The sequence below is a fragment of the Podarcis erhardii genome (assembly GCF_964252035.2).
Source record: "Podarcis erhardii genome assembly, chromosome: 1".
Classification (NCBI taxonomy): Eukaryota; Metazoa; Chordata; class Lepidosauria; order Squamata; family Lacertidae; genus Podarcis; species Podarcis erhardii.
The window spans coordinates 28,415,889-28,487,977 of record NC_138497.1 but is presented as its reverse complement, the minus strand read 5'-3'; the positions used below and the strand labels follow the sequence as shown (position 1 = coordinate 28,487,977).

The window sequence follows — 72,089 nt, the reverse complement described above, 5'->3', positions numbered from 1 at the left end:
TGAGAAAGTCTTGCCAAGCAGACATTCACAAGGCCTCCTCTGCTCTAGCGGAGGAGTAATTAGGTCGGTGCCTTGTTCCGTGCTAGCGTTAAGCCACTCCGAACCCCCCCCCAACCCTGCCCAGTAGTTAATGCTCAGACACAACCAGCAGCATGTCCTGCTAATTGGTCCTGATGAAGCTCTTACATTCCCAAAGGGCCTCTTTATTCCAGCAGGCTCAGGAATGGGATTGACATCCTCACTGATCACCCGCTTCGTGGGGCTCCTTTGTTTCTTTGTTGTTGTTATTCGTTATTGAGAGGGGGTGCGCGGAATTAGCTCTTGGAAAGATACCCACACCACACCACAATGAAATGTCATCCAAAATAAAATAAAAACGGGGGGGGGGGAATAAAAATTATTGCTCTGCCAAACCTCTTTTGAAATTACAGACAAAGGCAGGCAAGGGAGCCGTTCTGAGGAACCGACCCAGAGAATTTTACTCACACGCAATAGCTCAGGCTCCAGAGTTCCTATAATCATGGACTTCTGTCAGCTACACCAGCTAGCTACTCTGTGGGCCTCACTGGTGGATGATGCGGAAACTGGGCTATGGTTCTCTGCTTCATCTACTTCTCCTCCACAGGGAAGCTTGGAAGTTGATCTATCTCAAGGCATTTAATCTTCTGACCTCAAAAGTAGCAAGTGAAATGATTCTCCCCTCCCTCCCTCTCTCTCTCACACAGGATTGTCCAACGAAATCGACGGACTGTTGGCTCAAGTTGCATAAAAGGGCATGTAATAGACTGTTATGCAATTCATTGCTGCAGCGTGAGACAATGCTTCAAATGGCTTCTAGAAAGATTAGACATATTTTAATAATACCTTTATTGTCAATATACAACCTGTGTACAATGAAAATAACCGAGCCTCCCCCCGCCAACACTCAATCTCATTGCACTCTGTGTACTTGTCGCACAACACACCAACCCCGAAAGTCAGTTGCACTATATTATATTCATTCCATATAGTTAAAGCTATGGTTTTCCCAGTAGTGATGTATGGAAGTGAGAGCTGGACCATCAAGAAGGCTGATCGCCAAAGAATTGATGCTTTTGAATTATGGTGCTGGAGGAGATTCTTGAGAGTCCCATGGACTGCAAGAAGATCAAACGTATCCATTCTTAAGGAAATCAGCCCTGAGTGCTCACTGAAAGGACAGATCATGAAGCTGAGGCTCCAATACTTTGGCCACCTCATGAGAAGAGAAGACTTCCTGGGAAAGACCCTGATGTTGGGAAAGATGGAGGGCACAAGGAGAAGGGGACGACAGAGGACGAGATGGTTGGACAGTGTTCTCCAAGCTACCAGCATGAGTTTGACCAAACTGCGGGAGGCAGTGGAAGACAGGAGTGCCTGCCGTGCTCTGGTCCATGGGGTCACGAAGAGTCAGACATGACTAAACAACAACAACAACAAATTCATTGATGTCACAGAATTGCAGTGTTGGAAGGGACCCTGAGAATTGTCTAGTCCAACCCCCTGCAATGCTGGAATAGGCAGCTGTCCCATACGGGGATCAAACCTGCAACCTCGGCATTATCAGTACCATGCTTTAAGCAACTGAGCTATCCAGGCCCACTGCATTATGTCAATAGCTGTAGGGGTTGTATAAGCTAAAATGAAGCCTCCACATTTAGCAGCACTATAGGAACACTGAAAACTGCCTTCTATGAAGTCAGGCCATTGGCCCATCTAACTCAACTCTCTCAACATGGACTGGCAGTGTAGGGTTTAGCATTTTCCCCCAGCCCTCCCTGGAGTTGCTGGGGATTGAACCTGAGGCCTTCTGCATACAAAGCATTGTATTGAGCCATGGCCTTTCCCACAAAGTATGTTATGGGTTGTCAGACAATACGAGCACAACCTTGCCTATATGACCACGATGTCCTGCTTCTGAGCACCCGCAGACCAGAAGTAGCAGGCTGGCTACTTCTGCAGAAAGAAAATACTGGACAAGATGAACGTCTGTTTGTGCATAAGGTTCAATCTGCATTTTTAGCTAACTGCCCAGACTCAAGGGATCTCACTTTAAAGCTGCACCGAGTAGCAAGGGCATGATTAATGTTGCTCTTGCATGCAGATTGAAAAATGAGGTGGAAGAGTTAGGGGGAAAAGAGGCCCTTTCATAAACCGCTAACCAGAAATAGAACTTACCACTGTAGTAACATTGTTCATTTAACGCCCCATGGACAAAGCATCAGAACATTTAGACACTTTTTCACACTTATTTTCAGGGGATAATATAATAAGGCTTTTCAGAATCTGTACACTAATGTTTTTAAAGCACAGCATTGGAGACTTCTGAGTTCTGAGCTAAGTTAAGTCCTTACAGAAGATAGACATTGTTGGATAATTAGCGGGCTGTGGTGCTGGCTGTTCAAACATAGACATGATGTATTAGGGCTATGGAGAGAATCCCCTTGAGCTCTCAAATACTTTTGAAGACCTTCTCTTTGATTTTGTTCCATTCACAGGCATCCAAGCCCTTAGGAACCTGTCATTTTATAGTGTGATTCATCCAAACTGTCATCAGCCACTGGAAAGAGGACAGTTCCAAAGCTACTATTGTTTTTTCCTTTACAGAATCCAAAGTTATGGTAAGTTGCTCAGAGGCCATGCAAGATGCATATGTGTAAAATCATACCCATTAAAAAATAGCAACCGTAAGTAGCCAGGGAAAATCTTCCCCCACTCATCCAAGTGCAGACCCTCCAAGTATCCCTATTTTCCAGGGACATCCCTGATTTAGAGAAGCCGTCTCGGTTTCTGATTTGATCCCAGAATGTCCCGCTTTGCCTTAGGACATCCCTATTTTCATTGGAGAATTATTGGAGGGTATGGTAGGTTGTCCCTATTTTTATTGGAGAAATGTTGGAAGTTATGGAATTATGCAACCCCTGAGCCATCTGAAGGCATTCCTGTATAGGGAAGTTTTTTTTAAAAATGCTTAATGCTTTATTATGTTTTTATATATGTTGGAAGCCACGCTAAGTGGCTGTGGCAACCCAGTAATATGTATGGGGTATAAATAGTAATATTATCATTATGGAATGGGATGTCCCTATTTCTATCGGATAAATGTTGGAGGGTATACAAGTGCCACCTGCTTACTAGTTGCCAACTATCATCTTTCCTCATCACCCCACTATCAGAGTCCTGAATCATCTATTTTCCTAATATTTTCCTGTTTCACCTGAATGAGCAAAATATTTCTTAAAGGAGAACAATGGGCCTGGATATATCTGCTGGCTTCTTAGCAGAGTTTTTTTAAAAAAAACAACAACAACACATACACACAAAGAAACCACCTGATTGTAACAAAACCTCTAAGAGGTTTACAAGAAATATTAAAAATATGAATAAAAACTAGTTAAAACAAGAATTAAAACATTTTAAAAACAATTGAACAAAGCAGAAAACTAAAAGGAGATTAAAACATGTCAACATGTATGTCTCTGGAAACCTGTCTAAACAAAAAGGTTTTAAGCAGGTGTTGAAAAGAATAGTGAAGGAGCCTGCCTGATGTCAATAGGCAGAGTTCTGAAAGTGTAGGTGCTGCAATACGAAAAGAAAAAATTCTTACAAGTGTGGACCAAGTAATGTGTGGCACCTGTGATAGGGCCAGTTCTGCAGACTTAAGCGGTTGAGTGGACACCTATGAGGTAAGGCAAGAAAACTGGCTCCAAGCCATTAAGGGCATTATATACCAATAGTAAAAAATTGGCAACCACTGCAAATCTCTGATCAAAGGCGCCTCTGATCAAAGGGTCTCACAACCATGTTGCAGCATTCTGCAGTAGCTGCACTTTCTCGATCGAGTGCAAGAGAAGCCCTACCTAGAGTGCATTGCAGTAATCCAATCTTGGAAGTCACCAGTGGTCAAGCTCTCCTGGTCCAGGAATTGCCTTAGCTGTCTCACTAATCACAGCTGGTTAAAGATGCTTCTAGCCACTGAGGCTATCTGAGCCTCCGGTAACAGAGCTGTGTCCAAAAGCACTTCACTTTGTATACTTGTCCCTTTGAGAGAGAGTGCAATCCCATCCAGGCAACTGAGCAATTCCTCTGACACTAACCCACAGTGCCTCCATCTTGCCAGGATTCAAGTTCAGCTTATTTGCCCTCATCTCACCACTACATCCAGCCACCAGTCCAGGTCCTGCACGTCCTCTCCTGATTCAGACTTTATGGTGAAATGATGCTGTCAGGGAACTGCCATCGGAGAGCCAGGTGGTGGAGGGGCTCAAGGAGGGTAGGAGAGCCTCGGATGCTGAGGAAGGAACCAGCAGGGGGAGAGAGAGAGTTCCCACAGAAACTCAGTCGGAGGGATGGCTCCAAGACACTTCCAGTGAGAACAGCGGAGAGGTTTCAGGACCTCCGCTGGGGACGCCCACTCAGCGTAGGAAACTGTCACGCAGAGAATCCAGAAGGAGAGTTTCCGTTCAGGAACTCTTATGTTGGCGTAAATTCCGGAAACGCCCACTGACGGATTCTGCCAGCGATTGAGGTAGCCATGCATCCATGGCTCCACGGACGGGGAGAGTTTAGAAACTGATTGCATGAGTTGAGAGCTCAACCATTTACGCACAAGCAGCCCCCTTAACCCATAACAGATGCTGAGCGCCATCACTGCACTTACGGCACCTTGCCCCCAAACTAATGACTGAAGCTTCATGTAGATATTAAATAGCACTGGGAATAAAATAGTATCCTGAAGCAGTCCACAGTGGAACTGCCAGGTGCCCCAAAGCACTCTCCCATTGCTGCTTTCTGGACTCGATCCCATATGTACTGGATTCACTGTAGCATAGTGCCCCCCATTCCCATTTCACAAAGCTGGTCCAGGAGGATACCATGGTCAATGGTATTGAAATCTGCAGAGACGTCAAGTAGCAGGAGTAAGATTGCACTCCCCTTGCCCCACTCTCAGTGAAGGTTGTCTGCCAAGGTGACCAAAGCCAACTAGGTCCCGTGGCCAGGTCTGAACTCAGCTTGGAACTAATCCAAATAATCTGAGTCATTCAAGAATGCTTACAGTTGCGCCATCACAACTCACTTCACCACTTTCCCCAAGAAGCAGACATTTGCAACTGGGAAATACTTATTCCAATCCATTCCATTTTGTCTTTCAAGGGAGTATCCTCTAACATGGTGAAGGATTACCTCCTGAACCCAAACAGTCAAACCCACTCTGCTGCACGTGGTCAAAATGTGAGGCCAGTTGGTCACAGCAGGTCTTCAAATGCTCCATAGGTCCCTCCACCACAGTGGGAGTAAGTTACCTTTGGCCCATCCAAAATAACACTGCCAGCCAGCTACTAGAAGATACAATGCTAACTGAAAAGCAAACCTTCCTCACAGCCTGCATTGCCACACGGGCACAAAATCTGTGTTGGATCAGCTTTGGAGCAAGGCTTGCACCACTTGCACTCTAGTCTTTGTCCCAACTTGCTCCATAGCCCAAAGCTCCCCAGAATACCAAGGAAACACTTGGGCTCCACTAACCCAGAGAGGATGCTTGGGAGCACTTGTGTCAGCTGTTCGTTTCATCTTGCAGCTGAAGGAGGCCTTGATGCGTAGACTTCAATGAGAAAAGAATCAGAGCAGGCACTGCCAAGGACTTCCCTAACAATCTTGGGGAACAATGCTACATTTGTCAGGAACAATATCAAAGAAGCTCAAGATATTGTGAAAGATCTTGGGTTATGTACATATATCCTCAACAGGAAAAGAACTCGTTCCCTCAAGTGCATGATGTTATCCTTTCCTTTCAACTTCTGTGGATTTGGGGGCAGTCACAGGAATGAACACATTCCCAGGCCTAAACCTAGAGTTAGGAAGTTCATCCTTCCCTAAGTACATAGGAAACAATTTGTGGTCTTGCTTTTAAAAAATAGTTTGTAAATGTTTGCGCCTGAATAATCTACTGAGATCAATTATCTGCCTTCTAGGCTGCTATAAGCAGAGCACTCTTAATGTCAGCTTGGGAGAAAACTACTCACTATTTCTTAATAAACATCCAGTAAGACTATTTATACCTAGAACTATTGGACAATGTTTTTTTAATAGAGAGCTTCTTTCATAAGATACTCTCACTGCTATGAAATACAAAGAAAAGCACTTCCTTGAACTCCAGGCCAAAGTAAACAAAGATGATGAAAGCAGATGGGCTTAGGCTAAGAGGCCTTGTTCCACTGCCCTAAAAGCCTGCCAAAATAGTTTACTCTCCCACTGGTGTGTCAAATAGACAAAAGTCAGAAAGAAGCCTATCCGTTATTCCACACACTGATTTGTCTGCCTTTGTAAATATATTGCCTCTGCCGTGATGCTACACAACACTGTTGCTCATATTAATAGAAGTCATATTGCGATTACATTCTGGGAAGGTTTGTAGCTGCTTCATTCTAGGAACAAGTGTGCAACCAAGGAGTTGTTCTTATGCACAAACTGGGGTCCTGATATTAATTCTCCCAGATCAAAGGCAAAGAACAGAACAGAACCTTGAGACAGACAGATAGATGGATAGATAGATAGCTGGACAGATAGATATCAGTTGAAAGACTAAAGGAAATGCTTGGATAGATTAGGATGGAAGAAAATGGCTGGCTTGACTCCTGGTAGACCTTAACCAAAACCTTTCGATCAGGGATGGCTAACCTGTTGTTATTGGACTACTGCTCCCATCATTGCTGACTATTGGTCACACTGGCTGGGGCTGATGGGAGTTGGTGTTCAGCAGCATCTAGAAGTCCACAAGTTCCCCATCTCTGCTTTGCACAAGAAAATTAGCCCATGACAACACTGTCCATAGCCAGGTCTTGTTGAATGCTGCTGTCAAAGTCCATTCTGCTTTGAGGGCGCAAACACATGGAAAAAGTGCAGCAGCTGCCACTTAACCTGGTTACACGTGGGCTAAATAAACAAGTTGCAGTGACACAGAGCTCGTCCCCACCTTGTTTGCCCTGCCATTTCCCCCCAGGAAAACCCATGGTTTATTGCTGAGTTGGATTGCAGATCGAGAGGTAGTTGTACATAAACCCTTGAGTTTTCTGTAGCATAGCAATTCAAGTAAGCAACATGGCTGGGTTGGTTAGGACTATGGCCTAGGGAGACTCCTGAGGGCCAGAAAGAGAGGCCTCAAGGCCTTCATTTGGCCCCCAGGCCTGAAATTCCCCATTCCTGCTTTAGACAATACTGAGCTAGATGAACCAGTGGTCCGACTTGGGATGAGGCAGCATCCTAAATTCCTAAGAATCTGAATTACCAGCTGTAGTGGAACAGCAGCAGGAGAGACCTGATATTCTCATGTCTTGCTTGTGGGCTTAACAGAGGCGGCTGGTTGGCCACTGTGGGAAACAGGATGCTGGCCTTTGATCTTGTTTTCTTATGGTTCCACCCTAACTTCAGTCTTGGAGACTCTTATCAACATTTCCAAAAAACATGGCAAGCCGGAACAAAGAGAGCTGTACTGTTCCACCAATTTCAGGCTGCCCTTAGCCAACCTGGACTTCTCACTTGCAATCAGTTCAGGGGGTGTCATTGTCTGTCAGTTTCCACCTCTGCACAGAACTCAGCAAGGAGAAGAACCTCTACAACAGCTCGGTTGGTTAGAGCGTGGAGCTGATCACGGCAAGTTTACGGGTTTGATCCCCGTATGGGTGCGTATTCCTGCATTGCAAGGGGCTGAGCCAGAAGATCCACGGTGACCCTTCCAACTCTTTGATTCTAGGATTCTGAAACTTGACTTAGTTGGCTTTGTCCCTCTCTGGGTCTCTCTGCCTACCATCCTACCAGTCTCAATGGGCACCAGCCTCCACAGCTTAGGCCGCTTGAAACTTATTTTGCTGTTGGTTATTTCTTTCTTCCTTTTTTCTGGGTTTCATAAAAACAGGTTCCACACAGTGCTGAAGCATGACCTGTTCTACAGGGAAAGATTTTGTTTCCCCCCTGTGACTGGTGGATTGCCCGCGTTACTTATAAACATATATGTTATTGTGTATAGATCAAGCATGGTGGCATCGCCTGCCACAAAGTCTATAATGGCACTCATCCGGATGACCTATATAGCGTAGGAATATTGTGCATACCCTGCACGTATACAATCAGGGGTTTTCATCATCCTGTTTTCCCAGCAGTCACATCACTCTCTAAATATGTGATGGAATACAGATGCCTTTTTCATCCTAGCAGCATCCAGCAACATTACAGAACCCTTTTTGAGTTGAAAGCACAAGGTATTCTCAAAAACAAGCCCTGTCTTTGAACTCTTCCTCTAAAATGTAAAGATACCCAGCCTTAAACACTGGCTCCATTAACCCTCATTATGATAATTAACCTTGTTATAAAGAACCTCTCTGTGCAACGCAGGGTGTGCTTGCCTCCTGGGGGCTGCAATTCAAACGATAAGGAGGGAACAGTACGGCAAAAAGAAGGGGGGAAATCCATGCTGAATCTGGCAGGTGTTCAAATCGGAAAGCAAAGTTCACCAAGTATGTAGAAACCTACTAAAAGCTGGGTAAAAAATATACAAAAGAGGGGAAAAATGAGCAAACATTAGAGAATCATCAAAATCTCTCTCTCTAATGAAACAGAATCTGCCCATGCCAGCTTTAGCAACAAATTACCCATATATCGAATAAGCCCATTAAATAATGCTTTTCAACATCCAGCTTTACATTTAGCATTGTTGCTAATGGTTATTGCCCTAAAAGCCAGCTTCCTAACAATACAGTTGTACTGAGGTGTCTGCTTCTGCTGCCAGCAGTGGTACATTACAAAAGGGGGGGAAAGACAAATGTGCAAATTACATCTCACATCTGGAAGTTGTACTAGTTAATGTGATGTTAATTGAAAGCAAGCTTAGCAAAAGGAGGGGAGGGCTTTTTTTTCTCCCGCAACACCCTATTGTCTGGCCTTCCACACAGTTTCTTTTCCTCATGCCAACCTGTGACCCTACATCACATTCTGGCCTTCCGCAAACTCCTCTGCAAAATGTGTTGTTGTTGCATTCTTCATTACATTATATGGTGGGGCATGGTGGTGCTCAGACATCTTAGCAGTGCAGTGTGTGGAACCTGGAAACACTATTCATGGAAATGAGATCCAAGCCTCTTTTCTACGTATTGCTCAAGGCTACAGGGAAGAGATAGCAGCTGACTTAATCAACTGTTCTGGAATATGCTCTTTTTATACTCTCTCTTTCTGTGGGAGTTATAACCTTGCACACTTCCTCTCTCATTCTTTGTGGTGGAGACCTTAGCATTCTGCTCTCCCCTAAAGAATCTTACAGAATCTTGCATGACCTTCAACATTCAAAGGACCATTCACAACCACTGCCTCTGAACTCTTACGAGAGTTATATTCTCCAGGTCTGCTTTAGATACGCTCTTGCTGTGAAAGGACACAAAGCAGGGGAAAGGAGCAGTGGCCTAACTTTTTATTGATCCGGGAGTATTTACATTTTCAAGATGGAATGCACAGAGCATCTGCATGCTGTCCCTGCATATCAAAGTCAGTTATGTATGAGAAGTATGTTTCTGGAGTGTTTTACAGGGAGGGTTTTGCAGTTCTTGGCCACTGCAGGTGAGCAGATCCTCTTCACAAGAGGTGCTGGCTGAGATTGACAGGAGTCGCAGTCCAAAATATCTGGAAGGCATCAGGTTGGGGAAGGCTGCACTAACTTACAGGTGCTTAATAGTGTATAACGGCAAGAACACCTGGTGGACAGAGAGGACTCTGAGGAACACCTGCTCTCTCACTGCCATCATTATCTCTGAAGGATTGCCGTGGCAGCTGGGCACCTGCTCATTTGAGGAAGCCCTGCTCCACAGGGGGACTGAAAATTTAGGGAAGCTAATGAGAAGGACCATAGCTCTGTGCCACAGCATCTGCTTTGCAGGCAGGCAGTCCACAGTTCAATCCTTTGCATCTCCAGGTAGGGTGAGAAAGGTCCCGTCTGAAACCCTGAAAACCTGCTACTAATATTGGCCTGACTCAGTAGAAGACAGCTCCCTATGCTCTTCCTAGCCAGTCAGGAAGTAGACTCTGGGTTGGAGTCTGTTTCCTCTGTGACCACTGCTGTGAACATGGCGAGGCATTAACCCCAGCGATAAGGCTGGATAGGACTACGTATGTACATCACTGTTCCAGTGCCCTCCCCCTGGAGCTACTGAGACCCTTTGCCCACAGTGTCAGCAAGAACACTTGGCGGACTGGGGAAAGGACACTGAAGAATGTATGCCCCTTTCTGCCACTGCCTTAAGGTAAACTCAGCCAAGAGCCATGCCATACTATCTGTTGATATAATAAGCGTCACCAGAGATTTCCTCCAGATGTTGTTGGACTCCACCAGCCCAAGCCAGCATGGGCAACGGTCAGAAATAACGGGAGCTGCAGGTTTCCCACCCCTGTGTTAAAGCCATTGTGTTACTTTGGTCCGCTTTCAAATCTTTACACCTGTTTTCACTTTTGCAGGGCTGCAACCTGGCAGACAAAGTGCTGCTCCAGCACACACCAGAGTAGATAGTCACAATTTAAACTACGCCAAAGAGGTTTTGTGGCATGCAGTTTAATAAATAATAATTTCAAAAAATTTAGTCTGTGGTGCTCAGACTTCAAGGTATCACTTAAATTCTAAGCAGGAGTGTATTTTGAAAGAATTGGGTCAACTATAAGCATATTCTATAGCTGCAATTAGAAGTGTTTCTGGAGGACCCTGGGATATCTGCAGAGTGTCCCGTGAACTCAAGAATCATGAGGGATATATTGAACGTGAATATTATTGTCCCTGGGTGCCTAACCCGCCACATTACTCCTGATTTAACCATGGGAGCTCTCCATGGTGCAAAGCATCACTCAGAAATATGCACACGCCATAAGAATGGCTAGATTGCAATATTACCCTGAATAACCAATTAGGAACATAGGAAGCAGGCTTATACTGAGTTAGATCATTGGTCCGCATAGCTCCATATTGTCTACACTGACTAGCAGCAACTCTCCAGCCTTTTGGGCAATGATTCTTTCCCAGCCCCTATCTAGAGATGTCAGGAGCTGAACTTAGGACCTTTTCCAGGCAAAGCAGATGCTCTAATACTGAGCTACAACCCTTCAATTTCCTGGTAGCTGTCACAAGATAGTGCCCTTTCCTAGGGAAGATGCTGTCACTGTCCTTGACATGAATGGAAATCAAGCATATTCTTACATACTGTAATGAAAAGGGACGGACTTCCAAGATTTATAGTGTAAGCTCCTTTGTTATACAATGCAGTAGATAATTCAGTTTAGCTTATGAAAGATGGGCATATTTGCATGTTATTTGTTTATTAATGTCCAGAATGTAAAGAGAGGGACTTCTGTTTTCATTAGTTTTCATTCTGTTTTCATTGAGAGCTTGGCTTAATGCTTCTCTTTTGCTACTTGCACCAATAAAAGCACAACATTTCCCAGTACCATAACGAGTGGTAATCCTATAAATGATAACTGGGGAAGCACCAGGCTGTTAAATGAAAACCTGGTGAGTAAGTAAAGCAGCATGATTTTCATTTCTATTATGTTGCTCAGTCTATTGACCCAGTTGTCACATGCCCCAGCAAGAGGTTGCTGAAGTCAACACAGGGAGTTCCTGCTGAGGAAGCTCTTTGTGGATCACCCAGTAAGTTTACTACTACCCACGTATTACTGAAGGCCTCCTACTCACTAACTGTTCTGCATACTCACTAACTGTTCTGCATATCTGTGCCATATCCCTTTGCTGAATGTAGGGTCCTTCTCACGTGGGAGTTTGCATGGCAGCTCTGTGGCTGACATTATTACCCTTGCCCACCTCACTTTTCCCATCTGCAAAATGGCAAACATAGAAACCTGTCTTGTTTTGGCATGCAGAATGATATATTTAGTTTCAATTCTGCCTAGACACTGGAAATCAACAGGACATGCCAAGCATAAGGCTGGTGGCCTGGCTAATTTTGATAGCTATGAAAGTGGGATATAGTGATTATATGCTTGCTTATTCAGTCTACAGTCCTGCACATATTTACACCCACACAGATTCTATTATTACACTCAAAGGAGAGACATGTAGGAATTCACCATTTATTGAATGTATATATTTAACGTTATGAAGAGTCTTTCTGTGCTTCGGTGAAAAATGAACCAACAACACGTTATCATTAGCAGTTAAAACTCTTAAAAGAGTTAATACAATGCTGGTCCAGAAGTGGGCATCACAGTTGCACTTCCTATTATACAAGTTCATACACTGTAATGAAACCCATATAGTTTGAATGGAGTGGATCTCCCTGCCTAAAACTTACCCCTGTCCTTTGCTCCCACCCGAAAAAGTCTTCATGGAACCATGCATTTGAATAAGTTAAGCTGCAAACCAGGAGGCAGGATTCGAATCAGAGTTCAAATCCTGACTCTGTTACTTTCTGTGATAAATGGCTCAGACCATGTGCCTCACATCTTCCTTGCGCTCTTGTGGTAAACTTTATCCCAAGCTGCCTTTCTATCCACAGCGGAGACAAATGTCCCCACCAGAAAATTTTGCCTTCCACTCAGTGTCCGCCAACTCACCTGTTTGTAGGCATCTAGTAGGAAGCTGTTCCAGACGCAGCGCAGCCCCTCCGACGTGAGCATCCTTCGCCACTCGCAACGTGCAGCCTTGGAGCGGCTCAGAAGAAGCACCATGTGCTTTAGGAGGACCACCGAGTCATAGAGTGCAAGGAAGAGGCAGTTGGAGAAAAAAACCGGCAGGATTTGAAGGGTGATCAACAGGTCCACACTTAAGAGACCCATCTTGCTTGCTGCTGCTCTTCAGAGGCTTCCCTTGAGTTCCCTCGTCATGCCCTGTGCTCTCATTAACAATAATAATTAAAACAAAAAACAAAGTGCTCCTTAAAAACTCATGGTGCCCTGTCTCTTCTCGTAGAGTTGCCTCAGTGCAGCAGAGCACGGGCTTAATGAAAGGAAGGAAGGAAGAAAAACATTAACTCAGAACGCCAGTATGAAAATCTTTTCCACCCTGAGCTGCTTTTAATTTTTCAGAAACTCCTAAGTCAAACTTTGTGTTGTTGTTTCTCCTTAGCCAGTAGCCCCTTTTCAGTCCGCTACAGGGAGAGACAGCTGCGCTGCCAATTGCTTGCAGTTCTAAAACTGAAGCTGAGCAAACTGCTAACTTTCCTCTAACTCTGAGGTATTGAAAAGCGCTGAGCAGCTCTAGCACTCTCGCTCTCTCATTCCTTTTATCACCAAAGCTCTCAGGTGAAACAATACTTTTTTCGTTTGGTGGAAGAGGGGTGGGTGGGAAGAAATCTTTGTACACAAACTTTCTGCTACTCTCTCTCTCTCTCCCCTGCCTCCGTCTCTCTCTCTCTCTCTCTCTCTCTCTCTCTCTCTCTCTCTCTCTCTCCTGCCACACTCTTCTTTCTCTCTCCCTCTCACTATCTGCCTGTGGTACAAAGTGCTTTCCCTCTGGAGTTCTAGCCGGCTTCCCTCAAGCCTTTTATACATTCCCTGGCTAATTGCTGCAATAGAGAAATGAAACCCTAATCTTAGTAAAGATCTTGACGTCAATGTAAAAAGAGGGCTTTACTTTGGCCAGAACTGCAGTGAATAGAAAAGTGAAATTTTCTAAACTCTTTTTTTCCCCTCTCTCTCTTTTAAGGAAAGAGAAGGGAGTGGGGAGGGAAGAACTTTGCTTTGTTGGGTTTTTGTTTTTTTTAAATATAAAGGAGAGGGGGAAATCTCTAGATACTTGTGGTGCTTTTTTCTTTTACAAATGCTTTCAAACTTTGGAAAAATATTTTCATATGACGTGGAAAGTGACACCATAACAAGGTCTTCTATTGTTTAGAGGGGTGCCCCCCTTTCTTAGAGGTTTTTTTTAAAAAAAAACAAATATTATTATACCCTTTTGTATTTTCCAGGAAGGTGTAAAAGCTGATGCATCCTAGAAAAGGGCATGTTTTGGTATGTTTCCCTCCCACAACCATCAAGTACAAAAGCCTGTGCAATTTTAAATATCTTTTGTCTTCTTCTTGGTATTTAAGGAAACACAAGGAACACCCAGGTCTGACTTCATCTGCTGATGTGGAAGAGAATTAAAAGAGGTGGGGAGAAGAGCAAAGCTTTAATTGACCTTTTATGTAAAACTGAAGTTCATCAATGAAAATGTTTACTGAATTTGGAGCTGATTTAAAGCAGAGTGCCTCATACATTCCAATTATAAAGTTACAGGGGATTGCATTTGTTCATAGGGATCTATTTCACACATTAAAAAGAATGCATTGCTTTTCTTCAAAGGGAGAACCATTTCCTCTGAAAGATTGAGATAGCCTCCTATTTTCATATAAGAAAGGTGTAGGCACAGAAAATGTATCTGACTCTAGTGAATGGCACTGATAGTTACAGCTGTGCCAGCAATCTAGGCTGATGGCAAACTGCCCCAGGAAGACAGATCACTGTTCCCCAGAACCAAGGAATCTGAGACACGAAGAACTGGAGTGCATGCCCTATCAGATCAAACTGGGCCTCTCCCTGCATGCAAAATGTTTTCTGGTGTTAAGTTCTTTTCCTCTGTTTGGGATAGTTAGCAAAATTCTTAATGCTTTTGGTATGAGGTTTCTTTCTTCCATCAACATGAATCTCAACATGTTCAAGGAAGGCAATCATAGCCAACGTGGTGCCCTCTAACCAGCACAGTCAATGGCTAGGGATGCTGAGAGTACTTAATCTTCCTTGTGCAACAATGTTCTGCCAGTGCAACAAGTATACCAATAGGTAACTTAGCACTACATTGGGTACAAACCATGGAATCACAGAGTTGGGAATCTACTGTTTCCCCTTGCTCAATGCAAAACGTAACTACCACCTCCTTGAGCCTATGTTGAAATACCTCCAGCAATACCTCCTAGTTGTTCCCTCTGGAGCAACCTAGAATTGGCACATGCAAGAAACAACTAACAAGAGTGCATGCAGCAATACCGGGGAGAGGGCACAACTGAAGTGTAAGTGTAAGCGTCGGATACAGGGTTTGACTTCAGTTTAATGATGCCTCTAACTGCAGCCCAAATCTTCCCGACTACCCCATCTTTACTTGAAATAATGGGTTTCCCACTTCCCCTGAAGTCTTGCCAATTGCAGCCCTTTGACTTTGTCCTACATGTACGGTGGGGGCTAGCAATGAGAAGCAAGCATCTTCTGTTCTGCAGTGCCCCACCCCAAATTCATATGGTAGTATATGACATATAAAGACCGAGCTGGGACAATGGCATCATTGTAATAGGCTGAATGTGTGTGTGGAGAGACCCATGCATTTCAGGGACCCACAGAAGTGAAAGCCAGCCATTTGCTTACATAGGACTTCAAAAGGGTTCACTATGGGGGAGACTGCTAGGGGAGGGAATAAACTTGATCGCCTCCTTTCCATTATGCCCCAGTTTGCCAGCCATTTATAGTGGCCCACAACGTTTAGCTCGCCATCAACGGCATAGCTTCACCCCTTCCTTTGCTTTTGCAAAGGGTTGTGGGGTTTTCCCCACCCCCAGAGAGAAATGCAAGAAAGAGCTGGAATTCAGGAACTGACTGAAACATATTATTTGTATAGTCTTTCCTCACAACATTCCTATCAAATGTATCACTATAGTTCCTATTTTTAAGACAAGAGACCAGAAGACACTGACATGGCAGACTTAGTTGCCAACCATGCGTCGTGGTTTCCAAGTGTGGGCACGCCCACCAATTTATCTGCACACAGACCGCCATGTGTGATGACTGTACATAACTACAGCAAGTTATGCGCATGCATGGTGTAAATGACGGGGCCTCGCCCTGCAAAAGTCCCCCCAGCCAGAGAAGGACCAGCACTGCATCTGTTGCTTTGAGATGATGCCACTCATTGTCGTCTACCACACAAACACCTCTCAGAGGTGGATGAGAAGTGGTACTTTTGAACTGGAACTTTTATCATGTGCACCGTCTAGATTAAGTTAACCAAAATTCCGGGCCCTGGCCCATACAGCTATGTAATCAGTAAATGTCACAGATTGATGGGCTGGGGCGCTACCTTTTGAGTGACCTAAAATGGTGGGCAGCCATGTGGATGAGAGCTGCTGAAGAGCATCTTGGGGCCCAGCAGTAAATGCAGTGAATGGTGAGGAGCCCTTCAAAACCTCTGGGGCCCTCGACTAGTGCCTGCCCAGGCTGAGTGCTGATGCTAGGTCTATGCAGGGCCATCACACATGATAATCTACACGTGTACAACACATAAAGGCCTTTTGTGAAGGGGAAAAGGCCCTCAGCAAGTCCAAAACCTGTGAGATATCTGAGATACTTGAGAGATCCAGATCTCTGAAATAGTGTCTAGTCCATTTAGAGAGACACAATGACTCTCCCTCCCCCACCCCCCACATCTGGGAGAGGCAGCAAACCAACTGAGGAAGAGATATGTTGTACAAGCTGTTCCTTCAGCCAGGTACACCATGTTCTCTTAAGTGTTGTTCTGCAAAGTTTTAATACAGAATTGAGAAATACAGAGTACCCATGTTCAGTTCTGGGAAAAGTGTAGGGTGCAGTTTGCTGAAGGAAAGAATGATTCCTGCCATTGTGGCATATGTGTTAAGCTCATCAAGTGAGGGGGTCCCTGCATTGTATGTCAGTGCTGTTAAGAGGTTTGGCAGGTGCCAGTCAGTGGGGTTGTTGAGAGTTTGGGGCAAAAGTCCAGCAACCCACCCAGCAAGAGGGTCCCAAAGAGAGCAAGGCTGTCTAACCACATTTTGGAGCATTTCCATCTAAAGATGAGTTCCCCATAAGACTATTAAGTCCAGAGTCTAAAACGATCTAACTGCTCCACTGGCAGTGATGAGATACTGAGCATTTTTCCCAGGTGTATCCTTCCTCTAAGTGCTTTTCCTGTGGAAGCCCATCTGACTTTGTTGATCATGTCCTTTAGAAGGCAACTTAATTATTATTATTATTTAAATAACCTTTTCTGGAAGGAGCTTGGATCAATGGGGAGTTCTATCCAATTCTTTCTCCTATTATATGGCTTACACACACACACACACACACACACACACACACATATATATATATATATATATATATATATATATATATATATATATATATATTTGCTTTCGTAGATTTTCACGGGTACAGGAATGCAGGTTTTGGTGTCCTCGGGTGTCTTCCCGTGTAAAAGTTGGGGTGTCTAGGCGACGTTTCCAGTAACGTTTCCAGCTCTGTTCCAGTAACAAGAAGCCGAAAGCACCAGCCTGAAGATGACGAGTGAGACCTCGTCGAAACGTCGCCTAGACACCCCAACTTTTACACGGGAAGACACCCGAGGACACCAAAACCTGCATATATATATATATATATATATATATATATATATATATATATATCCTGGTGGGGTTTTCTTTTTTTAAGGAAACCTTTCTCTTAGGAACAGAGTTGATCCCAACAAAAATCACATTGATCTTACACCTCCCAACCAATTTCTACAAAATATTTCTTAAGGACATTCTCTCTGCTTCCCTTGTGGTGGGCCTCAGTTGCCTGCTTGTCATATAGTGCTTACGTATTACTCCTACTGGCCTCTGCAATATTTGGGTCACTTTGCATCAGAACTCTGTTCAGAAGGGCAGCCACAGATGGGACAACTGGCAAGCACCATCAGTACACTGGAAGCTCCAAGGCCAACAATGACATGCTCCCTCCAGTAGAGGTCAGACGTGACACTGAAAGCGGGTGTGAATAGGAGGCCAGCAGAGAGGATTATTCATGTGCCTTTGGGAAAGGGACTTGCTCACCCTGTGATAATCTCAGGAAGGAACAACCAAGAGGCTTTGGGGCCCTTCTTATTATTACATCGCTCCTATCTTCTTCTCGCTGAACAAGACCTTGCAGTTGTGCTCCGAGGCCTTTGCAAAACCAGTTCATTCAACATGAAGATTGTCTGGCTTATCTTATTGGCCCCAGGGAGCCCCTGCAACAATGTCACCAGTTTCACTTGTATGCCATGTCTTGGTTGAACTTGCATGTGCCTGTGAACAGCCTGACAGATATGCACAACACTCTTAAAATCAGACGCTTAGGTGAACTGAATTGTCCGTGGATAAACTGACTACATGGAGAGGGTATAAGCTTGCCAATCTTGTGTGTGTGTCAGCCCAGCTCCTGTGCATTTAAGAACAGTATGACACAGCAATAAAATAAAATAAAATTAGCAAGTGAAGCTTCCCTATCAAATTTCTAGGCGACAGGCTGCTGTTAAAAGCAGAGCAGCAGGGCTATTAAAAAGATAGCAACTAGCAACAATAGCAGAGCAGGGTGGAATTCATCATCTAGTTATTTCAGAGTATCTGAAGAAGTGTGCATGCACACGATAGCTCATACCTAGAACTAACTTAGTTGGTCTTTAAGGTGCTACTGGAAGGAATTTTTTTATTTTATTTCAGAGGAATGAGAGAAACGCTAATGTGGCCGGGGGGGGGGGGGGGTGCGGTCATGGCAATCCTAACCTGGCTGAGTGGATCACCAAGAGCACATTACATCATGTTACTTGGGTTTAATTAGGATATAGCTTTTATGTATAAAACCTTAAATGATTGGACACTAGTGTTGCCATTTTCCTCTACCTCCACAGCCTTTTACCTCTATTTGGGACATGCAAAAATGCAGTGCCAATTTTTCCCCAGCAAGGAGATACAGTGATGGGGAGATTCTGCAGATGTTGAATTCCTCTTATTTGGAGGAAATGTTGCAGGAGATGAAAAATCCACCTTGAGTTTGACCAACCTTGAAGCCAACCTTCTCCTCCCTTACATCCATCCTCAAATCTTTAAACTCAGCCAAGGTCTTATTGGCCAATGTGTCAAACAAATTTTGAAAGTATCAAGAGGTGTCCTAAGCAGTTGGCTGTCCTACAGTTGAAGAACTCTGTTTCCCAGAAGACATTTTCTGGAAGCATGGTCATGTTTGGACTATCTTTTAATAGCAAAGGTAGATATGCAACCATTTCAAATCAATTTAGTGCTTCAGTCTCTCTCGTGAGAATTTTATTTACTGGTTTTGGAGCAATGTTGTTTTAGCGTTGCTAGCCAACCAGAGACTTCAGGATGGTGCAGGTTAAAAACTCAAATAAACAAGTGAACACACAGGAGTCTAAGATACTGCTGGAGTTCAAATATACAGGTGCCTATGGTATTGTCAAAGATCATGTAATGGAATTTGTTCATCTGTGTTTCCTTGATACCTTTGGCAAGGAACAGAGAATTGCAAATAGGCTGCCTAATGCCAATCATTAGCATAACGCTGATGTTTCTTGGGATCGACCCAGACAATTACTCACCTCAAGCATTTGGCATAATTTTCCCTTAAGGAAACATCGATCAACTCCGCTGCAGTTCACATACATGTGCCGAAACAACACTCAGCTGGAGCAACTCTCAGCACATGCTGGAGGCTGTCAATGTCTTCTTAGCGCTTAGGCAAAAGCCTTCCACTATCCATTAAGAACACACACCTATAGCGTGTTGTTGACCATTTTTTGTGGACTGCAAAGCCGCACTCCTGCACCAGCTCTGTAGGGTAAAAGGTAAAGGTAGAGGGACCCCTGACCGTTAGGTCCAGTCATGGACAACTCTGGGGTTGCGGTGCTCATCTCATTTTACTGGCCGAGGGAGCCGGCATACAGCTTCCAGGTCATAGAATCATAGAATCATAGAATCATAGAATCATAGAATCATAGAATCATAGAGTTGGAAGAGACCACAAGGGCCATCGAGTCCAACCCCCTGCCAAGCAGGAAACTCCATCAGAGCACTCCTGACATATGGTTGTCAAGCCTCTACTTAAAGACCTCCAAAGAAGGAGACTCCACCACACTCCTTGGCAGCAAATTCCACTGTCGAACAGCTCTTACTGTCAGGAAGTTCTTCCTAATGTTTAGGTGGAATCTTCTTTCTTGTAATTTGGATCCATTGCTCCATGTCCACTTCTCTGGAGCAGCAGAAAACAACCCTTCTCCCTCCTCTATGTGACATCCTTTTATATATTTGAACATGGCTATCATATCACCCCTTAACCTCCTCTTCTCCAGGCTAAACATGCCCAGCTCCCTTAGCCATTCCTCACAAGGCATCGTTTCCAGGCCTTTGACCATTTTGGTTGCCCTCCTCTGGACACATTCCAGTTTGTCAGTGTCCTTCTTGAACTGTGGTGCCCAGAACTGGACACAATACTCCAGGTGAGGTCTGACCAGAGCAGAATACAGTGGCACTATTACTTCCCTTGATCTAGATGCTATACTCCTATTGATGCAGCCCAGAATTGCATTGGCTTTTTTAGCTGCCGCGTCACACTGTTGGCTCATGTCAAGTTTGTGGTCAACCAAGACTCCTAGATCCTTTTCACATGTACTGCTCTCAAGCCAGGTGTCACCCATCTTGTATTTGTGCCTCTCATTTTTTTTGCCCAAGTGCAATACTTTACATTTCTCCCTGTTAAAATTCATCTTGTTTGTTTTGGCCCAGTTCTCTAATCTGTCAAGGTCGTTTTGAAGTGTGATCCTGTCCTCTGGGGTGTTAGCCACCCCTCCCAGTTTGGTGTCATCTGCAAATTTGATCAGGATGCCCTTGAGTCCATCATCCAAGTCGTTGATAAAGATGTTGAATAAGACCGGGCCCAAGACAGAACCCTGTGGCACCCCACTAGTCACTCTTCTCCAGGATGAAGAGGAACCATTGATGAGCACCCTTTGGGTTCGGTCAGTCAGCCAGTTACAAATCCACTGAGTGGTAGCATAGTCAAGACCGCATTTTACCAGCTTCTTTACAAGAATATCATGGGGCACCTTGTCAAATGCCTTGCTGAAATCAAGGTAGGCTACATCCACTGCGTTCCCTTCATCTACCAGGCTTGTAATTCTGTCAAAAAACGAGATCAGGTTAGTCTGACATGACTTATTTTTCAGAAATCCATGCTGACTATTGGTGATCACAGCATTCCTTTCTAGGTGCCCACAGACTGTTTGCTTAATGATCTGCTCCAGAATCTTCCCTGGTATTGATGTCAGACTGACTAGCGGTAATTATTTGTGTCCTCTCTTTTCCCCTTTTTGAAAATAGGGACAACATTTGCCCTCCTCCAGTCTGCCGGGACTTCGCCTGTTCTCCAGGAATTCTCAAAGATGACTGCCAGTGGTTCTGAGATCACATCTGCCAGTTCTTTTAATACTCTTGGATGCAGTTCATCTGGCCCTGGAGACTTGAATACATCTAAACTAGCGAAGTATTCTTGTACTATCTCCTTAGTTATTCTGGGCTGTGTTTCCTCTGCTGAATCATTTGCTCCAAATTCTTCAGGTCGGGCATTGTTTTCTTTATCGGAGAAGACTGAGGCAAAGAAGGCATTGAGGAGTTCAGCCCTTTCTGTGTCCCCTGTTTGCATTTCACCAGCTTCTCCTCTGAGTGACCCCACTGTTTCTTTGTTCTTCCTTTTGCTACGAACATACCCATAAAAGCCTTTTTTGTTGCTTTTAACCTCTCTAGCAAGCCTGAGTTCATTCTGTGCTTTAGCTTTTCTGACTTTGTGTCTACACGTGCTGGCTATTTGTTTGAATTCCTCTTTGGTGATTTCCCCCCTTTTCCATTTTTTGTACACATCCTTTTTTAATCTTAACTCAGTTAAAAGTTCTTTAGATAGCCACCCTGGCTTCTTTAGGCACCTTCCATGTTTCCGTCTCATTGGCATTGCCTGAAGTTGTGCTTTTACTATCTCCCTCTTAACAAACTCCCAGCCATCATGAACTCCCTTTCCTTTTAGTATTACTGTCCATGGGATCTCACCCAGCACTTCCCTAAGTTTTATGAAGTCGGCTTTCATAAAGTCAAGAAATTGAGTCCTAGTATGCTTGGCTGCTCCTTTCCGCTGTATAGTAAACTTCAGAAGAGCATGATCACTCGCGCCTAATGATCCTTCCACTTCTACCCCACTAACCAGGTCATCAACATTGGTTAGGACCAGATCTAAAATGGCTGTTCCTCTTGTTGCTTCTACCACTTTCTGGACAATGAAGTTGTCTGCAAGGCCAGTGAGGAATCTGTTTGACATTATGCTCTTGGCTGAGTTTGACATCCAACAAATATCCGGGTAATTGAAGTCCCCCATTACTACTATCTCCCTTCCTTTTGCATGCTTTGCCATCTGTTCCAGGAAGGCATCATCTATGTCCTCCGTTTGGCTTGGGGATCTATAGTAAACTCCCACAATGAGGTCACTGTTATTCTTCTCCCCCTTAATTTTGACCCAAATGCTCTCACTTTGGCTTTGAGGTTCTAAATCTTGGATCTCTTCACAGGTATACACATCCCTGACATATAACGCCACTCCTCCTCCTTTCTTGTCTGGTCTGTTTCTCTGAAATAGATTGTATCCCTCCATTATTACATTCCAATCGTGGGACTTATCCCACCAGGTTTCAATGATGCCTATTATGTCATATTTAGTTTGCTGTACCAAGAGCTCAAGCTCATCTTGTTTATTTCCCATGCTTTGCACATTAGTGTACAGACATTGAAGTCCATTAATCATTCCCCCGTGTCTCTTATTTAAGGATTTTTTCCTCCCACCACTAGGTCTGCGTGCTGTTTGCTCCATTTGGTCTATGACATTTGGATGATCATCTTCATCAATTGATAAACTCCTACCTTCAGGAGCACTGTCTCCCTCCCCCACATTAGTCAGTTTAAAGCCCTCCTGATGAGGTTTCTGAGATTTTTGACAAAAACATTCCTCCCAACCGTTGTGAGGTGCAGCCCATCACTTGCCAGAAGTCCATCTTCAAGAAACTGCAGTCCGTGATCTAAGAATCCAAACCGTTCCTGTTTACACCATTTGCGAAGCCAGCTGTTCACTTCCACTATTTTTCCCTCTCTCCCTGGGCCACGTCGTTCAACTGGAAGGGCAGATGAGATGACAATTTGTGCATTTAATTGCTTCAATTTCCTGCCCAGAGCCTCGTAGTCTCTTTTGATCTTCTGGAGGCTATTGCTTGCAGTGTCATTGGTTCATGTGGCCAGCATGACTGAGCTGCTTCTGGCAAACCAGAGCAGCACACGGAAACACCGTTTACCTTCCCGTTGGAGTGGTACCTATTTATCTACTTGCATTTTGACGTGCTTTCGAACTGCTAGGTTGGCAGGAGCTGGGACCAAGAATGGGAGCTCACCCCGTTAAGGGGATTCAAACTGAGGACCTTCTGATCGGCAAGCCCTAGGCTTTGTGGTTTAGACCACAGCGCCACCCGCATCCCGTAGGGTACCTCACCATCAATGGATGAACCATCCCACTTCTCTCTTCTTGCCACCACCCGATTATAGGAGCAGGAGGATTGCTAGTTGAAATCATGCCTAGTCATTTCAGCCCATCAGGCCTCCTAATGTCCCAGGCACTTTGGAGCAATAGCATAGCTCACAAGATCTAAGTAAGGGGGGGGGGATAAACAGCCCCAAACTACAATTAAGCAGCCTATTTAATGAAGTGCTAAAGAAAGGAAGGAAAATGAGAGAGAACAGTGAGTAGGCACAATCAAAAAGGGAAGAAGAAAAAACACTAGGCCAGAATGTTGACCTCTCTAACCCTATACAAGGCAATCTGACATAGCAAAAGTTACTCTTATGGTTATCTCTAACATTGGCTGCCTCAGAGTTGGTTGTAGGATAAGGGACAAAGGAATACAGGGAACATTTCAATATCCATAATCTTTTGTGTGAAGATCACTTTGAGGGACAGGCCTCTGGGTCAGCCAGTTGCAAGGAGAAAAAGCTTCAGGGAAGTGAGCTTAATACTTTGGGAGAGGGGGAACTGTCAAAATGTTAACTACTGTCAAAGTTCTCCAGCTTCCTAGCTAGAAGGCAAGTTTTCCTCAGTTTGTTTATTTGAGGGGAGATGTGACCTCTCCACTTGGACATGATGGAGAAGTAGAGAAATTGGCTATCTTGAAGGGAAATGCCCGGGCAAGGCAGATTTTCATTACAATTTTCACATCTGATTCGTGTGGACTCTTGGCCTGTTTGAGGGAGATATTTTGGCAGGTCACCTTATCCAGTCACTGAGACATTAGTTACATAATTTAAGTTGCACTCTCCAATTCCCATGAGCCCCGACCAGCCTGGCTGATGATCAAGTATGATGGGAATTGTAGTCCAGCAACAACTAACCTGGAGGACACCAGGTTAGCCACCCCTGTCCTAAATATTCTGCTTCTGTTGTTCTGTACCTTTTCAAGTGCAGTGAGATTCTGCCAAGAAAGCATTGCTTCTATGGGCCTCTTCTATGGACATAAGCAACATCATCATGTGAAAGACTTTCCCCATGTGTTTCATACACACAGTAAGTGTGAATCTTTAGTTCTATAACAGGAAGATGTGAGCAGCAGGAGCCTTTCAGGCAACTGAATCATGGGAACATGTTCATGTCGTCTCTGTTTAGAAGGACTGTATTTCAATGACACATGTATTGCATGCAGAAGGTCCCAGGCTCAGTCCCTGGCATCTGCAACTAAAAGGGGTGAGTTAATGGGTGATGGTGAATACCAGTCCAAGGTCCTGGAGAGCCAGAGGAAGCCAGTGATCAGGAACTTGTGGTCCTCCAGAGGTTTTTGAACTACAACTTTCATCGCCCCAAACTACCAATAGTCTGGGACAATGGGAGCTGTAGTTCAGCAACAGCTGGAGGCCCATAGGTTTCCCATTCCTGGAGTAGATAATGCTGGCCTGAGGATTTGCAGATATTTTTTTTTTTTAAATAATTTTTATTAATTTTCATAAAACAAGAAAAAACACAAAATTAAACAAACAAACAAATAATACATGACTTCCCCATGCCTCCCCTTCACTGCACCCCTGTGTCCAAAATTTTTAGCAATCCTTCATTCCTTTTCAAAATTTAATTTCCTTCATGATTTTCTAAACTTCAATATTTCCAACTATACTTCTCTATTTCTTAACCCTTAACATTTTATCAGTCCAAAATTTTGCAACAGTTCTTAAGATATAATTTAATTTTTTTCCAGTCCTCTTCCACCGTCTCCTTCCTCTGATCACGGATTCTGCCGGTCATCTCTGCCAGTCCCATAAATTCAGTCACCTTCGTCTGCCATTCTTCCAGAGTAGGTAATTCTTGCATCTTCCAATACTTTGCCAGGAGAATTCTTGCTGCTGTAGTTGCGTACATAAAAAAGGTCTTATCTTTCTTTGGTACCAATTGGCCGACCATGCCCAAGAGAAAGGCCTCCGGTTTCTTTGCAAATGTCCACTTAAGGACTTTCTTAATTTCATTATAGATCATTTCCCAGTAGGCTTTAACCTTTGGGCAGGTCCACCAAAGATGATAGAAAGTTCCTTCGCATTCGTTACATTTCCAGCATTTATTATTGGGCAAATGATATATCTTTGCAAGCTTGACTGGGGTCATGTACCACCTATAGATCATTTTCATTATGTTTTCTTTCAGGGCACTACATGCCGTAAATTTAAGGCCTGTGGTCCATAACTGTTCCCAGTCGGCAAACATAATATCATGACCTAAGTCTTGTGCCCATTTGATCATAGCTGATTTAACTGTTTCATCCTGTGTATTCCATTTCAGCAACAAGTTATACATTTTAGACAAATTCTTAGTATTGGTCTCTAACAGTTCTGTTTCCAATTTTGACCTCTCTTTCTGAAATCCTAATTTCTTGTCCTGCTTAAAAGTCTCATTTATCTGATAATAATGTAACCAGTCTCGAACTTTGGATTTTAGTTTCTCAAAGCTCTCTGAGGAGGATTTGCAGATAGACTGGCCAGGTATAAGGCAGCTTCCTAGAGTCCCAGTCCCAACCATCTCATATTCAGAGCCTTCCTGCTGTTGAGCAATGCTATCCTTTAGACGGCATTTGTGTGGATTGATTTGTTTTCTATCCTGACATGCAGAGGCTTGGATCTGGAGCATTTTGTTATTATGTTTGACAGATAAGTTGCCTCATGGCCTACTTTGACTTAGGATGGCACAATGTCCTTTTCCTTGCCTCTGACACTCACCTGCCAGTATCTAAAACCTAGTTGTATTATGGCTTTGCACCGCTAAATGCCCATGCCTATGGAACATACCTGTCAGAGTCACCCGTGGTCCCAGCTCACAAGAGACCAAAGTCCAGTCCGGCTTATGTGCAAAAGTTTTTATTGAAGAACATTCTTAGCTTCACAGCCGAGCTCCGTGACTCTACGTCTGTTACGCTTAGACCGCTGAAGTCCCCTCTGAGTCAGTCCCGCCTCTACACCAGTTTAAGAGGCTTGTACTGGTCCACCTCTTTCTCTCTTTCCTTTTCCGCAGGGTCTTTCTGCCCCCCTGTGTTCTCTCCCTTCGGGACTCCCCAGAGGCTGAATCCTCTGGCGCCTCCTCCCCCCTCCTTCGGGCTTTGGGACCAGGCTCCTCCCCAGGACTCTCTTCACTTCCGCGCGCCTCCCATTTTGAACTTGGCGCGCGTACGTTGCTCCTGACCTTCCCTTTGACAGTTACACTGCCCTCGATACTACTTTCCTCCCCTTCCGGCAGGACGTCTTGCCCTGATCTCCTTCCCCTCTCTGCTTCCTGTTCTGCTCCTTCTGACACACTGGTCACTCCACCCCCTTCACTCCGTTCCGGCGGAGCAGCCGGTCCCGATCTCCAACTCCCACTGGGGGTTCCCCCTTCGTTTCCCTGCTCCTGACTGCTTCCCCCTCTAGCTCCCCTTGGCTTGACCAGAGGGGCTCCCTTTTGGGAGTCCTCCGATTCACTGGACGGACTCATGGACAATCTTGGGTCATTGTCGTCCTCTTCCTCGTCACCCTGGAATCCTTCCCCCTCGCTCTCTGTCTCCTCCCTCATCTGCGCCTCTCTCCCTGAACCCCTGACAATACCTTTCTAATACTTCTGAAGATTTCTCCCCTTAATAGCAGTTTCCATGTTCCTAGCAGATCATTAGGTTTGCAAGGTCATACCCTGGCATTGGACTGGGTTGTTTGTTTGTTTGTTTGTTTGTTGTTTTTGCAAAATTTGCAGAATATTTTTTTCAGGTACGTATGGGCCACAATTTTTCATCTAGACGTGCACTTCAAAAAAATGAACTATCTGGATAAGGGAAAAGAGAATGCTACTGAGAACGTTTGGGGTCAATGTTACAGCACAAATGGGGAAAACAACTGTCAGGGGCTGCCTGCCTGACGAAAGCAAGCTGGTAGCCAAGATGGGAGCAATTGCTGCAGAAAGGCAACCTGAAGGCTACTCAGGACATGAGCAATACTTAGAATGAGGAACCAGTCTACAGCCAGAGACTTTATAGCATCAAGTGGAACCAATGGGCTCTTTCTCTCGCACAGCTCCAGCAAAGCAGGCAGCCACAATACCACCCTTTGACCACCTACAGTAGTGGAACTGAAGCACAGAAGAGAAAGACCAGCAGATCCTCCTCTCTTTCTGTCAGACCACCTGTGCAAAGAGTAAGGCACCTACATCTCTCTGCCAGGGGACTCAGCTATACAGCTGCAAATAAAACGTTTTGAATGTGTTGTAAAGTGCAATATACAATTGTGAGCTATAGCAAATTCAATGCATTTTTCAAAATGATTTTTTTAAAAGCATTTTGAACAACGTTTTTTTAACATGCGTATAGATTCCACCAGAGTTTGAGATTTGCAGCATCTTGCCAAATACGTGTTTGGCACAGGGCTAGAAAAAGCAGCCTCTAGCACTAGCACTCATTCAGCCAAAAGAACAACCCTAGAAAAACAGAAGAAGAGTCCTGCTGGATCAGACCAAAGGCTCATCTAGTCCAACCTTCTTTTCCCAACAGTGACCAACCTTGGGGGAACCCACAGGGAAGATGGGAGCACAGCAGCCCTCTCCTGCTGTTGTTCCACAGCAACTGATGAAAGCTCTGTACAGAAGGAACAAGGGGAAAGGGGTGGGGTTGAGATGCTTTTTCAGGTGACATCTTATTCTGGAGAATCTTAGCTGCAAAACTGTACGCTGTCACCTTTGCAGATAAATCACATTATTCTGCAAGAAAGGGTGGAGCATATGAAGAACGATTGTACTTCAGTGCTGTCCTAGCCTCATTGAATCATAGATTTGGAAAGGACACTGAGGACCATATAGTCCAACCCCCTGCAATGCAGGAATATGCAGCTGTCCTATATGAGGATTGCACCTGCAACCTTTATTTATTTATTTATTTATTTATTTATTTCTACCCTGCCCATCTGGCTTGGTTTCCCCAGCCACTCTGGACAACTCCCAATAAAATATTAAAAATACAATAAAACTTCAAACATTAAAAACTTCCCTAAACAGGGCTGCCTTCAGATGTCTTCTAAAAGTCAAGATAGTTGTTTATTTCCTTGACATCTGATGGGAGGGCTTTCCACAGGGCGGGTGCCACTACCGAGAAGGCCCTCTGTCTGGTTGCCTGTAACCTCACTTCCTGCAGTGAAGGAACCACCAGAAGGCCCTTGGAGCTGGACCTAAGTGTCCGGGCCGAACGTTGGGGGTGGAGACGCTTCTTCAGGTATACTGGGTTGAGGCCATGTAGGGCTTTAAAGGTCAGCACCAACACTTTGAATTGTGCTTGGAAATGTACTGGGAGCCAATGTAGATCTTTCAGAACAGGTGTTATATGGTGTATTATCAGCACCATGCTCATAACTGTTGCTGTCCGTCTTCAGTGGGTTTTATGAATCTGTTGTGCTAGCTCTTTCCACAATTGCTACGTTCTCCCATCGAGAAAGCAAAAGAAACTAACCTACAAGTGTTAGTGGCAGATGAGAGGCTGCAAAGCTCCCTGCATCGCTCTCAGTGATGATCCTCAGCGATACGTGCAAAAGAACCACGTTTCTCCCAGGAAGTAATCAAGTGAACAAACCTGGCAATGAAACACACCTGGATGAGTCAGACCTGATTTTGGAACAAAAGCTAACCACCTTGCCTGCCCAACCCAATATAAAAAAGCAGTTTCTCTGAAGAGAAAGAAGAAGAAACAGGAAGATTGGTTCATAATTATTGATGGGAAACATTCCTGAGATAAAATCAAGAATGCAACAAAATCCAAGGCATATGTTGAAAGAAGTGGTTAAAAATTCATCAGGCAACCCCTATTGGCTGGATGTGCTCTAAATGCTGAAGGGAAGAGGGCTGAATATATTATCCCTCATGTGTCCTGTTGGCCTCTTGCAGCCTTCATTTAAGACAATCACATTCCATAGAAGCTGAAGAGCTCCGAGTGTTAATATTTGTGACGCTGAATTGTATCCAAATAAGATATGCTCAAGAGTAGAGCCACTGAAATTAAAAGACTTAATTTAGCCATGTCCATTATATTTAATAGGTCTACTATGAGTAGGACTAGCATTGGCTACATCCTAGAACAGGTTGAGTATGGTAGCTCAGAGACGATAGGTAGCCGAGCTCACAACAACTATCACAATGGAAGGCAACACTCTTGTCAATATTACCTACTTCCCAATTCGATTACCAAAGCCCTCAGGCATTCAGATGAGGCTTTTTTGTGCGGCAAAGTATGTTGCCTGCTGAAATATATATGGTTATGTTTTCTATATAGTATAGATGGGCAATCTGTGGCTGTGGGGCCGCTTGCAGAATGAGAAGCCCACAATTCTTCCATTCCCGTTTGTTCCTGTTTCTTTCCTCCTTTCTCTTTCCACCATCCCCACCCACCTATCTATATAATTTCAGAAGAACTGGAATGGGAAATATGTTGCTTAAAAAACACTCCTTTTTTGTTTTTAAACATTTTTCCTAGTTGTATGGCTTGGATAAAAGAAGCCTCCACACACACACCCCAGATGTCTTAGAACAACACATATAATCCTGCCTTGTGTATGTATGCGTGCATACATGTTAAAATCTGAAAGGAATTACTTCACCTGCTTTCAAGAAGAGTAGCCATATTAGCCTGTTGTAATAAAAAAGAAATTCTGGGTTCAGTCCCTGGCATCTTCAGGATATGCCTGAAACCTTGGAGAGACACTGCCAATCCGTGTCGACAGTACTGAGCTAGATGGAGATCAGACTTGGCATATGCCAGCTTCTTGCACACCTTACTTTACATCTAGTTAGGCCCTAAATGTGAGCAAGCATGACCTTGAAGAAAGATTCTTACTTCACTGTGTATCTTTTCTTTTCCTCGAACATATTTAAATGTTTAGAGTTGAACAAGTCTCTTGCCAGATAACAAAAACGTGTGTGCGTGTGTGCGTACACACACACACACACACACACACACACACAGACACACACACACACACACACACACAATGGATGAATAAATGAGCTGCCCTTCAGGCAAAGTAAAATAATTGTATAGACAATATGAGCAGCTTGTTGAGAGCTTCTGCTTGACAGGTCCTATCAATAATCAAAATGAGCAAACCCTCAAGAACGTTTGTTTTCCTTTTCTGCTAGTGAGGTCTGACCAACATGTTTGCTTTACATCTCCTTACCCAGCTAGTATTACAAACATTCCCTCAAAGAAAAGCCTCTACCCTTTAGTGGAATAATTATTATTATTTGATTCTGGTAAAGGAAGTTGCTGGCTACTTTTTATTTTTATTTTTAAATGGAATGAGGAAGGCTATTCTGTGGTGCACTCCGAAGCAGGCCAAGAGTTGAGGCTCCCAAGTCCCTTGGCTTCGTCTGCACAGAAGGAGGTGCTAGAAGGCCAAGGAAATAGAACAGATTCCATTACTTCAGACATCCCCCTACATTAAAAAACACACAAACCCTCTTCCCCTGCAAACAGAAAGCCAGCACACTCTTGCTCTCTCCCAGGCTTGGTTTTTTACTTGCAGAGGGTTTTCTTACTGGGGAGCTTTAAAAATGGTAGCTTCCACCTTCAAGACTAAAAAACTATAGTCTATTCTACCAGTTTGCCTGATTCCTTTTCCATTCCGCTACAAGTTGACACCCAGCCTTGGTTTCTTTGGATAGCCTTCCCAACCTTGGTGCTCTCCATATTTTTGGACTACAACTCCCATCAGCCTCAGCAATGTGCTGGCTGAGGCTGATGGGAGTTGTAGTGCCTTAGGATATAGTTTCTTATTTTAACTATTAGTTACTTCCAAGTAAAATCACTATTACATTTACATCCAATACATTGGTACCTCAGGTTAAGTACTTAATTCGTTCCGGAGGTCTGTTCTTAATCTGAAACTGTTTTTAACCTGAAGCACCACTTTAGCTAATGGGGCCTCCTGCTGCTGGAGCACGATTTCTGTTCTCATCCTGAAGCAAAGTTCTTAACCTGAGGTGTCAGGGAACTGCCATCAGAGCTCAGGGTGGTGGAGAGGCTCTCGGATGCTGGGAGACCCTCGGATGCTGAGGAGGGAACCAGTAGGGGAAGAGGGAGGGCTTCCGCTGAAGAAGGAGGGGAGGAGGAGACAGCGTCGGAGGTAAGGCTCAGAGACTCTTCCAGCGAGACCAGCGGTGAGAGCTCAGGACCTCCCCTTGGAACACCCACTCTGTGCAGAAGGCTGTCGCGCAGGGAATCAAGGAGGAGACTTTCTGTCAAAGAACTTTTATGTTGGAAGAAGTTCAGGAAACGCCCACTGACGGATTCTGCCAGTGATTAAGGCAGCCACGAAATCATGGCTGTCCGGTTAGGGAGAGTTTGAAACCAACTACGCAACTGGGAGCGTTTTGGCGCTTACGCACAAGCAACCCCTTATCCCATTACATGAGGTAATATTTCTGGGTTAGCAGAGTCTGTAACCTGAAGCGTATGTAACCTGAAGTGTATGTAACCCGAGGTACCACTGTAAATTGGTCTGTCAATTCCTTCAGACCTTCCAAGTGTTCCTATTTTCCAGGGACAACACTGATTTAGAGAAGCCGTCCCAGTCTCTGATTTGATCCTGGAATGTCCCGCTTTTCCTTAGGATGTCTAATTTCATTGAATAAATGTTGGAGGGTATGGAGTTATCTGACTCCAAAGCTGTCTGAAGGCAATCCTCCATAGGGAAGTTTTTTAAAATGTTTAATGTTGTTGTTTTTAATATGTTGGAAGCTGTCCAGAGTGACTGGGGCAACCCAGTAAGATGTGTGGAGTATAAATAGTAAAATTATCATTATGGACTGGGACGTCCCTATTTTCATTGGAGAAATGTCGGAGGGTATGCTGCTTCTGTCTGGCCACAAACACAAGCTTGAGAACAACAGCACAGAATCCTTGAGAGAGCCCTAGACTTGAAAAAAACCAAAACACCTTTCTTGAGGCAGAGAGCAGTAAATATTCCTGGGCATTACTACTTTGGACTGCAGGTAGTGAATGTTCTCCCATCTATTAAAATCAAACCAGCAGACCTCCCTGCACATACATTGAAAACTTGGAAAGTCAGAAAGTCAGAAAGAAGTCAAGTGCACAACTGTAGCCTTCTTCCTGATACCCTAGTTTGCTATGAGTTGGGATTTCCCCCCACTCTTTATTGCTGGGAATTTGACTGTGCATTTTCTACTCTTGCAGCTTGAAGAGGTACATGTCAAGGCACGTTTTGTCATGTGGAGAACTGTTTGCGTACATTCCTTTAGTTTTCAATTGTTGTGCCCTGGTGGAAAGGCATGCCTGGCCAATTGTCTTACTATCATTTTCTCTCTATGCACACTTTTTATGAGAAAACATGAGGAAAGAAGAAGAAATTGCATAGAGAAGGGGGGACAATTAAATAATAATAATAATAATAATAATAATAATAATAATAATAAGAAGAAGAAGAAGCTGTAATATGAAGCACTATTATCCTCCCATCAGTGTGTGTACCAGGGCAGCATAAAAAGAAATCTTCACCTCTGGTATGGATGGTAGGTGGGATGGGTGACTGCATAGACAACCACTTGCAATAGGAATTGCACCAGCAGTTGGTCCTTCTAGGAGGCTGACCATCATTCCATCCATATATATATATATATATGGAATAAGGAGCTTAAGTCAAAATTAAACCATCATGTCGCAAGTTTTCTGCATTGTAGGGGGTTGGACTAGATAATGCTTGTGTCCCTTCCAAGTCTATGATTCTATGCTTGCTGTGATTGTGGCACCTTCATCTTAAATCTTCATTTGAGGCTCTTCCAACAAGAAATACTCCAAGGAGTACACTAGACCTCTGAATGGCTCTTCCACTTAGGCATCCGAACCAATGCTAACTGCTGGAGAATCAGAGCACTACAGGCTAATTTCTCCCACCTCTTTTTGTTTCCTGCTTGGCAGGGGGTTGGACTCGATGGCCCTTGTGGTCTCTTCCAACTCTATGATTCTATGATTCTATGATTCTATGACTATGTTGCCATCGCATATTTCTGGAAAGAAGTAACAAGAAGAATTAATATGATCTTAAACAAATCCTATCATATTCCATTTCTCCGTGCTGCTACAAAACACATAATTTTAAAATGGGACATGTCTACCCAGTAGAGAGCCTGGGTTCACAGAGCACCCTCCCAATCAAACACGGATTTCCCCAATCAGGTGTCCTCCAGATGCTGTTGGATTCCCATGGACATTGGCAATGCTGAATGAGGCTGATGGGAGTTGGAGAAAACAGAAAAGCCTCTAGATTCCTCATGACAACCAATGGGTAAAAAACCTCTTAGGCCTCACAGCTTATGAACAAATAAGTAAAGGTAAAAGGACCCCTGACCATGAGGTCCAGTCGTGACCGACTCTGGGGTTGTGGTGCTCATCTCGCTTTACTGGCCAAAGGAGCCGGCGTACAGCTTCCAGGTCATGTGGCCAGCATGACTAAGCAGCTTCTGGTGAACCAGAGCAGCATACGGAAATGCCGTTTACCTTCCCGCCGGAGCAGTACCTATTTATCTACTTACTCTTTGAAGTGCTTTCGATCTGCTAGGTTGGTAGGAGCAGGGACCAAGCAATGGAGCTCACCCCGTCGCGGGGATTTGAACCGCCGACCTTCTGATTGGCAAGTCCTAGGCTCTGTGGTTTAACCAACAGCGCCACCTGTGTCCCTCTTCAAAACAAATACTTTACATGAAAAGAGGGGTGAGAGAAATTGCATTACATTTGGCAGAATTTCTTAGAAATCTGGTTAGACTAAAAAGATGTGTATCTCCCCCTGGTACCTCCCATCATGAGCTATACCATGTTTTGCTTTGCTTTTTGTTTCTTTTTTTCTTCCCACTATTTTCCCTTTATAACCATTCTTCTTTTTTCTATACAGTATATATTACCAAATCTCCCATGTCACCAAAAATATAAATGAGAAAGGCAGGAGGTCTTTTATTGTAAAAATCTCAAACAAAAATCTATAAACAATTTTTAAAAGGCTTCCACTAGGGACATCACAAAACCCATAGATTTTGTATGCATAAAGAAGTCTATGTTACAGATAAATATCCTAAACAGGCAGCAAATATTATTGTCATATTTTTTCCAGTGGAAAGTGTTCATTTGATCATAGAAGCTGCCTGCTCCATTAACAAGTAACGTCAAAAACAGCCCTCAGAATGTCAAGCATCATTAACCTGTGGTAGCAAATATTCTTAAATGAAATTATTATGATGTGGGTTTCACTAATTAATATCACTCCAGTTACATAGTTTAATGATAGGAATGCATTACTGTTAAGTTGTCTAGGCAGCAAGCCATTATTTCCCAATGCCCAGACTCTGTACATCTTGCTAAAGTTCTCTAAAATCAGCTGAATGCAATCTCAGGATGGTTGAAAAAAGCACAACGTTTGAAAGAATGAATGCTGTATTCACTTATGAAACAAACAAAAAGCTTTGGAGTCTGGATTATTGGTTCTTTAATCAGGTTGGGGAGAATCCATCAGTAATACAGCTAGTGGTAGCCCAATTCTGGTGTCACCTGTAACCCTGAGATGTCTGCAAACATGACATGAAGGCTGGCAACATGACCCTTGCCATGTGGAAGTCCCTTGCAGACGTCCGTAGTGCCTGGCAACAGGAAGTCAAGTTGTGTATCCGTAGCAGTGACCAGAGGAGGAATGACCACTGGGAGGAGCGCAGAGAAAAGAAAAGCCATGGTTCATCTGCAGCAGCACAACCAGATGCCTTCATCTGCCCCAGCTGCAATGAAACATGTCTCTCCCACATCAGTCTCTATAGCTACAGCAGGTGCTGCAACCAGCCAATAGTTTGACCTCACCCCCAAAGGTGTGTCTCCCAAGACAGACGGATGCCAACTCAACATATAATTTGAGTTCAAAGCTGATGTTTTCCTACCTGGTCAGAGATCCCATTGTTCTCTGTTTATCTTCTTCCTAAAGTTTGCCTTAAAATGTCTAACATTTCAATACATTTTGAGGCTCAAAGGTGTGTAAGTCAAGATGAGACTCAATGGTTTAGCACCTGGTTATGATTCAGGAGTTAAGTACACTAACTCACGCAAAATAAAACCTTAGAGTTATACTTTTTTAAAAAAAAAAACCAACAACTATAAGGGGCTCTATTTTTATACCAAAAAAGAGAGAGTTAAAATTGGTGCAGATACTCCACAAAATTGGATCTGTTTAGTAATGTCAACACAAATAGCCCCAATTCAGCAAGCAAGCATCTTTACCACATGTCTAAATTTAAGTCTGGGAATCATCTCAGTGGCGGCGGCAGAGTTTGCTTAGCAGTGAACTCACTTGCGGCGCCCAAAGAGAAATAAAATATCACCAGCATCACCATTACTCCTTTGCAGTGGTTTATTTTATTTATTTATATTTTTTTTAAAAAAAAATGATTTTAAAAAGGCAGAATTATATTTTTGCATTGTTTGGGCACCGAAGGGCTAAATGTTCGGCCTCATTAAACTTTATGAGAGAAATAGAGAAAGTAGCAACAGACTTAATAATAATAATAATAATTATGTTGCACTGTTCCACTCTGAAGTGGCATACCAATATGAAATCATCTGTGCCAAAGAAAGAGGCCTTGAAGTTTTAAAAGGCCCATTGAATTTAGTGGAAATGCTGCCCCTGTTGCTTTCTGAGCTGTTTGCAAAGAGCCGCCATTAGAATTGCTTAAAGGCTAACCCTGGTGCACACAAAGAGATAAGCTGTATAATTATAAAGGAAAACGTATGAGCTGGAAACCCGAAAATGCTCCTTTAGAATCAATCTTACCCAATATAATAGGGCTCATGCAAGATGGTCTGAAGGATGTAGCCTTAATTCCAGTGCAGCGTCAGTTAGCATTAAGGGGAATTTAGTCCTTGAAACTGACTATGACATATATTCTGTTCTCATTGATTGCATGTATTTGTTAAGAAACAAAAACAGTATATTGAAGAAAATAAGGAAAATGTTTTAATTAAATGAAAAAGCTGGACACCGATTGAAGTATTTATTATGATTGTGTTTATAGTTATTTATTTATAATATTTATATACCTGTTGGCATTTATAGGATGTTGTTAAGCCACACCTTCATGGCTGGTGCGCATTAAGCTGCCTCAACTCATTTATCTGTTAATAAGTGTAAGATATACCTCTTATCTATTATACATTTTTATATTGATTAACTTGAGTGGCCTGAATTGGCAGGTGGATTATTTGCTCATGAAAAATAATGGCTGATGGCTCATGTTGTAGAAGGTGCTTGCTTCAACTGTGAACTGAAATCACCCTTCCTAGAAAAGATCTGATTTCAAAAGGTTTTTTTCTTGAGAAAATGGACTCTTAACAGTGGCCAAGCACAACAGGAAGCTGACCTTAAACTGAGTCAGACCAGCTGTTCCTTTAGCTCCGAATTGTCTAAAATGGCTGATAGCAAATCTCTAGGGTTGGTCTCTCCCCCAGTTACAAACCTGCCCTGTAAAAGGTAAAGGTAAAGGACCCCTGGATGGTTAAGTCTAGTCAAAGGCAACTATAGGGTGCGGTGCTCATCTTGCTTTTCAGGCCGAGGGAGCCGTCATTTGTCCACAGACAGCTTTCCGGGTCACGTGGCCAGCATGACTAAACAGCTTCTGGCACAACGGAACACCATGACAGAAACCAGAGCACACAGAAACACTGTTTACCTTTCCACCACAGCGGTGCCTATTTATCTACTTGCACTGGACTTGAAAATGGAAAGCGTAATGCTGGTGGTCAACAAAAGAGGTTTAAAGACTGTCTCAAGGCAAATCTTAAAAAATGTAGTTTTTTCCAACTGACAACTGGGAGACACTGGCCTATGAGTGCTCCAGTTGGAGAATAGCCTTTACCAAACGTGTCATGGGCTTTGAAGACACTCAAACTCAGGATGCAAAGGAGAAACGTGCTAAGAGGAAAGCACACTTGGCAAATCCACACCGTGATCAACTCCCATCCGGAAACCAATGTCCCCACTGTGGAAGGACGTGTGGATCCAGAATTGGCCTCCACAGTCACTTACGGACTCACTGTTAAAACCATGTTTATGGAAGACAATCTTACTCGGCTACAAGTGATCGCCGAAGAAGAAGACGAGGAGAAATAGAAGAAGAAGAAGAAGAAGAAGAAGAAGAAGAAGAAGAAGAAGAAGAAGAAGAAGAAGAACAACAACAACAACAACAACAACAACAACAACAACAACAACTTGCACTGGCATGCTTTTGAACAGCTAGGTTGGCAGGAGCTGGAATAGAGCAACGGAAGCTCACCCCATTGCGGGAATTCAAACAGCCGACCTTCCAATCAGCAAGCCCAAGAGGCTCAGTGGTTTAGACCACAGCACCACCCACATCCCTGTATTCAATGTGTGTAATGAGGACCTGCATTTTTATATAGAATAGCAGCCTGAGGAGGGTGCTCTTTGAAATGTAGCAGTAGGAAGGCAGTGAAGCTTAACCGTTTCTGTACCAAGCAGTGTTCTGCTCAAAATCCCCCACCACCACTCTCAGCAATGAGCAGGGAGATCTGCTTTTCATTTTTCTTTCAAACAATAAAATAAGATACCAAGACTTTGTTTCACAGCTTTGCACATAATGGTTAGTTTATCCCCCATTCTCTGTCCTTTGGCAGGACACCATCTGCCAGCTTCAGTTTCCCATCTATAAAATGGGACCAACAGTAACTCATCTCATGGAATTGCTTTGGGATTGAATACAATAAAGGCTGTGAACCACTTAGCAAAGACCGAACATGCTGTAAAAATGGTACAGAGTATACATGAGCTGTATGAATTACCAGCTGGGGATAGTTAATTCCTGAGAGACATTCATTATAGGATATGTTACTGTGACCCGACCGTTTAACAAAAACATTTTCCATTTACATTAACACTTTAAAAAATTGACAGCAGCTGCTCTAATGGCACTGGCTTGCATTCCCTGCTGGTCTATGAAACAAAGCCAATGTACACTCTGCCTCCCCCCCAGACAGGCAGCCCCCACAAGTGCTTTAAAATAGACAAACAAATGCCAGCCATTGTGCCTCTCACCTTTACTACGCTGTGTAATTCAGTAAAGGATGGCATACGTGTTGAACATGTGGACCTCAAGTTGCAGTCCTAAAAGACTTACCAGAGAATAGGTTTCATTGAAGACAGTGGGGATTGTAGGGATGGGAGAGACATTCAATTCAGTTTTCAGCATTTAAAGGTGAACCTACATCATTTGTACTTCCCCAAGCAAAGGATGAAACACACCCATCCCTTGAATTTTGTACTTCTCCGTGTGTTCACAAGTGTGTTCTCCAGCCAAGCAGTGTATACAAAAATATGCATAATAAAGTGTACATAAAAATGCTTTTATCTATTAGAATAACACACAAAAGTGTGTGGTATTAGGGGGTTGGTTTGCAAAAATGTGTCTATTACGTTAGGCAAAAATTTGCACTAAAATGCTGAATATTTTTTCCTGAGGACTTTAAATGAATCAGAAACGGACGTGGAACTGAAGAACTGAACTTAAGGTTGGGAAAATGAGAAACTGAAATTCAGGTATAGTCACCCAACCCCAGAGGCTTACTTTTGAACAAACCTGCATAGCCCCATGCTGTACGTTGTTAACATTTGCTCAGTGGATACCTAGATAAGGGATTAATCAGGATTAGGGTAAAGGGAGATGCAAATAAATGGAAGAAACTAACAATGACCTTTTGAGAATCACCAAGCACACATTATCATTTATCAGCATTCATTATCATTTATCTAATTAGGCAGATAATATATATTTCAAGTGCTTTTAACAAGGGGTAAACCTTAAGTGCATGTCTAAAAGAAGAAAGCCCTGCGGGGTTCCATAGCACCTACTGCTATGAATAGAGAGGCTAGTACCGCAGCCTTAAGCACTTTTAGGTCCTCCTGATGGAAGAGTTAAAATGGGACCTGTCTTTTTTGCTTGTGTATCAGTGCTGCTATTAGTAGTAGATGAAGAAGTAGTATTAACAACAATAATTTTAAAAATGATAATTGAATTGAAATGAAGTCAATGAATGGCTCCAAGCTTAATCATCAATCCAACGCAAGATCTCCCTCCACCCTGCTCTGCTGGCTGTACCCATGAAGTGACGGCATAGGGTTGGCATATTTCCAGAAATTCTGGGATGTATGGCAACCTTAGATGACACCATCACTCTGCTGGCATGGAGCTCCAAATGAGCAGGTGGAAATTCCCAAAGTTGGGCCTTCAGAAAGCCCCCAAATGTTCTGGGGTGTTCTGAGGATGGAGCTGAGGATTAGACTGTGACTTCTCTGCACCACCACACTTCACCTGCCCAGACAAGGTTTGGATGGTCCTGTAAGTCGTGCTTGGAGTAGACCCACTGAAATAAAAAGGGACTGCATCTCCCTTGATTTCAATGGGTCTACTCTAAGGATGGCTAACTTTGGATCTAACACTATTAGTTTAGCTAATAACCCTGAACATATATAAAATAAGTGTGAGTGCATTTTTATATTATTATTATTATTTAATATATAAAACAGTTAAAACAAGTGCATTTATGAAAACAATGTTTAAAAACCCATAGAGAGAGAGATGATAGATGATAGAAAGATAGATGATAGATAGATAGATAGATGATAGATAGATAGATAGATAGATAGATAGATAGATAGATAGATAGATGATAGACAGATAGATAGATAGATAGATGATAGATAGATAGATAGATAGATAGATAGATAGATAGAGGCTTAAAACAACAACATATACATAAGCTCAATCAGAGGCTGCATCTAGACACATCAAAAATGTGATTCAGTTAAACACACAGTAAACTTCATAAAGGGAAATCCTGTTGGCAAAAGACAAGACTCCACAGAGCATTGTATCACAGTGTTATAACTCATATAAAATGTTTTTTTCTTCACTAATGTAGCTGAGTCCCAAATCTGAAACAGATACCAACAGGGATATTGTAAATATTCTTTAAGGATTGTAGCTTTATTCTGTATTTTAAGTGTGATTTATTTATTTATTTTGCAGAAACAAATGCTCTAAATTGGAGTAAAACTAGGCAGTCTCCAAGCAAGAAAACACTTGCTTTTTTTTAATTCTGTGGGATGGTAACTCTGAAGTGTATAAATATCCTATCTCCACAAGACAGAAAACAGAGTCTCTCTCTCTTGCTCTGCAAGATTATCCATCTCATTTGGGAGCAGAGTTCAGGATATCTAGGTTTTAAACTCCAGGTTCTGCACTTTGTGAATATGGTCAAATCATATAATCCCTTGGTGTCGCCATCTGTAAGATGGAGATAATAAATTTCTGCACAACACAGGTTTGATTTCAGCCGGGCAGCTGGAGCCTATGAATTGACTGTATGTGCTGTAGAACAGTCAGTTCTACAGTCATTGTGTCAGCAAGCCCCATTCCTGGCTTGTGAATGAGGACTGGCTAGGTCTTGGCTGCTTGCAAAGAAACACCCATCCACTTTGTTACTCTTGCATACATAAGCGAGTTTCTCTGGCTTGTCCAGGACAGAAGAGAAAGATGGAAACCCATGCTATCCACATCCATGACCAAATGAGACAGCCATGAAAGCAGTGTGCTCATTGGCCAGATATTGCATACAAAAATGTGCATAGTAGGAGGAATTTGCATTAAAATGCTGATAATTTTGTATTTAAAAAAACCACAGTGGAAATGTAGAAAAACAAGAAAACAAAATCAGTACAGTATATCCCTACTAACCAATGAGCAAATTTGTTTGGGAGATATTATGGACACAGCCTGTTGTAATACTTTCTGTCGCTATCTCTCTTTTTATGGAAGGCAATGGCATTATTACTAGACAACAGTATGGGACTAGATAGCAGAATGAAATGGACCTGTGTGATTGCATCAGTCTTTGTAGTGTTTTGTCAGTGACAGGCCCAAAGGAGCAGCTCTGAAACGACGGCCTTTGCTTGGCAAAAGATAACGCTGACAAATCCAGGGAGAAAGTAAAATAAACCCATGAGAACTATTCTGAGCTTGCAATACAAACAGAATTGACCTTCCTAGTGTAATGCGCTCTGATGTCTTGCATGTTCATTTGGCACTGTTGTAGCTTGGCTTAGACCTCTCACAATGAACAGCCATAACCTGTTCAAGGCTTGATCAATGTCTGTGAAGCTCCTGCTAGTACTGCCACCGCATTATCTTTGGCTGCTGCAAAGCTCCTAATAGCAACAAGATTCTCTTCTTCTAGTTGGGCTTGCCTCATTTCATAGGTTCCTGCAGAGGAGCCACTGAAGGAAAGCTGTTCTTTATTATTGTACCTGTTCAATGCAATCCCTTTCAAGCAGGACAGCCAAGGCTTGACCGGAAAGGCGCAGCTATGTAGAGCAAGAATACACTTTTCCTAGACTTCTGCCAGCGTGTCCCGGATCTCCCTGGTCAGGGCAGGATGTCTGCAGTCATTTTGGGTCTTCTAACAAGAAGATCATGTCATGGTTGCCAAACTCCAGAATAAAAAAGCCACCGGAGCAATTTTGGCTGGTTTGAACATAGACGGCTTTGCTTTTTCTTTCTTTTTTTTAAGCGCCACTTAGAACATTTTCCTTATTTCCAAGCCAGCAGCTAGCATAGCAGGACAAATTTGCTTTTACCTGATATGGTTATGAATGGTTTTATAATAATGTTCCACCATAGATCTGCAAATCTGGTTTGTCCGCCTCTTTCTGAGCATTTTTGCTGGTTTGGGTGGAAGAGGTGCCATCACAAAGATGAGGGAAAATCAAAGGCTGTATTTGGAGAGAGAGTCTTGGGCACAACCCAGGAACTGCACAGGGAAATGGCATGGTGCTCCCGTGCTTTGGAGCTACATTGGTGCCCTTATGCAGTGCTTTTTTCTGGGGGGACGCAGGGGGACGCATACCCCTAAACATTTTGTGAATCTAGGTTTGGCCTCATTGAGAGGCAGAATTTCAATGAGTAGGAAAATGAGAGTACCCCTAAACATTTTTTTAGAAGAAGAAAAAAGCATTGCCCTTATGTACACATTACTCCAATCCCCAGTTTAATCTCAGACCCAGTGAGGTTTTTTCTGGGGGGGACACAGGGACACGCATACACAGTCCAATCTGGGCATCTGGCATAGATGATTTAAAAATAATCTTAACGGTAAATAAATTTCATCCTTTTAAAAAACCCCACCCCTTTTTACTACAGCTGTGGCTGACAACATATTTTAAAAAAACAAAAACTTTGTGTTCAATAAATTCTTTTGAAACCCATTTTGAATGAAAGATGTTATAGAATCCAGCGTTCTGCAGTGAAGCATAATAATACACTTCCTGAATGCCTAAAACATCTTTGCTATAAATGACTGAACAATAAGGAAGTCATGAGAACCAAAGATGTGTGGGCACTCAGAAATTTGAGGAATGAAATAATGCTCCACTTTCTCTGCTTAGTCTGATGGATGACTGTACGTCCTGAACATTTCTGCACAGAACGATGGAGAATATGGAAAATTCATTTCAAAAAATGCATCATTTACTCCAAATATTCACTTAGCATGCAAAGAGTGTGCCCAAATGGGACATAATGTTTCTTTTATTTATGGCAGAATATAACTACGTACACTTCAGTAAAAGGGGCACCAGTTATAAGCAGTCCCATTCAGAAATTCCTTACAAATGATGGATCACGAGTTCAGTCTTCTTTTCCTCCTTTCTCGGTCAAGGGAAGCACATTGTGTCAGAACTTGTGTTTGCAGCTTCCAGTAATATTTGCATACAGATTTTAAGTAACAATAATACTGTATGCATTACAAATTCTGAGCATTGGTTTGGTATCTCAAGAAGTTAGAATTGCTGCATAAAATTGGTATGTTTCTATGGCTTGGATAGCTGAAGCTGGACCATAGAGACTAATGTTACTCAGAGTTGTTCCAATGGTGAAAACAGTTTTCATAGTTGAACAGATAATATTATAGCAATGCATTATATATATAAATCAGAGACAGGGTTGCCAAACTTTTTGCACAGATGAGCACATTTGGAATTTTGAAAAAAAGCTGCGGGTGCCAGTCACAAAGCGGACAATGTGGTGTCTTTACTGACCACAAAATGGATGCACTGGGCAGAAAACAGATATGTGTCCTCCATCAGCCACCTCATCAATGTGGGGAAAGGCACCTTGTGTCTTATGTCTTGCATGTGGGCATCCCAAAGACATCTGGCTACTTTGAGAACTGGATGCGGGATAAGATGGGCCTTTGGTCTGATGAAGCTCTTACGTTCCTATGTCCAGCAACCAAGATGGATGTATTCCCCTTATTCTCAGTGTAGGTCATCCTTCAATGCAATCAAAACTGTCTCAGCCCCAGAAACAGCCCCCAAAAGGACCTAAACGAGCCACATCATGCAGGAAAACTTTGAGTTAGGATATCACCCCTTGCTATCTTTGCGTACAATAAGATAATTCAATAATTTGTTTGGGTGTTCTCATTTGTTTTTGCTCTTTTCTGGCATAGAACAGCTGCCTTATTTCCTCTAGTCATGGTAGCCTTATTTCATACAAATTAAAATGTGTCTCAAACATGAAAGGCAGGATTTCTGCAGCTAAGTGTGGCTTCCTCCCCCCTCCCCCAGAAAAGCACAATGAAATATGCACTTCATCACTCTGTTGAACGAGGTCTTACAGAAGGTTGTTGAGGGGGTTTTTCTTGCTGACACCCAATAACCCATCAAAATGTGAGGCATAAATTCATCAGCATATAAATGAAAGGATCTAAGACTTACTTGGGCGCAATAGCTGAATCCTTTTTAAAGATTTCCATTATTTCTAGTATTATTGTTTATCAAAAATAAAGCTATTTTCGACTATGATTTACTGAGCATTTATTCTCAGATTTATTTGGAATAGGATGGATTTCCATTTTTATACCTTTCTCTAAGATCAGGGTAACAAATAAATGCACTATCCTGTAAGAAAATTTGAGGACTCATCAACTGAGGCTTGTTGTCCCTTGCAGTATTTTTCTTTTTTAATTCAATGGGGGGGGGGGTTTAAACTCTCCCTTGACTTGGTTTAGTTTCCTTACCAGAAGCTTCTTCTCATCTGAATCTGAAGTGGTGCCTAGGGTCTGCGGTACACACTGCTAGAAAAAGCTCCAGATTTAAGCTACTAGAGAGTCCATGAGTATCTGGTTGTCAGGATGTAAATTTCAAAATAAATAAAAAGCAACCAACACAGCTTCTTCTAATTCTACCTGTCCCCAACCTGGTGCCTTTGAGGTGTTGTTGGATTACAACTCCCTTCATCCTTGTCCACTGTCATGCTGATGGGGATTGTAGTCCCAAAATATGGAGGGCACTAAGATGGCGAAGGCTGGCCTAGAGTCAAACACTAAAGGGGTCATTCCAGAGTACTTCACTGTGTGATAAGAATAACAAATAGAAGCTTCTGTGATTTTCCTCATTCTCATACTTAAACTGCCTTTCAGTGAGTAGAAAGGTCACTGAGATGCAAAGACTGCATTCCGGTTTATTGTGTTAGCTTTAATAGCTGTAATGCTAGCACTTCTGTCCCAATTTTTAATGTTCCTTTTACACTGTAGCACCACTATGTCGCACTAAATTTCAAATAGGAGGAAAGAACTGTGTGCTGGGATAGCACATTTGTCACATGAGTGGCAGTGATCATGAAAATTGTGGGAAACTTTACAGTGCAAAGCTATATATGGGCAATTGTAAATCTACTTCTTACTTTTTGGAGCAATAATTTTGCATACGATGGAAGCCAATCTCAATTACTGAGTTTGTTTTAGCTCCTTTGAATATAAACTGATTTTATGTTAGCCTTGTAGTTTGTTACACATGTGTGTGTGTGTGTGTGAGAGAGACATATCTCCAAGGTTTCAAATGAATGAACTTTTCCTTAAGAGTGTTTTACACAAGTTATTCCATAAGTGCTTCCATGATATATGATTATAATAAGGGTTTTAAAAGAAATATTTCTAGTGATATTGTTGTGCTATGTGCTTTCTTCCAAAATTCCATGCATAAACCCCCCTCTCCACCCACCCCAAAATACTTGACATGCAATTAGACAAGGAGATCTTTGACCTTTCTCAGACTTCCAACTTTTGAGAAACAACTTTCTTTCTTTTGTGACATTCCTGTAAGTCAAACTGATTAAATGTCGCTCAAAAGCCCATTCTCAGATTGCTCAGCAGGGCAGAGCCAGAAGACCAGAGCCCAGTGAGAGGTCTTGATCTTGTGGACAGTGTGTTCTTTCAATACCTTCCCATCTTTTCGCTCTTTTTGATCCCAAAGGCTCAGGTTATTTCATAGAGTTCATGAACCTGACATGGAAAATCTGACCTTTGTGAAAATAAATCTTTGATCTGTCCTGAGCTATAGATGTTGGTTTTCCCCCATTTTTCTTCCCTGAAGTCTGAAACGCTTTGCAAATGTTTAACACTGGTAGGAAAATAAGCAAAGGCAGTTCTGCCATGGGAGTGGCCTTTACAGCATTCTAGCTGGACATGACTAAACAACAACAACAAGCTAAGGGTTTGCCAATTCAGGAGCCCATTAGAATCATAGAATCGTAGAGTTGGAAGGGACCCCAAAATTATCTAGTCCAACCTGCTGCAATGCAGGAATCTCAACTAAAGTATCCAGGACAGAAGGCCATGCAACCTCTGCTTAAAAACCTCCAAGGAAGGAGAGTCTTATGCAGAGCACTGAGCCTCCTCCTCCTGGCCAGTCTAACACCTTCCCCTTTGCCCATACTGTCAGTATATGGAAACATCACAGCTGCAGACAGCCAGATTGTTGACATGATGTGCATATCTGTGGGAAAGAAGAATTTCCCAGGACGTTCACAGGCTGGATAAGTCTTTGTGAAGAGTGTAATGTGAAACCTTCCGTTTGCGCATGCTCAGGAAGTTTGTCTGACTTGCTAGAAGAACTGAACTGAAAGGACATGTTTTTCTCTAGTGCTGTAATGTCAGAAATAAAATCATGTAAATAGATGGAAGGGACCCCAAGAATTATCTAGTCCAACCTGCTGCAATGCAGGAATCTCAACTAAAGTATCCAGGACAGAAGGCCATGTAACCTCTGCTTAAAAACCTCCAAGGATGGAGAGTCTGATGCAGAGAATGAGGCTCCTCCTCCTGGCCAGTCTAACACCTTCCCCTTTGCCCATACTGCACCTCTTCTCATTTTAAGATCAACTGCTACTTTAGACAGTTTTATATAATGCTAGGGTATATTGATCCCGCACTGGGTGATCTACTCTAAAGGTAAGGTAAAAGTAAAGGTAAAGGACCCCTGGACGGTTAAGTCCAGTCAAAGGTGACTATGGGGTTGCGGCGCTCATCTCGCTTTCAGGCCAAGGGAGCCGGCGTTTGTCCACAGACAGTTTTTCGGGTCATGTGGCCAGCATAACTAAACCGCTACTGGCGCACGGAGAACCATGACCAGTGCCAGAGCGCACGGAAATGCTGTTTACCTTCCCGCCGCAGCAGTACCTATTTATCTACTTGCACTGGCATGCTTTTGAACTGCTAGGTTGGCAGGAGCTGGGACAGAGCAACGGGAGCTCACCCCATTGCAGGCATTCGAGCCACTGATCTTCTGATCAGCAAGCCCAAGAGGCTCAGTGATCTACTCTAATAATGTACTGGGACCTTAAGCTTGCAGATCAGATTGCCTGATGCAAGCTCAATATCGGGGTTGAGGCTTGGTTTGGGCACAGAAACTGCTTTCGTCACCCTATATGATGACCTCTGTCGGGAGAGAGACAGGGGAAAGTTGTCCCTGTTAATTCTCAACCATGGGGTCACGAAGAGTCGGACACGACTAAACGACTAAACAAGAACACAATCTTAAGGGGGTCTACTCTGAGTCCCCCTGGCAGAGGCAAAGAAGGACATTTCCCATCTGGCCTGGACATATTATCAGCTTTTCACAGCCCTGGCTGGAAACCAGGACCACACTGCCATCATTTCCTGCTTGCTTTAGATAAGTGCATGAGTGGCTAGGCTTGCTACTTGTTGCATTTTTGCATGTCCTACTGCTAGCCCTGGGGTTAATTCACATATTTATGAACTGAGTTTCTGCTGAATAGCTGCAGGACTGAGTGAACATGAAATCTGTTTGTCCCTTGAATGATCCAGCTCAAACGAAGATTCCGAACTAATTCACAATAAAGCAAGTTCATTTTCATGGACTGGGCATCATCATGCACTCTCTTGTGCATGCTCAATCTGTTTGCTTGAACATTCCACCTGGATTGGCAAAAGTGGCTATACAGATTGAAAATAAGGGCAGTTTTGTGACCGTGTGATTTGGTTTGGGGTCTTACTCCAGTGGTTTTCTCAGGCCAAGCATTGTCCACCAGACAAAATACTGGTTCTTCTTTCCCCTAGATCAGAGGTTGGCTTAACCGGCCCATGAGCCACCACCGAACAATGCTGCCTGCTTGGCAAGTCCCCATGCGCTGCGCAGTGTGGCATGGGGACTCTCTTCCATGGCTCTGGAAATCACTTCTGTGCATGCCCAGACGCTGAAAATCGCTTCTGCGCAGGTGCGGTTTTCGGGATCTGGGCATGCGCAGAAGCGATTTTCAGCATCGCACTGCACTGGTCCGACCCACAGAATATCTCCGCAGGAGTGATCCGGCCCATGCCCGGTAAGCCTTGCCAACCCCCCCCCCCTAGATGTTCAAATTAAAACTACTAGGAATATGTTGACCTTACTTATGCCTGAACGTTCTGATTCAGATTCTGTCAAAAGGATTGATTTTACAATTGCCTATTAACTTCTGCAACCAGAAACATAAAGTTATATCACTTCCTTTTAGCATTATAGCTCTATGGGTGCCCCCAAAGCGTTACAGAAATCCAAAAGCTGATGAAAATAGGGCTCCAATGTCCCATTAGCAATTTTAGATAAGCCAGAATTACAAAAAAAAGCAAAGCCTTATGGAATGGTCAGCCTCCAGAGGCTCTTTCTGTAAGGCCATGTGTTCATCTTGCTAATATGTTACGGAAGCAGAACCTTTGGTCAAAGGGAGAGGGAATACTATGTTGTTTTCTAATCCTTTGTTTGCAGCATCACAACGGTATCCACAGCAACAAAGTATGATGTGATACTGAAAGGAATGTGACTGTTGCGCCAGCTGCTGATGAACCCATAAGGAACACAAAAAAATCCTCTTTTGTTACACAAACACCCAAGGTAATGACGTACAAATAAACAAAGAGCTGGAATGCAACAACATATACAAAAAAATAGGATTTTAATTTTTTTACCAAAGAAATATTACACTCAGCTTGCAGAGTGGCTTGCGTATACAGTGTTACCTCGGGTTACAGACGCTTCAGGTTACAGTCCTTCAGGTTAGAGACTCTGCTAACTCAGAAATAGTACCTCAGGTTAGGAACTTTGCTTCAGGGTGAGAACATAAATCGTGCGGCAGCAGCAGGAGGCCCCATTAGCTAAAGTGGTACCTCAGGTTAAGAACAGTTTCAGGTTAAGAACGGACCTCCAGAACGAATTAATTTCTTAACCCGGGGTACCACTGTAGTGGTCTCCCATTTACCAGACCTTCTTAGCTTCTTCTGCAGCAAAACTGCATCACGTGCCTTCATACTGGAGGCTGATGTTACCCAGAGGTGTCAGCATGCGCTCCAGCTGGGAATGTGAAATACACCGGGGAAGTGAATGCGCCAAACCCACAATGGCTATATTGAGTCTCCTGGGTGTGCCCATGGAAGCCGTATACAGCTTGGTCTTTATTTGGCTAAAGCTAGTTTGCAGGGATGGATGGATATGATGTTTTAGTTTATTTCTGTCATGCATGTATTTTGGCAGCGCGGGAGATGTAAAGCTTTAAGTGACACTCTGAGCTTAAACTTACAGTAAATAAGCAGGTAATTATTGAACAAGTCTCAGAAGTTCTATTGTTCATTCTTCGCTGACTTATGGTGTCGTTTGAAACTGATCAACCTTACCAAGCACATTCTACGTGCCTCTATTTTTCCAGCTGGAAAAATAATTGCATTTTTTTTAAAAAAAAAAGATTATTTTTGCTTCACTTTCGTGAGCCGTGCTATTTATAATCTGCACAGACTCATGCTCACAACCACACTGCTCTTATTTAGGGGATCAGATGTACCATTTCGGCACCACAGGCGCCTGAAAGATACAGGTCCCCTACATATTCACAAGGTTAACATAGGCCATACAGGAACACAGTAAACTCACACCCGCAAGGATTCATGTTCCACCCTGAACATAGAGCCTTCACACACATATACCCAGAAGTGGGGACGCTGCTTCCATGTGATGTGACTCCATACCCCTGGGAAGTATGCATGAATATTGTAGCATTATTGTAGCATGTGTCTTAAATCATGAGTCTTCCCCCCCCCCCAAGCCAGATGACAACCTGACCAGTGCCATCCAGGTGGATGGACCAAGTAACTGCATACAAAGCATGACTGCAACCTTAGTTTTATCAAATGCTTCTTGGGGTTCTTTCTTTTTCCATTATCTCCTGGGTGCTCATTAAGTTCCAGATTTGGATCAGTCATACAGACTCCTCCCAGTAGGTAACTTTCCTATTCACTTCATCTTCTCAGAGCACTGAATTTATTTCCAATGAATATACTGCATCTTATTGTGCTGAGGTTATTTCTACCAGTCGGGACTTGGGGTACTGACAATAACTTAAAGCTAATGAATGAAACTCTTTTATTTCCCCCTCCCTTACTCAGGAGCTCTTGCTTGATTCACAGATCATTGCCAGCATTGCTCTGTCAAACCTAACTCTAGTTTATTAGTTAAATCACTTCAATTCATTGAAGCCTGAAGATGCTTCGGTTTCCATTTACATGGAGACATTGTCAGAGGCAGCAATCAGGTGATGTTTTTTCTCTGAAAATTGTTGGGGCATTTTATGGATAGTATCAGATGAGTTTCAGCTTTCTACTGATGAACTCCATTGCCCAATATGCATCAACTTATTTCTCCTAAAATATAAAAGACCTTTGAGTTAACCATTCTTCCCTTCCTCGGGGGAAAACATATTTCCATTTCTCAGTGGGTACTGAGAATAGGTATTCCAACAAGCCTGGATCTCAGTTATAGACATTACTTTAATTGCTAAAGCCAGCATTTTATAATGGCATATTTCCTGTACAGGAAAAATGTGGCTGGAACATTAAGCAGTACCCATGAACCCCAGAAAACATTGAAAACTTTGTCCTCTTTTTCAAGGATTTCTCAAGTAGCCATATACTGAGTAGTGGGTTCATTTGGACCACTCCTGCTACCTCAGACTAGCAGGCATTCTCCAAGGTCTCAGGCAAAGACCCTTTTAGGAGAGGCCAAGGATTGAAGCTGAGACCATCTACCTACCTCTTCACTGACCTATGCAGTCTTCAGAAACTGCTTCTGCTTTTAAAATAAAATAAAATGTCGGCGAAAGGTTGCATGCAGTAGCATGGCATTGTTTGGTCTGCCTCTTAAAACAATCATTTCCACATTTCTGTACCTTATTATGTGCAACCTTGAAAACCTTTGCCATATCTCTTCAAACCCATAAGCTGTTTTTATGTCTGAAAAACATTTAAACCCTGTGTCTCCCATATAGCCAGTCTTTCAAGGGAAACCGGAGAAGAAGGCAGATCTATGAAATGTACAAGCTGTTTCTATGCCCTACAAGACAGGCTGGTGCATTTTGTGATATCATCCAAGAATCTGTATATGAGCAGAACTGACTTATGTAACTACCATTGCCATTTTAACAGAGCTATCAAGGGATGCCTGGGACAGATGTTGTAAATAAGCAGATTACATCACCAAGGAGTGTATTCTCGAAGCTTAACTGTTTACACAGCGGCCACGACTTCCAGGAACACGGTTAATGAAATGCAGTGAGATGTGGCAAGTTACGTGTGTGTGACAGCAATGGAACGGGGCACAGGACTCGACATGCAACACCAGTCCTTTATTGCAAACAACTCTACCTCATTGTACTGTACAGGAAGCTCTACTGAGCAGAAAATAAAGGAAGCATTTTGTATTCACAGTGCCTTGCTCATAAGAGCACAACTTGGGAAGCCAGCTTAATGTCCTCTTAGATGAAAGTCACTGGGATATTAGAACCCAGATAGGTGCAGCTAAAGCCAACTTTTGCCAACCCAAAATGCCCTCTTTTGAGTCATTCACATGCTATTATCACTGGGGTATGGTTTTCAAATGACATTTCAAGGAACTCTGGGTTTCCTTCAAAGCTTTTCAATGGTTTCTTACACAGAAGACCAGTAACAGCTGACAAGCTGCCCAAAGTCTCTTACTGACAGAAACTTCCCCACCAAGATGTGGAGATGCACAGAGGCTCATACTGGGGTTTGTCCGACGGTAAATTTTCAATTCACACCAGACAGTGGTGAAAACTTGAGATGTGTGCAAATAAACTTATCATCTGTGAAAACCACACAACAGCAGCAGGGAGAGGGGGGATTTTTTGTTGTGCAAGCAGACATCCTTGCACTAACTCAATAGGTTGCTTGGCACTGCACTGGATAAACCACTGGCCTTCCAGCAGCAGTATCACTCTGCGTACTGGGATGGCGAGGGGGCTGGGTGGCAGTGGCAAGTTTGGGCCCCTCCTGGGGATCCCCTGCCAGGCAGAGCAGTCAGTGCCAGGCTACATGCCCTTCAAGAGTGGTCCATTCAATGGCATGTTGCCAAGAACCCCCCTGCCCTAGCCTGAAGGCAGAAGAATTGATCACTGCACGGGGCAGAGGGGTTTGTGAATTCAGAACCAGCTGCTGACTGCTCATGACTCTCAAGTGATACCAGAAAGTGAAAGGATGAAAGCTGTTGTGTGGAAGAAGAGAGGGAACTAAGAAAAGTGGTTAGGAAGGTACCAACCCAGAAAGCAGGTCCTCAAGCAAGTGCTCTTTTATGAGCCAATGTTTTTGTTAATGCAATTAAACAGTGTTTCTATCATAATGGAGGTCCAAAATATATGTTCTGTGAGAGATCCATCACTGGATTTCCCATCGTTTTCTTTTTGCAAAGTGCCGTGCAGCAGCTGAGATGGCTTGGGGCTAACCATTTGACCAGAGTAGTTGTAGAGAGGGAAAGAAAACCTTGCCATTTCATTTCCATAATCAACCCCCACGCCACCCCCATGCTTTAGTTTGCCCAGGGGAACCCAGGCAACTAAATTATTTCATTCATTCTCCAGTTTGTCAAAAAGCACCTTGAGTGTTGGAGGATTTTGATAAGAAAAATGACCATGGAGGAAAGGGTTAAACACTCCCCCCCCCGAATGACAGTTCTGATCCAGTTGGTAGCCTACTGTGACTGCATTTCATTAATGAAAATAAAGCATAGTGAGATCAAACCACCCAACTGAAGTCTCATTTGGCCCATAAAAAGAAGCCTACAGCTCAGATTTCAAACCCGCTTCCAATCCAACCAAGAATTCCTATACATTTCTCAACAGAAATATTATTTCCTTGCACTTCCTACCACCACCGGCCAACTTCCCCTCTCTAGTTCACAGGAGCAGTGGTTATGTGGGGAATATATTTCCATCAGCAACCAATTGTTTCTCTAGGAAATGAGTCAGAAAGGAAGGTTAAGGAAGCAAACTGTATTTGTGGTTTGGTGACCACTTACTGTATGTACCACATCACACAGGTCCAATACATATGCAACGAGACACACTAAACCACCATCTGACCTCATGGTGCTCCAGGAACATCTGCAAGAAAGAACCACATTATCTGCTACATGGTGTGGTTCTTTCTTGCCGATGGTATCAAAGAAGCATAGGATCAGACCAAGGGAAATAACTCTCACTCAGAAAATAACTCTCACTCAGAAAGCATTATGGAGTTGGGAAATGTTCGGGAAAAGGCAAACAAAATAATCAAGGGTTGCAACGTCTGGGGACTTTTTAGTTTAGAGAAAGGGTGAATAAGAGGTGGCAGAAGTTTATATAATTATGCATGGCATGGAGACAGCGGATAGAGAACGGTTTTTCTCCCTGTGACATAATAACACTAGAATTCATGGCCATCCAATGAGGTTGAATGTTGGAAGATTCAGAACTTATAAAAGAAGCAGTTCTCCCTTTGCCTTTGCTGGCACTGAGGTGAGGGCAGCCGCGTGCTCCTCAGCCAAGCACTTTAAAGAAACAGAGGGAGGAACAAGCTGTATACAACTTGTTTCTCCCTCTGCGCTGGGATGAGGGCCAGACCATGATGGCGGTTTCACTCAGTGGTATATCGCTGGTGAGACCGCCATGGCTCCTGAGTCCTTGTGCCTCCAGCGACTGGCTGAAGCTTGTTTCTCCCTCGGCCTGCTGGGCACTGGAGGGACTCACAAGTGGTGGTGGTTTCACTAGCGACATACCGCTGAGTGAAATCACCATCGCAGTCTGCCCATCATACTGGTCCTGGGCAATATATTGACAGTAGTGCAAGACATAAGGCAGCTTCCTATGTTCTCTACTGCAGCTCTCTGGATTTATTGGAGATTACTTTGGATCCTGAAGTGATACATTGTTTTAAACACCACACCAATGTGTGCTTTGTTTCTTCGCATCGATTTCCCACATTTTGAGTTTTGGGTGATGTTAATTATTCAGTGGTGGGAAAAAGAAAATATACCCACCTTGCTTTCTGCTCACCTTTTCCCCAAACTCCTCCATCTCAACTCCATCTCCCTTTCCCAGCTGCAGTCTCTTTCTCCTCCCATTGAATACCCTTGGCCCTTGGCCCTACCCCCCTGGGAGCTGAGTAAAATGTACTGCTGATCGCTGCATTGCTAAACCGGAATGCTGTTGGGTACGAAGAAGGGATTTCCAATACGAAGAAAAGGACTGATGATGCAGTGTGTGGAAGGAAAGCCACCAAAAGAGATACATCATGTCAAATAACACAGGCCTCGCAGCAGCCAATGGAAGTTCTCGGTAGCAGATTATGGGTTCCCCCCCCCCCAAGCTTTGCTGATGTCATTCAGGTTATTTTAAAAAAAAAAATCTTGGCCATTGAAATTTCAGCAGCCTAATCTAATCTTTGTTCTAGAAATTCCATGAGCCCTCAGTCAATAGACATGATTTCCTTCTTTTTAACCAGAAGTAATAAAGGAATAGGAAGGGAGGCAGGAGGTAAAGCATGGCAGATTAAACTTTCGTGACATTCTGATCTTTGACTGGCAAGCACGCCTGTTGCCCAGCAGGCAAACCCTTAGTTCTTAGAAAAATTCTATGAAATCCCAGACCCAACCTGCCTCAGCAAGTGACTTTGCTTACTCACCGTTCAAACAACAGTTCCCGGCAGATTTATTAACCTGCCTCTTACCGGGAACCTCATCATTTTAAAAATTATTTTTATTTTATTTTATTTTAGCTTGCCTCAAATCAATGCCCTGGGAAGAGTTTATTTTACTCACCATCTTTCCTGGGATGATATCCTCCCATCTCTTGAGTTTCTTATGTGCATTTTTGTCATTTATAGAGTTCCAGAACAACGTGCAGAGTGCCTTGCAATAAATAGAGGCAGGCAGAGAATGGAATTCCTCGCTCAGGGGGGTTGAGAGCTCAAGGGCACAAGCAGATACAATGCAGAACAACAAGAGAGTCGAAAGCACAGGGGGACATGCCATGCCATTAGAGATGGAATGCTATTGAAAGTAGATAGCTTTTCAGAAAGGGAAGCATACAGGAAAGAAAGCCCTGCCTCTGTTCGGACAAAAACTGGGCATATCAGAGACAAACCAAGTGTGCCATTAAATATGTGCTTATATTTAATGTGCATGTTTTTAAAACTGCAGATAGTATCCATTGGAAGTTGAGAGGTGGATAATTATTTGACCATTTTCCTCCCCTGCTGCAGTCCTGATTAAAACCACGCTTTTGAAGCTACTACCTGCATTAGGATGGGCACGGGTGGCACTGTGGGTTAAACCACAGAGCCTAGGACTTGCCGATCAGAAGCTCACGGTTCAAATCCCCGCAACGGGGTGAGCTCCCGTTGCTCGGACTCTGCTCCTGCCAGTCTGGTAGTTTGAAAGCACGTCAAAGTGTAAGTAGAAAAATAGGTACTGCTCCAGCGGGAAGGTAAACGGCGTTTCCGTGCACTGCTCTGGTTCGCCAGAAGCGGCTTAGTCATGCTGGCCACATGACCTGGAAGCTGGAAGCCGGCTCCCTCAGCCAATAAAGCGAGGTGAGCGCCACAACCCCAGAGTCGGTCACAACTGGATCTACAGTGGTGCCTCGCAAGACGAAATTAATTCGTTCCGCGAGTTTTTTCGTCTTGCGATTTTTTCGTCTTGCGAAGCACGGACTTTGGAAAAGCTTCAAAAATCACCAAAGTCTTCAAAAACCTCAAAAAAGGCTACCACACTGCGTGCTATGAGTTGCTCCTCGAAGTGAATGCACGGTTTTAAGAAAAAGGAAACAAACTTGCAAGACGTTTCCGTCTTGCGAAGCAAGCCTATAGGGAAATCCATCTTGCGAAGCAACTCAAAAAACGAAAAACTCTTTCGTTTTGCGAGTTTTTCGTCTTTCAAGGCATTCGTCTTGCGAGGTACCACTGTAATGGTCAGGGGTCCCTTTACCTTTACCTTTACCTGCATTATGATAAAGTCCTTCCTTGGCACCAACTCCCCCATCCCACCCGCTGCAATCCTGACCATTATTGCCCCCTCCTTCTAGCGGTTGCTCTTTGCGTTTTTTTATGGTACATCAAACATTAATGTCACAGGTACTTAGGCTCTCAGTTGCTCAATATGTTTAGTGAGTGGCGAGAGGAAGCATGAAAAAAGATGGACAAACATGATGGAGGAGCACCAAGATCACAGGAAGAGCTTTTGGGGTACACTGAGAGAGGACACAGAAAGTGCTGTGAACTCTCTGGCTGAACAAAAGAACAGGGAGGTTATGATAAACCTTTCCCCCACAGTCTTCCATACTTGTAAAGCTGCTCTCATGAGACCAGGCCCTTCAGGATGAAAGCATGTGGGTCACCACCAAGCCACATACTTCCATTTCAGAGGAATGTTGGACTTTGAGGTCAGTGCCTTTGGGTGATCTGTCAGTGACACCATGTTCCTGTTCCTACATTCCAGGCAAGTATTCCAGTGGGGCTTCTGGACTGGCTCAGTCCTGGCAGGGGTGTTCACACTGTACTAATGGTATCTGAAGAAGTGTGCATGCACACGAAAGCTCATACCAAGAACTAACTTAGTTGGTCTTTAAGGTGAAGAAGTGTGCATGCACACGAAAGCTCATACCAAGAACTAACTTAGTTGGTCTTTAAGGTGAAGAAGTGTGCATGCACATGAAAGCTCATACCTAGAACTAACTTAGTTGGTCTTTAAGGTGCTACTGGAAGGAATTTTTTTATTTTGTTTTGACTATGGCAGACCAACACGGCTACCCATCTGTAACTGGTACTAATGGAGAGTGAGGGTCAGGTTAACATGCGTTTACACCCTCTGATCCTCCTTCATGCATATAAGTCCTGAAACAGGATTGTAGATTGTACCTGCAATCAAGGGCATTGCTTTTCACAGAGTCTCCTATCAGATCATCCCCACCACCACCCTGAAGATATGTTGAGCACCTTAGTGAATGGTCAGGGCCAAAAGGTGTGGTGCTACTTCCACTCACCTCATGTGGTCATTGTACACACAAACTGTCTACACACACCTCCTGCAAATCCCAAGAATGTACATATTGTCTCCTGAAAGGGGTCCCAGCAGTAGGTGTTCCCAAAAGACTTCAGACCAATGAAAGGAAAAACAGGTTAATAGAATGTTATTGAGAGCTGCATTCCTCATACCTTCGACAATCTGCCACTCTTTCCCTCCATTCTATTCTTGCTAATAACAGCTAGGTTCGGTGAACAAAATTGAACCTTTTCACACTTTTAATGTCAAGGACTTGACAGATTTGGAACATTTCCTACGCAGCCCAAACTCAGGTCTGTTTTTAAAGTTTACCTCCCTCAAATTATACCCAGCTGAAAACCGAAGACACAATTTAGTTCGCTTTTGACAAATGGTTAATTAGGTTGTCTGTCATGTCACATGACAGGGTTGCCATGTGTCCTCTTTTTCCTGGACACATCCTCTTTTTCAGGGGTAAAATTTGGGACAAATTGCATTTATTTCCTTTGAATGGCAGTCAGTGTCCTCTTTCTTTCTCTTCAAAATATGTGCCACAGACAGTTGTGATATACCTAGAACTGAACTGCAGATATCAGAGACTTGGGGGTGTGCCTTCTTGTTGTTTTGCCATTGCTGCTTTTGTGCGCAATCCTTTCTCCTTCTACTTTAAAGAGAGGTATCATATTTTAACAACTGCTCCTTAAATTGCCACTCATTCTCTCAGCTGGGAGAGATGATGCGGTTTCAAGTATCTTGTCAACCAGGAGACATTTCAACCATTTTGTATGCTTCTGATAATAAAATAACAGAACTTGTCAAACATAGATAATTATTTAATTTTTAATGTTTTGAATTACAGTTGTTTAACTGTGGATCTGTGGATCCATGTGTATTTAATAAACGGTGAAAGATTATGTTTATTTAAGGTGGCTTGCTTCAATTTATGAAATTGATAATGGGATCGTGAAATTTGAATCCAGATATGATTTAGACAGCTGCTTCCATTCACAGGGAATGCAATATGTATATTTGGTCTTTTCTTGCAGCTTTCAAATTAGTTTTATAAGGTGCTTGACAACCTTTACCCAAGTGCAACAATACATTCATAACACAACTAAATTAGGCCTTGTTTTAGAAGTCAAAATGATGCAATATGGGGAAAATTGTGGATGTGTAGTCATTGTACACTAAGCCAACAGTAAATATGGGAACTGCAAGCATAGTTTTGATTTTCAACAACAATTTACAATTCGTAATTTACAGTCTGCTTCATTTAGGACATTAAAATTAAATTATACCAAACAATGACAATCTCAGAAGCTAGCTGTGTGAAGGTTCCATGGGCAGGAACTATTTCAGTGATGGAATCCTAAAACCCTGGGGCTGAAACACGTTCCCAAGATCTGAGAGCACAGCTACATTGTTGGCATTCACCTGTCTCCGCAGACAATGAAAGGGTGCACCTTCAGAGGTAAAGTCAAACTGTTGGAGAGATACAGTGCCTGCTGTGTCTGTAGAGACAGATACAGGAAAGACATGTTTTATTGCAAGTGGGGTTGATGAAGGCGTCTAGTTTTGCTGCTACAGGTGCACCACAACATTCCTTCTCTCTGTGCTCCTCCCAGCAGTCATTCCTCCTCTAGCCACTGCTGTGGATACAGGACCTGACTGGCTAAAGCTCTAAGTAAAATGGCCATGCCAGAGGACAGTGAGGATGGAACATTTCCTCTTTGCCCTCTGACATGGCTTATGCGCTGAACGGCTCATGCTCTGAACTTAAAGTAAAACAACAGAGCAACAGTACAGAGCAGAATGAACAGTTTCTTGGGTCCCCTCTGCATAAAACACCCAGGGAAGTAAGGAACTGAGTGCAAACTTGGACGATTTGGTTAATGCACAAATTAACAGGTTATGCTTGGAAAAACAACATATATAGTGGATGCAAAAAAGTGTTCCAATGGACAGGTTTGAAGCAGCCAGGATGGGTAGACTTTCTCAGATACCTTGCTAAAGCCACTTGTGACAGGGGTAGGGGAGCTTTGCCCCTCAACACTGCTTTGGGGGGGGGGGGGCTGGTTTCCCATGCAATCCATTGCAGAAAAAAAAAGACTTTAAATGACTGCTGTAGTAAATTGACACTTTGCCACCCACATGGCTATGTCATATCCACTAGGACAGGACATGGTGGTATATACAAAAAGAACATAATACACACCCATCCCGGAAATGTGGAAAGTAATTTCAATTCCACTTGTAGCTTCCATCACAGCAGCAATGATGTGCTAGGAGCCTCCAATCTGGAAGCACTGTATGCCTATCTCCACCCTCAGTTTTCTGCATTTGTAGACCAGTCTATTGTACTTTTTTCTTCATTTCTGGTTAATGTGTGAACTAATAAGATCCATTCTGTGAATGTTATTCCTGATCCCTTGGGATGAGACATTAACCAGTCTTCATCTGATTCAAAATTTGTAACTCAGACGTTGAGATAATAGAACATTTTAAGAACCACAGATGCAACAAAAAACACTCTTAGCTCCAACCAAATCTGTTGATGAGCCATCCTACACTCAGAGAGAACTGTCTGGAATGTATTTTGCCATATAACACAGAATTTATCAAATAAGTATTGAGGATTTTTTGTTCTGCCTTGTGTTATTTTTCCAATCTGTACAACAGGTTCTTCAAGTATGTTGCAAAATTCTCCTGGGTGCATTGCACAATTTGTTGTTCATCTGGAATGTATGCTATCTGCTATGGTTTTGAGTTGTTGTTTTTTGTTGTTTTTTACTGGGGTTGTCAACAGAGTGATCACAATTAACATGGGGAGGGGGAGAATTAGGGCTGTCACTCAGTTAAAGAAATCCTAGTTGATTCATCAAATGAGTTTTAATGGACTAGTTCAATAAATCTGCATATAACTAAAAAAAATATTTCGAAGAAGAAAAAAGAATGCCGGGTTTTTAGGTGGAGTGTGTATACGTCACAGCAGGCACCACAGGGGATGGAAGGAAGTCCCCCCTGATGTGAGAGGGAAAGGCAAAAACCTGTGGGTTTTGTAATCAACATTTTGTTCTGAATAGCACTTTCTTAAAAAGTAAAGTTCTCAGCCTTAAGCTAATACACAATGCACACTTCTATCTGTCCTTTGGGGTATCTGTATAATGTGTGCATATTCATAAGTACTCATGGCCAGATTAGTGGCGCCTGCCCTGTGGAACGCCCTCCTATCAGATGTCAAGGAAATAAGCAACTATCTTACTTTTAGAAGACATCTGAAGGCAGCCCTGTTTAGGGAAGTTTTTAATGTTTAATGCTGTATCTTGTTTTCATATTTGGTTGGGAGCCACCCAGAGTGGCTGGGGAAACCCAGCCAGCTGGGCGGGGTATAAATATATTATTATTATTATTATTATTATTATTATTATTATTATTATTATTATTATTATTACCTGTCCTTTCCCTGTGTAAATAAGTTTGTGTAAAATAGATCTGTGTAGGGTTGTTTTGTTTGCTTGTTTGTAAGTTGTTTTAGCCTGCCTTGGGCAAGATAAAGCAACAAACAAATTATTATTATTATTATTATTATTATTATTATTATTATTATTATTATTATTATTATTATTACAAATTGTTACCGATTAATCAAGTATCCCTATTCAGTTGATTTAAAATGTTACAAATAAATTAAGCTAACCAATGAATTAAAAAAGCAACCTATGTTAATTTTTTCATTATTACAGTGGTACCTCAGGTTACAGACGCTTCAGGTTACAGACTCTGCTAACCCAGAAATAGTACCTTGGGTTAAGAACTTTGCTTCAGGATGAGAACAGAAATTGCACAGCGGCAGCAGCGGGAGGCCCCATTAGCTAAAGTGGTACCTCAGGTTAAGAACAGTTTCAGGTTAAGAACGGACCTCCAGAATGAATTAAGTTCTTAACCCGAGGTACCACTGTATTATAAACAATAATTACCCACCTTTTATTAGCAGGTCTCAGAGGAGTTACAAAAACATAAAATTCCAAAATAAAAACAGTTAAAACAGATTACAGTCACAGGAATAGGGTGTAAAAGGCCAGGATAAAGAGATTTACCTCCAGCATTTTCTGAAAGATGTACAGTAAAGAAACCAGGCCACTTAGAATAAAAAATTAGAGCCAGTGGTCCTGTGAAAGATATAATCTGAGGGCTTTGAACCTAATGTAGGTGTTTTACAGCTCGGTTCCAAGGAAGACTTTTATAAAATGGACTGAAATGGAAATGCTTTACTAAGGTCAAAGAGTTGAAAGTTGTGCACTGAGCTTCTCCCGTCACGTAGTGCAAGGAAGTGACTGAGTTCATCCTCCTAACTGGCCTAGTTTTTACTTGTGGATTGTGCTGTATCACAGCAGACTCCAGTTGGGGACTCATAGGGGTTGTTTAGTATCAGTCCTATACTGCAGAGGAACATCAAAACCTACTATCTGAAATTTCAGTTGAACTGCTCAGGCTTAAACCTGGAATTCTCCCCAAGAGTGCCCCTTGACTGTCAGTAATTTACAAGAGGGATTCAAGAACATACCAGAACTTTAGGTTAGAAGGAGGAAAGCAACATGTAGAAAGGGAATGCCCATAATTTTTTTTTAAAAAAATACTGCTGCCTTCTCCAGCACTTTTAATATTCAATAGCCTTAGCATTCTCAGGAATCAAAAGTTTCGTGTCTCTTTTGTAGGAAATGTATACTTTTTTTACATTCTGCAACTTCCAATAACCCAATTAAAGTGGGTTAAAGCACTCTGTGGCCCTAGTGCAACAAACCACAAAACAGAACTTTTGTGGTTAGGAAAGTAACGGAGAAATGCATTGAAAAGTGTGCAATGAATGAATGAACAAGACGAGATGTAAACACTCCACAAACAAATCAGGATGAATGTCCATTGTTGTATAACCACCCCATAAACAAAGTAGAATGGATGCTTGATAAAAACCAGGCATGGTCTAACCACATAAGCTTTGTGCATGCAGATTAGGGGGAATGCTCAATCAACAGGTCGCCCAAAGAAACCCAACGTCTAGCACTTTTAGATCTCATTAATTTCATTTAGTGATGTTGGTACGGCTGACATCTCCAAGACTCATTTCAGGTGCTTGAAATGCTCACCTCTTAAGACAAGGCAGCAATTATGACCACCAATAGTGACATAGTGGTAAGTTCTATGGGGTGTACGGGGTCTTAGGGGAGGGGTAGTACCTCTGGTGGAGGAAACATAATTTTCCTACTAGGGTCAGTTTGTCCATCTTTGGTCCCCACCCTGCACTCAGCACACCTGTGGCTCCTAGAAGATGTGTCAGCAGCTACACCCCGGGAACAGCTTCAATGGGCCGGCTAAAGCAGATGAGGGTAGCTGGTAGGTCTCAAACTCATGGTGAGTTATGGACATCCCCAGCATGCAAAGATAGGCTCCAGTAAATTGAGTGGATGAGACCAGTAGTGGGTCCAACAGTCAATAAGATGGTTTCTGCTGTAGAGATAAGTGAGAGGAAGATGAGGCTTGTCAGCCTGGGAAGGTAGCCCATCTACGAGAAGCAAAAATCTGATCATAAACCTCCACCGCCTTGTGGGATATTTTCAAGAGACAAAAATACTTAGGAGTAAACCCTACACAAATCTGGAGTGGGTGGTGCCTTGTATGTCTTCTTCCAGCAACTCCTGCATCCAGGCTGGTGCCAGACATACTGCTCTGCTTTCCTTCAGAGCAGTGATGGCCAAACTTGACCCTCCAGCTGTTTTGGGACTACAACTCCCATCATCCCTAGCTAACAGGACCAGTGGTCAGGGATGATGGGAATTGTAGTCCCAAAACAGCTGGAGGGCCAAGTTTGGCCATCACTGCTTTAGAGTGAGGCCAAGAGAGGGGTCTTGTCATCTGGGCAGCCCAGGACTTCCATACACCCTGGGGAGGTCACTTTGGTGCTGCTAATGCAGCGGTTTGACTTTACCCTGAGAGGCACACTTCATTATCTCTCAAGGCAGACGAATGCCAACGAAAGGTAAATTATAAAGTGCAGATTTTTTATCATGATGGCCCCCATAACCATACCCTCCTTTAGAGTCTAAAAATGGAAGCAGCTGTGTTGGTCCATATACACAAACATCTTCTGAAGAGCAACAGTAAGTAGCATAATATTCAATTGACTCAGATTACTTGACAGTCATGGAATAGATAGTTATAGAATAAATTCAGCTGTAGACCACATTGAGCTTTTACAGAAAGACTCCAGCCAGCTGAAATGGAACCTTTAGCTTATAATTAGAAATGCAAACAAGCTCGCAAAAAAAAAAAGTGTTTCCATATAAACTGCTAGCATGAGGTAGGAACTCTCATCAAAGAAAAGGAAAAATGTTTCCAACCTCATTCTCCAATTTCCTCCGTGGTAAACTGTCACAATCGGGAAAACCTTATTGTCAGAGCCACCCTGGGTCCCAGCTCACAAGAGACCAAAGTCCAGTCCAAGCTATATACAAAAGGTTTTATTGAAGATCATTGTCGTCATTACATCCAAACTCCGTGGCTCCGCATCTGTTACCCTTAGATGTTAGAAGTCCCCTCTGAGTCCGTCCCTCCCCTGCACCAATTTAAGAGGCTTGTACTGCTCCACCTTTTCCTCTCTTTCCTTTTCCGCAGGGTCTTCCTGCCCCCCTGTCTTCCCTCTTTCCGGGACTCCCCAGAGGCTGAGTCTTCTCCCGCCTGCTCCCCCCTCCTTCGTGCTTTGGCACCAGGCTCCTCCTCAGAGCTCTCCTCATTTCCGCGCGCCTCTATATTTGAACTTGGCGCGCGTACGTTGCCTCTGACCTTCCTTTCTACAGTTACGCTGCTCTCGGTACTACACTCCTCCCTTTCAGGCAGGACGTCTTGCTCCGAACTCCTCCCCCTTCCTCCTTCCTGTCCTGCTCTTTCTGACACACTGGCAACTCCCCCCCCTCTACTCCGTTCCGACGGGGGAGCTGGTCCCGCTTTGCCACTCCCACTGGGGATTCCCTCTTCGTTCCCCTCTCTCTGACTGATTCCCTCTCTATTGCCCCTTGGCCTGACCAGGGGGGCTCCCTTCTGGGAATCCTCTGATTCGCTAGACGGACTTTGGGACAACCTCGGCTCGTTGTCGTCCTCTTCCTCCTCGCCCTCGCTCTCTGTCTCCTCTCTCCCTAAAACCCTGACATCCATCCCCCCCTCGAAGCCCCCCCTTCCCCCCTTCCGCTCATCGGGTGCAGGTTGTGGAAGCTGCCGCTCTTCGGAGGCGGACGCAGGATACAGATTCTGCACCTCCATCTCCTCTGTTTGCAGTTCGTTGTACGAGTGTTCGAATTCGGGTTCTTGACCCAAGGTGTTCTCTTCTCCCTCCTCCATTGGTACCTGGTCCGGTGCTGCCTGCCAAGGTCCCGTCAGCCATTTCCTGCGCCAGTCCTCCTCTGGTTGCTCGTCCCACCAATAAGAGGGTTCTGTGTCCACCCCCGAACACGATCCCCTGGGCGAGTTGGAGTCCGGCGACCTTTCTTCAGCTGAAGAAAAGCCGTGGAAAGTGCTGCCTGAACATGTGGGCGTAAAGAGCCAGTCATCAAAGTACTCGGCTGGCATGGGTCTATGAGGGAAAAGGGCATGGAACTCGTCTTTTAAAAGAGGTTCGTCTAAGGCGTAGCCCGGCACCCAACCATTGGCACTGACTGGGGCACCCTCTCTGACTAGAAAATATTCTACTCCCTCTTGCCCCCATCTCGAGTCCAGGATCTCTGTGACCTCGTTGAGTGGTTCGGCCCTAGGCGCCCTCTCCCTCTCCTGTGACTTAGTGTGTTGTTGCGTGACTGTGTCAGACTCCTGAAACCTGTGCGGTGCCTTGTAGGGAGTGAGCACCGATCTATGAAAGACCGGGTGCACTCTGGAACCTTCGGGGAGGGCTAGTCGAAAGGCTACAGGGTTGATTTTAGCCTCCACCTGGTACGGCCCTAACTGCCTGTGCCCCAGCTTCTTCTTGGCCAACGACTTGGCTGGCATCGCTTGGGCCGCTAACCACACCCAGTCCCCCACCTGGATCTCCTCTCCCTCTCTCCTGTTTTTGTCAGCCTGCACCTTATATGCTTGCTTGGCCAGCTCTAAATGTCTCCGCAACTCTTCGTGCACCTCCTGCAGCTCCGCTGCAAACTGGTCGGCTCCTTGCGGCACCCCCTCTCCCGGTGCCACGAACCCCGGGAAGGTTCTGGGGTGACGACCATTGTTCGCGAAAAACGGCGTCACCCCCGTGGACGCGTGCTTCGTGTTGTTATAGGCAAACTCTGCCATCGGCAGGTAGTCCACCCAAACTGCTGGTCGCTGGTTGGCGTAACATCTCAGGTACTGCTGCATGATCGCGTTGACCCTCTCAGCTTGGCCGTTGGTTTGTGGGTGTCTCGCCGACGTGAGGTTGATCTTGACGTTCAGGATACCTAAAAGCTTCTGCCAAAAATTGGAAACAAACTGGCGCCCCCTGTCGGACAGGATGGACTGCGGCAGCCCATGCACCTTGAACACGTGATCGATGAAGAGTTTGGCAGTCTGTTCCGCCGTCGCCACCTTTGCGCATGGAATGAAGTGCGCCATCTTGGTGAACAGGTCCACAACCACCAGTACCGCCGTCTTCCCCCTGGAGCTGGGCAGGTCAGTAACGAAGTCCAGAGCTACCCTCTCCCACGGTTGCTGTGGCGTTTCCAGCGGTTCCAACAGCCCCGCTGGCTTCTGGTGTACTGGCTTGAACCTCTGACAAGTGTCACACCTGGCGACGTAATCCGCTACCTCTCCACGCATCCGGGGCCACCAAAAGTCTCTTGCCACCAGTTCTATTGTCTTCTCCTTACTGAAGTGGCCCGCACTGGGGGCGTCGTGCAACTGCTGCAGAACCTTTGCGCGAAGCTCGTCGCTTGGCACGTAGAGGGCACCTTTGCGAGTTAGCAGCCCGTCGCGTAGTTGGAACTCTTCGCCACTCTGCACACCTCTGCGCAATTCCTCCATCTTGGACTGTGCGAACTGATCCACTTGCAACGCGCGTCGCACCGCGTCCAGATCTACTGTGGCGGCAGCGCACGACCACGCCTGCGGTGCGAAAATGTGCTTGGCTGCTACAGGCGCCGCTTCATCGAGATATTGCGGTTTCCTGGATAGCGCATCGGCTATAACGTTGGAATCTCCTGGGACGTACTCTATCCGAAAGTCGAAATCCGCGAAGAATTCCGCCCAGCGCATGTGCCTCTGGCTTTGGAGCTTCGCCGTGCGCCAATACTCTAGGTTCTTGTGATCCGTGCGGACCTGTACTGTGTGCTTGGCTCCTATGAGGAAGTGTCGCCACGCTTTGAAAGCTGCGTGAATGGCTAACAGCTCCCTGTCCCATATGGTGTAGTTTTGCTCCGCTTTGCTGAGCTTTCTGGAGTAAAAGGCACCGGGTCTCCAGTTTCCATGTGGATCTTCTTGCAGGAGTACGGCTCCAACCGCTCTGTCTGACGCGTCGGTCTCTAGTCGTATGGGCTTGCCTGGATTCACGTGCAGCAGCTGCTCCTCGGAGGCGAAAAGGCTTTTAAGCTTCTGAAAAGAGCGCTCCGCCTGTTCCGTCCACACGAACCTCTTTTTCTTGGAACTGAGAGTGTCCGTGATCGCTGCCGTCTCCTTTGCAAAACCTCTGATGAATTTGCGGTAGAAGTTGGCGAAGCCGATGAATCTTTGGACTTCCTTCCGATTGCGAGGGCTCTTCCAGTCCAACACCGCGCGGACCTTGGCGCTGTCCATGGCCAGCCCCTTGTCGGACAGCTTGTAGCCTAGGAAATCCACGTCCGTCACATCAAACTGGCACTTCTCTAACTTGGCGTAGAGCTTGTTCTCCCGTAGTCTCTGCAGGACTTCCTTTACGTCCTTCTCATGGGCCTCCTCCGTTTCCGAAAAGATCAGGATGTCGTCGAGGAAACACACGCATTTCTTGTAGAGAAGTCCCGCTAGCACGTGATGCATAAATGCTTGGAAGACGTGAGATCCATTTTGGAGACCAAATGGCATAACTCTGTATTCGTACGTGCCCAGAGGCGTGAACATGGCCGTCTTCCACTCATCGCCCTCCCGGATGCGTATGAGGTTATACGCTCCACGCAGATCCAATTTGGTGAAGATCTTCCCCTTCCTTACGGTTGCCAGGAGATCATCTATCTTGGGCATGGGGAAGGCCTTGGGTTTGGTCTTACTGTTTATGAATCGATAGTCCACAATGAGTCTTTTCTGGGGCGTGTCTTTCTTCTTTACAAAGAAAACAGGACTGCCCCCCACCGCTTTCGATTCTCGGATGAATCCGCGCTTCAAATTGTGCTCTATGAACTCCCTGAGTTCTTGCATCTCGTCCTCAGACATGGAATACAGCTTTGCAGTCGGCAACTGCGCCCCTGGCACCAGGTCGATGGCACAATCATAAGGCCTGTGGGGCGGCAACTGGTCAGCTTCCTTCTCGCAGAAAACCTCCAGGAACCCCTCGTACTTGCGGGGTACTGCCTGCACCATGCCAAGTTGCAACTGCTGCTCAGCTCCCTCCTCCTGGCTGGACTGGATGCAATGTTGAGCACAGTACGATGAGCAAAAGGTGATCTGCCGTTGGTACCACGCTACAGCAGGACTGTGTCTCTCCAGCCAACTCATGCCTAATACTATAGGCGTGTCTGAAAGGCGGGTGACATTGAAGCTGATGACTTCTCGATGATTTCCAATCCTCATCACCATGGGAGGCGTCTGTTGCACAACTTGTCCTCCTAGCAATTTCCTGCCATCCACCGTGACTACGTTCAGAGGTGTTGTCGCTGGCAGAAGCGCTATGCGATGCTGCTTGACAAAGTGCGTCCCCACAAAATCTGCGTTGCTCCCAGAATCAATCGTGATGGGGACTTCCAGGGTGGTTCCATTCGGCAACTGAAGTGTTGCAGTGAGCTGCACCGCTGGCTTGGGTGGTAAAGGGTCTGTGCGTTGCAAAAGCGCTGGGGACTGCTCTACAGATTCGCCTGGCTGAGCCCCAGCAGCTCTGCTTCCAGCCAGGCACTGTCGTTTCCCTGAGGTTGCTCTGCTTGCATCATTTCCGCTGCAACAGTTGCTAAAGCTGCAGTGTGTTTCTGCAGCCTCTGGGGACACTCTTTCGCCATGTGCTGTGCACTGTCGCAAATGTAACACTTCCTGGTCCCTCTAGGAGGCTTTGCCTTCACTGCACCGGAAGCTGGGGCTCTGGCTGTTGCTTGAGCCTTAGCACCACCAAGTTCCATGGGCTCCTCCCCCTGCCTTCCCAGTGGCGAAGGATGTGACTGACTGAACTCCCTGGGGATGAAAGAAGACGTCCTCGCTGGTGGACGCACCTGACGTTCTTCCTCAGTGTGCCAAGGACGTCCCTCGTGCCGTATCCCAATCGCCAAAGCCCTCTGCACAAGCTCCTCCAGGGTCTGGGGTCTGTCTCCCCTGGCAAGTTCATCCTTAATGGGACCGCTGAGCCCCTCCCAGAACAAATCCCTCACAGGTGCACAATCCTTCTCCCAGCTTAGCGCAGTCAGTAAAGCAAAAAATCTAGAATGGTACTGACGCACAGTGGCTTTGCCTTGCCGCAATCCAAAAATTTCCCTGCGTGCAAGATCCACATCTACAGTAGACTGGAAGCAGGCATCCATCGCTTTAATGAATTCATCTGCATCGCGGCGGGCAGGGCCATCTTCACGCCACAAATTGCGCAACCAGTCTCTGGCCGGCCCATGCAAGTGAGAAACAATAAACCCCACTTTCTCCTCCTCATCTTTAAAGTCATGACGAAGCAAGTGCAATGCATACAAAACGTCTGCTCTGAAACTGGGGTAGTGCTTCAGGTTCCCATCGAAGTGGGTGACTAGGCTGCCCCCCCTCCGTCCAAGTCCAATCCCCTCTGATCTGGACCCTGGGAACCCTTCCCTGCTTGCACGTTCCCACCTTGTTTGCAGGTCCTGGCAGCGCTTCTCCATTTCGTCATGCTTCTTCTGAGACGCAAGGACTGCAGCAGTGAGTTCGGAAACTGTAGTTCGCAGCGCTGTCAACTGCTCCTCCGCAGTCATGGCTGTCACCGTTCGTGAGCTTTGCAAAAAAAAAATTTTGCGTTCTTGAGAGGGGACTTTCTGTCAGAGCCACCCTGGGTCCCAGCTCACAAGAGACCAAAGTCCAGTCCAAGCTATATACAAAAGGTTTTATTGAAGATCATTGTCGTCATTACATCCAAACTCCGTGGCTCCGCATCTGTTACCCTTAGATGTTAGAAGTCCCCTCTGAGTCCGTCCCTCCCCTGCACCAATTTAAGAGGCTTGTACTGCTCCACCTTTTCCTCTCTTTCCTTTTCCGCAGGGTCTTCCTGCCCCCCTGTCTTCCCTCTTTCCGGGACTCCCCAGAGGCTGAGTCTTCTCCCGCCTGCTCCCCCCTCCTTCGTGCTTTGGCACCAGGCTCCTCCTCAGAGCTCTCCTCATTTCCGCGCGCCTCTATATTTGAACTTGGCGCGCGTACGTTGCCTCTGACCTTCCTTTCTACAGTTACGCTGCTCTCGGTACTACACTCCTCCCTTTCAGGCAGGACGTCTTGCTCCGAACTCCTCCCCCTTCCTCCTTCCTGTCCTGCTCTTTCTGACACACTGGCAACTCCCCCCCCTCTACTCCGTTCCGACGGGGGAGCTGGTCCCGCTTTGCCACTCCCACTGGGGATTCCCTCTTCGTTCCCCTCTCTCTGACTGATTCCCTCTCTATTGCCCCTTGGCCTGACCAGGGGGGCTCCCTTCTGGGAATCCTCTGATTCGCTAGACGGACTTTGGGACAACCTCGGCTCGTTGTCGTCCTCTTCCTCCTCGCCCTCGCTCTCTGTCTCCTCTCTCCCTAAAACCCTGACACTTATCACCACATTCACTGCTACAGCAAGGAGGGTCTCTCTAGTTAGCCTGGCGCTGCAGCAGGTGAGGTCTTGGATCGTGTTTAGAAGAGAATTCCTGAAACTGCTCCCATGTGTTTTCCTCCCAATACATTGCTGCTCCCCAAATTCTTCTCTGGCTCAGATTTTAATTGGGAAGAGGGAAAGGAAGAAGGCCAACAAGTAGTCCCTCAGAAATGCAGTTTCCCTAAGGGCTACCGCATCAGAAGCAGCATTCCTCAGAGAATACTTGTGGTTTGAATTGCTCCATATCATAAATTCAAAGAGGAAAGGGGTGGAGAGATCTCTGTCCTTTTCCATTCCCAATCACTTGGTCACCACCAGAGTGCCACTGCAGCTGAATAGGGGAGGAAAGAGAGAGATCCATCCATCTGCTTCCTATGTCATGGCTTGTTAGAGTACCACCACTGTTCCATCCTAATAAGTAGAAAATACAGGTGGCTGAGGTCTTATAGGGTAGGGACACATTTTCCCACATTTTAATTGGTTTGAAATTAAATTGGATTACTTCCTGTTTGTGAGAATAGTTTATTTTCAAACCAATCAGATGCACACCATAGAAAATTTGTCCAATACTGACTTTAATGGCAGAGATAAGCATGCATTCAAATATTCCCACTGAAATACTTTGGACATAAATTGCCTAACACTGACTGGATTGTGCCAGTTGATCCCAGAAGCCACCCATGGTGGTTGAGATGAAGCATAGCTTAATAGCTGAGCACCTGAACCGAAGCCACTATAACCCATGCATTTGTAGCCTCAAGGCTGGATTACTGCAATGTAGTCTATGTGGGGCTGCCCTTGGTCCTGGTCTAGAAGCACCAGCTAGTACAGAATGCGGTGGCTAGACTGCTGATGAGGGAAGATGGACAACAGCATATAACTCCTCTAGTAAACCATCTGCACTGACTGCCCATATACTACTGGGCCAAATTTGAGGTTCTTGTCTAAGTACACAAAGCCCTGAACACTTTAGCCCAGTATACCTTAAGGGCCACCTGAGAGCATGGCCATCATGTCTAAATACCAGTTGCTTAGAATCACAAGGCAAGAGAATGCTGTTGCACTCAAATCCTGTTTACGGGCTTCGCACAGGTGTCTAATGGGCCAATGTGAGAACAGGATTCAGGATTAGATGGAACTGTGGGCTGATCCAGCAGGGTCTTCTCACATTCTTTCATTCGGTTTTGAAGTATACTAAGAGTCGAGAGTGGATTTCATGCTCTTTATTCAGCTCATAGTGGTGAGGAGGAATGGAAGTTCCCCCTGAATGTCTGCCTTATATTCATTATTTACACAATGGGCTGCACGTGATTGGCTAATTCCGGGATTCTCCTGTAGGCCAATCAGGTTGCGGATTCCCTTCCACCTGGAGCTGGATTGGGTGGCTCCTGTGGACCAATCAGACTGCTGCATTCTGGATCCTATTGTTCTAGGACCAGTCAGACTGCTGCCTTTTGGGTCCTATTCAACATAACAGGTTTCAAGGCCATTTAGCACCCCTTTGCCCTGATTCAGTGCCCTGTCTCAGTCAGCTTGCTAAATTCCATCACCTGAATTTTCATTGCTTACATAATCTCAGATTATACTATTGTGCTGGTTCAGTAACAGAGCTGAGGAATGTGCACTGTAAGCAGCCAGTCACACTTTCTTAAAACTGAATTACAGCTCTGTAAAGAACATACCACATATCCATAAATAAAGGTGTCTTCCAAGAGGCAGTTAACAAAGACCATTCCTGCAAGGCCCTTAAAATGAGCTTTTGATATCATACTCTATTAAAAACCATTAGCGATCATATGCAACTCACCCCTTCTCCCTCCCTCTGAAGCCACCCAAAAAGAGGGAAATGGCAGCCAGCAGCATCATGAATCATTGGCACACCATTTGTGTGCAAGGTGCTTAATCACCATTCTCTCATAAAGCCTCTTAACAACTCAGGACAATAGTAGGGATGGTGGATAAGTTATAGAAAGCTAA

The 72,089-nt window shown here is 44.3% G+C and overlaps 1 protein-coding gene and 2 long non-coding RNA genes across 3 annotated transcripts in view; 1 reads left to right on the top strand and 2 right to left on the bottom strand.

Annotated features, from left to right (window-relative positions):
* Positions 1 to 16,359, bottom strand: part of DIO2 (iodothyronine deiodinase 2) — a 25,572-nt gene extending 9,213 nt beyond the window's left edge. Inside the window, exon 1 of the mRNA XM_081879320.1 lies at positions 12,616 to 16,359. Within this exon, the coding sequence (XP_081735446.1) occupies positions 12,616 to 12,837 (222 nt within the window). The 5' untranslated portion in view covers positions 12,838 to 16,359. The remainder of the gene's footprint in view (positions 1 to 12,615) is intronic.
* An 11,397-nt stretch (positions 16,360 to 27,756) lies between these two features.
* Positions 27,757 to 55,054, bottom strand: LOC309345572. The gene is made up of 3 exons (XR_014158306.1): positions 54,933 to 55,054; positions 28,868 to 28,987; positions 27,757 to 28,003 (listed from the first exon to the last, which is right to left on the bottom strand). It is a non-coding gene; the product is annotated as an uncharacterized lncRNA (long non-coding RNA).
* On the top strand, positions 48,623 to 51,547 carry LOC309345703. The gene is made up of 2 exons (XR_014158351.1): positions 48,623 to 48,692; positions 51,112 to 51,547. It is a non-coding gene; the product is annotated as an uncharacterized lncRNA (long non-coding RNA).
* Positions 55,055 to 72,089: the final 17,035 nt, after the last annotated feature.